The sequence below is a fragment of the Cuculus canorus genome, chromosome 14 (assembly GCF_017976375.1).
Source record: "Cuculus canorus isolate bCucCan1 chromosome 14, bCucCan1.pri, whole genome shotgun sequence".
In the NCBI taxonomy this organism is placed as follows: domain Eukaryota; kingdom Metazoa; phylum Chordata; class Aves; order Cuculiformes; family Cuculidae; genus Cuculus; species Cuculus canorus.
In genome coordinates this window covers 10466217-10538305 of record NC_071414.1, presented here as the reverse complement: position 1 = coordinate 10538305, position 72089 = coordinate 10466217, and the positions used below count along the sequence as shown (strand labels likewise).

At 42.9% G+C, this 72089-nt stretch overlaps 2 protein-coding genes across 3 annotated transcripts; both read right to left on the bottom strand.

Moving 5' to 3' along the window:
* Positions 1–15083: 15083 nt before the first annotated feature.
* On the bottom strand, positions 15084–51798 carry NSG2 (neuronal vesicle trafficking associated 2). The gene is made up of 5 exons (XM_009568039.2): positions 51708–51798; positions 50913–51063; positions 37189–37308; positions 18585–18695; positions 15084–17056 (listed from the first exon to the last, which is right to left on the bottom strand). Exons 2-5 carry the CDS (start codon positions 51039–51041, stop codon positions 16865–16867), a joined length of 552 nt encoding a protein of 183 aa, XP_009566334.2. The 5' UTR covers positions 51042–51063; positions 51708–51798; the 3' UTR covers positions 15084–16864.
* Positions 51799–61932: 10134 nt separating this feature from the next.
* C14H5orf47 (chromosome 14 C5orf47 homolog) lies at positions 61933–71128 on the bottom strand. Of its 2 annotated transcripts, none has more exons than XM_054079904.1 (5): positions 70795–71128; positions 67184–67272; positions 65617–65719; positions 63217–63266; positions 61933–62846 (listed from the first exon to the last, which is right to left on the bottom strand). In XM_054079904.1, exons 1-5 carry the CDS (start codon positions 70838–70840, stop codon positions 62820–62822), a joined length of 315 nt encoding a protein of 104 aa, XP_053935879.1. In that variant the 5' UTR covers positions 70841–71128; the 3' UTR covers positions 61933–62819. The 2 variants fall into 2 exon arrangements, with proteins under 2 accessions (XP_053935879.1, XP_053935878.1); XM_054079903.1 differs by having other exon boundaries at positions 70864–71128.
* Between the last annotated feature and the right edge of the window lie 961 nt (positions 71129–72089).

Below are 72089 nucleotides of genomic sequence, written 5' to 3'. Positions count from 1 at the left end.
ATAATAGAATTTCTCACTTAATGCTTTTCTTAAAATATTTCCTAAAGACCCTGCCAAGGTTAGCATAAGCAGAAGGTATGATAGGGCTTTACTGTGGGCTTTACCACTCTGTGTGTTTTCTTGGAAACAGAAAAAAAATGTATGTATATCTGCAGCTATAGATGTAACTTGTTCAGGGCTGTAAAAAAGCATAAGAAGTGTAAAAACTGTACCACTTCTTTGCACACACCTGGGATCTCATGATGGAGATATCAAACCACATGACTGAGAAACTGAGAAACAGCCCTTCTGAGAGCTGTATTATTGGCAGTGTCTAAAACTTGGAGGAAACCTTTTGGTAGGATTCCTTGGCTTACCCTGCCTTACACTTGTGCCCCTTAACAGTCTGCGGCTGATGATGACTGTATCCTTACGGTTATGTCATGGGAGTGACACAAACCGGAAACAGGGAAAGCCAGGAATAGCATCACTGGAGGATTTCACACTCCCAGTCGTGTTACCACGCTTTACATTTGTAGCTATTCCCTTTTCTCTTAGCCTAGTAATTAAACTTGCTGCTTCAGTACCTTAAAATGCCACACTCAGCAATTCATATTTTGCTGGCTGGTACAATTTGCCTTATCCTTAAAGCCACATTTAGTAGCCTGTGCAAGGGGCACGAACGTCTGATTTGTAAACAAAAGCGCGGTGACTGTGTATCCTTTGTTTGGGTTATAAATATCAGCCAAGTGCTTTGGGAGTTAAGGCTTCCCAACGTGTGCTCCTTTGTGAAAGGGACTCTGTTAAATTACATATGTGCTTGTATAAAAATGGCAGGTGTTTGCTGCACGCTGAGTTAATAAATAGGTATATTGTACTGCTGCCTTATTCACTCTAAAGGGTAAGTCACCCTTGTCATGCAGAGTCAATGAAAGCCAAAGCCAGGACCGTGAGGGCCAGCTTGGGCTTGTTTCTTCCTGGAGACTGAGCTGTCCTGTGGACTTCCTGTTCAGTTTTGGGTACACAGCGTTCACAGTCATGGTCCTGGGACTGTGATTCAGGGGTGGGATTTATATTCAATCCCTCCTCTCCTATATATTGGCATTGCTCAGAGCCATGCCCAGGCCATTTAGCTTTGCCAGGCCTCCTTCACTCTTGTCTCTCTGGTGGGAAGGGGTCCTCCCCTTCTGTGTGCACGTCCAGGGGCTGCGCTGAAAATACTGATCATAGCTATTGTCTGATTTTTCTGGCTTCCCAATGTTTCTACAACCACAAGCGATGGAGGCACTTGGTCCCTCATAACAAACCTCTGCATTTGCCTCACGCGGTTTGAGGAATTAAAGACAAGTTATGGCACAGTTCCCTTTCCCTCCTCCTCTCACATCAAGAGCAATATCACTGTAGCCCAAAATGCACCCCAGTCACCACTGACTGTCTTTTGGGGTGATTCCACTATCTATCAACGGGCTGCAATACAACCTTCACAGACAAGGTCACGTTCAGCCTCAAAGGAACAGCAAAGTAGAGGAGGAAGCTTCTTGCTGTCTTTGGCAAGTCATCAAGGTGACCGAGGGGTTCATACTATACAACTGTCTCCTCCAGTCCTCTCCGGCACCTCACTCAGAACCCAGGCTGTGCCCTGTCCCCTCCTCTCCATCGATGGGCTGTGCCTGGAGCTGCCACTGAGTCTAATTGGGAGAGACAGCAGTCTGAGGGGATTCGAAGCCTTCCTTAGTTAAGTGCAACACAAATGCTTTTTAATATCCTGTATATCATTCCGATTAACAGCTGGGGGACATTAATGCTGACACAGTCTCTGTGTGGCAGAATGAGCTTGGAACAAAGGCAACAACAAAAATTTTTTCTCTTATTCCTACTCCCTCCTGCCAGGGTGGGTGGATGTGCTAAGCTTTTCAGTACTTGGAAAGAGGGAAATGATGACATGAAAAGGAGAGTGTCAAAGAAACATCCTCCATTTTCAACTCCTCCTCCGACTTTGTACGCCCCTTCCCTGCCTCCTCCCCACAAGCACACTATTCAGCAAAATCTTTATGAACTTTCTGTCTAACAAAAAAGAGCTTCAAAAAGAAGTCGTAGGTTTTTTCCCTGCCCCCATATTATGGTACCATGCACACAGTCTGGGTGTTTGCACTCTGTTTTACGGTGGTAGCAGGGTTTGGGAAGACAAGGCTCCGCAGGCTCGGACTTCTCTGGAAAATGAAACCGATGAAGCTCACTTTGAGGCTCCCGTGGTCGCAGCAAACAGACCAAGGTCAGAGGAAATGTGTCATGCTTCAGGTCTTATCAGCAATCCTTTACACTTGCTACCTGGAATCCTAGAGATTTGATCTTGAATATTAGTGCAATTAATATGGGATAAAAGTGTTCACTCTCGTACCTTGTGTAGATATTTTGACAAAATGGGGGGTGCTGAGAGCAGAGAATAAAATACTTTAATGAACATGAGAAACAGTTTCTTTTTATCCTATATCTCCCTAAATTAAATAATTTCCTTTTGATTTACTTAGCTCCTGAGTGGGAAAATTGCTGAAAATGGACAAGACTCTAAGAGAGTTATAGCAGACCTTTGAGGAGAGAAATGGTAGAACTGTATTAGAAAAATAGATCTTAGTGTGGCCCAGTGAAAAGCAACAGTTTGGGTTTACAATGTAATTTGCAAAACCTGTAGGTGATTGCAAGAATACTGGCAGGGTAAAAAAAATCAATGGTGTGAATTATTAAAGTACGGATATCCTCCATTAATATGAACCAGCTTGATCCTTAGCATCTCTAGTGTATATAGGGGACAACAAGTGAGTTTAGCAAGACAATTCTGAAGGGCAATACAAGGATGAGACAGTAAAAGAAATCTCATTATAATTTGGAATGAGTATAGTATTCGTTAGTGGTGAAGCTGGGAGTAAATCATTCTGACTATTACAAGAACAAGCTGAAAATTCCCTTAAGCTATTCTGCTCCATCATATATATTGTATGTGGTAAACATATTACCAAAACAGTTTAAAAAATATTCTAGAAGACTAAAAATACATCCTTGGTGCTATATACTACTAAAGCCTACAGCAAGGTATCTTGGCATCATACTGGATTTAGAGAAAAGTACTTGAAACACCTGAAATTACTTTAAATAGTAATTTTATATCTAAAAGTTACCTGAGTGGAAATCTAGGGGGTTTCAGTCAATGCAAGATTTGCTGATCTCAACCCATCCAAGAACCTGCCCTAAGGTAACATTCCCCACTGTGGCAGCCTGGGGCAGTGGTGGCTGAATGGTAGCTCCTTGGCAAGTCGAGACTTTCCCCTTCCTACTGGGATGGAGCTACAGGGATGCTCCTTCCAAAGAGTTCAGTTCCCCTGTAGCATCAAACCTAACTGTGTTTTTTTTCAGGTTTTCTGAAAATCTGGATATCTACTTTAAAACCAAGAATGCCCACAGGATAATTGCCTGGAAATACAGTGAGGTTGAAAGTGAGTTGGAGAAAATTCACTGTTTCCCCAGTGAAGGGCTGATTTTTCCCCACCTGAGCTATCATTCCAGCTAAACTACTCTAAATGATGCCATTTGCAGAAGTGGGCATGCACATCTTCCCTGGCCAACCACAGGAACTCCGAGGAGTGGGACTGATTGTTGTTTCCCCATAAAGTACACGGCAATGCTCTCAGCAAGCTTCACCTTCAAATGTAGGCAAGAGAACTCCCCAGGAGCTGCCAGGCTGAATTCAAATTAGAAAGCAGCACCAAGGCAGCTGGCGGAGTGTGTAAGGACCATCACTGAAAATCCCTGGGCACCAACACTCCTCGCCTTTCTACATGCCTCAGCAATCACCACCAACTTATTTACCATCATAACAGTTTAGAGGTAGGGTTAGTTTGGGATACGATTGATAGCCTTGGCATGCTGTATATTCGGGGGATCAGACAGTAACATCCTCTTATTTCTCCATAGAGCCATTTGTCAGCAGGTGCTTGCAGCCGTGCTGGGTTATATAGTATCTGGTCCTTTTTATAGTACAGGCTCATTACATTGATAATTAACCCGATAATGACTATATGTCTGCTGTTATCTCCGAGGAACATGCAGCCTGAGCGGTGAGCCATTAACACACCACACCACTCATTGTCTTATAGCAATGATGACAGCTTCCCTAAACTTCACACGCTCTCCTTTAAGCCAAACTTCACAGTCAATCCAAGATCACACCCAGGTGGGTTGGTTTTTTTTTAAATGTGATTTTTCAGTTATGGAGCCAAACGTTGTTCTTGCAGCTGGTGGTGGCATTCCCAAATCCAAGTGGATTGGAGCATGGGCTGGAAGATAAGTCTGCACTCCTTTGGCTTCTTGCTCTAAGCAGAGTGTGTTGCAGCTCCAGCCCTCTCTGACGCTCTGTACTGGAGCAATGCATCAGGCAGCCTGGCTGGACAGGGGACATGTGGTTCTAAATGGCAATCCACAAGAGTCTCAACTGCAGCTTTGCAGACTTACTTCATGTCTCACAAATACCGAAAAACTAAAAATATCCTTAAAATTAAGAAAATCCAGCCTCAGATGAGATTCTTTAGCAGGATCTTTATCAGGGGAATAATAGTATGCCTGTGCCTTGCTTTAGGAAATCCCCTAATCAAGGCGTCCAGGTCAGTTAACCCTGGAGTTTGTATCAGCCACAGATTTTGAGTTTGTGTTTTCTCATTTCCGTGTGTCTGAAGGACTCGGTTACCAGGAGACCTTCTGTTTGGGATGGAAAGGTTTTATTTGCCTTGTGTTCCTTGTGCTGCTATAAAGTCCTGATACAGGGAAAGGATATAAAGGAAAGACTTTGGAGACGGGGGGAGGACAGCACAGAACTGATTTCTGCTGAAGCAAATGAAGCCATGCTGTAACTAGGGAGGAATACAGATTGAAAAAAGAAAGAAAAAAAAAAAAACCAAAAAAAAACCCAGAAGGAGCTTTTCATCTCAATTATTTTACAATTCTTTTCTTTCCAGAGGAAGCTGAATTGAGTGATCTTCAAATAGTTCAGAGAAATAGAATTCAAATTGAAATTTCATATGCCCCACTCGCACCCTGCTGAGCCCGCTGCTGCGGCTGGAGAGCGCTGAGCCCAAGGCTCTGCTCCCACCCGTGCCGCTCACACCAGTCATTGCCAAGGGGTCTTACAGCCCCTGAGAGCAAGGAACAGCAATCCCTCATGGCATCATGAGCCTCTACTTTTCCCATTAACCTCAAGGTGTTGTTTCTCCATCAATCAGAGTGTGGCACAAGGCTGTTTTCCTAAAATGATGGTGATGGTTTTTATTTCTCACAGTAGGCAGTTTCCCGATAGAAAATGCATCACAGGCAGAGGTAATCAGGGACTGCAGACCAGCAGCCTAACCACACCAACTAACTTTCTCTCATCTTTCTACTCAATTATGTGCTGTAAAATGCTCTCTCTGAAAGTAATTAGGTTGTCTTGTTTAGTCCCTGCACAAGTGATTACAGAGAGATTCTTGCTCCTGTGAGTGGTGGAATTATTCACAGCAGATACATTCGAGATAAAAGCACCCTCGTTACGGCCTTAGTGTGCTTTAAGAGCTTATTTGTGCTGTTTGATTTTAAATACCCACCAAAGCTTAAGCTCATGTCACTTCAATGCATTGCACTGTCCACACCGCAGGAATACCTGTTTGCCTCAGCAGTTCTCAATAAGAAGAGGACAACTGCCATTCAGTAATAAAAAACTCCACCAAAAATGTAACACTGTCATTTAAATGTCTGGATTGCCATGGGAGGCAGCAAATCTGCCTTAAAGAGCCATATAGCCAAAGGCTGTTGGACTACCAGCATCCCTGGTGATGCTCAGGTGTCCTCTCTCTTGCTCACAGGTGGCACAAATCAATGGGGTTTTGTTCCTGTTTCTGATACATAGCTCAGGACTTAGGAATTCGTGCCAGGTTAATGCAGAGGGAAAAGCCCTTACTAAAGGCAGGATCCAAGCAAGGAGGAGAAAGGGCTGAGTCTAGACCTGCCGTTAACTGCAAATATGCTGGATCCAAATGGTGGCTGGGTCCATGCAGTGTCCTGAGCCCAGGGATCTGTCTTCTGCTGATGGCCAGTTAGACTGTGCTACCGGTTATGTGGGGTCCTGGCCCCACAGTGACTCAGGGCTGTATAGTCTCTTTGCTGGATCAGGGAACCTCATGCATTGCATCTGGGGTTCTCACCATGCAACTGGGAGTCCCAGTTTAAGTTCTGAGCCCTCACAGTTGAGCATAGAGAAGATGGAAAGCAAAGCCCAAACAAATAAAGGCAAGCAGTTGGGTAGGACAGGATTTCTTGTCTGTTTTATGACTTCAATAGCTGTTAAATTTATTTCTGACTGGGAATTGACTAATCCTCCCTCTTTCAGAAAAATGCAGCTTTGGGTGTGGGGGCTTTACTGACAGCAGCCGCATCCAGACTTCATCTTGGTGCTGAGCTGTGGCTGCTCTGCTCTGTAACCATTGCTAAGACTGTACTGAACAACGTATACACTCCTGTAATACAAAGCACTGAATACCATCCTTGTTGCTCTCCAAACACTCTCCTCCTATATGCAGGGCAGAGGCAGATTTAACTGCAGTCACCTAAAGCTGTTGCTCTCAGAACAGCCTTTGTTCCATCGTGGGGTGGTGGGTTCTGTTTATATGTCTCTCTCTGAGGACCTGATTGCAGAGAGCCAGTGGTGGGATTTGAGATGGAATTAGGTAATATAGGTCTGTGCTTTCTGAACATTACATATCATCTTTTTTTCATAAACATGTAGACTTTTAAAGGGAGGGCGGGGAAATTCTACTTAATTAGCCAGATCACACATGGGTGTTCAATACGAGTGTTCAATTTCAGCGCTGGGTGGTGACAGGGGAGTGAGTGCCCAGCCCCCCACGCATTTCCACACAGGTCACAGGATGCCATGGGACTTGCAGCACTTCCAGACTCCCTCTGCGCCACAGCAACTGGTAGTGTATCTTTACAAACGCTGTGTGCACTGCTCCGCACCTGGTAGCGATCCATCTTTCATACAGACTTTTCGCTTAGGCTCAGACAGAAAGAATAAAATAACCTGAGGAACAAATGGGAAGGCAATAGCTACTGGAAGTGCAGAGGAGTTGCTGAGTACCTCCTGACTTCCAGTTGGGAGATGAAAAGCTGCCTTTACCCTCTGGGAGTGTCTGATGTTATTTGAAGACCCGTTCTCTGTACAGGCAGAGTGTGATGGATGGGGCACAGCTCCTCACGCTGCTGCTCTTTCAGGTAATGCGTGTGGCCTCGTGGTGCATGGGGTTGGGCTGCTCACACCCTGCAACCTGTCCTTCCTCAGTTTGACACCCATGAACCCATCCCAGTGCCTCAGGCTGCCCTGCAGGTTATTGCCCCGTTGGTCTTGCCTCTGCCTGGCTGGTGCTGAAAAGAGCCCGCACGGATGCAGAGGTAATACAATTTGGAGGCAGATGAACCTACTCAAAAGCGAAAACTTCATGAATGCATTTCCTATTCAAAAGAAGTCAGTATTAGGGAAATATTTTATCTATTCTAGCCTATGTTTGTGCAAAGACTTAGAAAAAAAAAGCTGTTTGATCTTATCCTTTGGAGGGCTTTGCTGTTTCTTTACAGGCTATGTGGTACTTTCTATAAACTTGTGATTCCTTAATCTCCTGTTACTTCACACAGGCATTCATTGACATGAAATAAACCCCACAGCAGTGTCTGCTAGTGTTTCAGCCCTCTACATATTGTTTACTAACATGAACAAATCCACCTTAGGTAGCTCAATGTGGTTCATCAGTTTCCCTTGCAAGGGGAAACTGAGGCATGGTGCGTAGCACCATGGTGTGGGGCTATCACCATCACCGCCAAGACTGCAAGGCAGGTGCGCGACCTGCTCACCCAATTCAGAACATGATGCCATCACTTTCCCCAAAATAAAAAAAAGAAAGGCAAAGGATAGGAAAATTCTTCATTGCTTCATTTATCATCTCCCCCTCTCTTCAGCCTGGCAGGAGGATGAAGAAACGATGTTTTTTCAACTTGTGTTTTTAAAACCCAATTCTTTTATAACTTACATTGCACAGATGACATCAAATTGGGGATGGACTGTGGGCTGAATTACCTGTATTCTTGATGCTTAAAATGCATTGTCAGGCTGTAACCTGCTACAAAAATTCACTGCTTCTCCAAAACAATTAGCAGGTGTCTCTGTCTCATCAGCTCACATTGATTTATTAATTTTAATAAACAAGAGCAAATTGTTACAGATAACTGAGCTCTGTGCATTTAAATCAGGTGCAATATTAGCTGTGCTGGCAAGGTGATGACCAAGGGAAATAGTCCTGGATACCCTTTGCTTTCTGAACTGCCATTTCCATTCACTGCTTGCCCAGAGACGCAACATAAGCTCAGATACGTGGGGTTTATTGTTCCTGCAGAGTTTATTTTCTCCTTATAGTATCTGACCACCACAGTGACTGCCATTTGCTGGAGAAAAGGCCTGAAAGAAACAAACCCTTGCTGAGACTCCCTGGATAAACTGGGAAGCGTGGGGCATTGAGCCTGGGGTCTTTTGTACAGCTGCAAATCCTCTGGGCTAATCGCTTTAAAACCAGTTCACCTGCAACAGGACTTTTCACCGCCCACTGGTTCCGGCTGTGGGTCTGTTTTCTCCCAGCCTCACTGTATTCAGGAATTGCTCAGTTCCTGGGTGAGTTATTTCACCTCCATGTAAGTACTACTCCTGCCTCCTTTGGCTGCTCACCCGCTCTCTTCAAGCATGTTTTTCTTAGGCGCTGTCTTTTTGCAGTGTGTTTGCCGAGATTGTAGCACAGGAAAACCCTGAGTTCACTCAGGACCTTCAGGTGCTCCATTATGCAGCAATAAAACATATATGTAGCCCACTAAATGCTGTATAATGCCTATTTCTTTAATAGCAGTAAATCTCCACTGAATCAGAATTAGTCCTCATAGGTTGATTGTGGCTGTACACCCCTTAAAGTAATAATAACAGTAATAGGAGAAGGTGTTTTCTGAAGAACGTACTTAGAGCTCACCAGAACTGCCTCTTCTTGTTTGCACGTGGTTTTTTTGTGGGGAGCACTTGTGTGTATACAGGTATCCAGAGGCAGATAGGTATCTGCGTGCCCTGCACACACCCCCATGTGCATCAGCAGAAGTCCCGATGTCCAGCCTGGCTGTGCCCTTCTGTATTCTTTCACTCCGGTGGTGCACCCAAACCCGCACAGTCCTGCTGCGGTTTTAATGGTCCTTACAATAGTTTTTCACCAAGGCAACCTCCAATGCCTACAAAATATCAGCCGGTGTAGGGACCTGAATGTTTTATTTCTCACACTCCCTCCATTGGGCAAATTGTTAATATTTGTCTGTGCAAAAACCAACAGCTTAACGCGAGGCCAGAATATATGGGAAATAAAAGGACTGAAGAGATGGCCAGGAACACCCCCCCTTTTTTATAGGCAGTCACCACTATGTTGCACAGATTGAATGCAGTGAGGAAAAGCAACAAAACGCTGGTGCTGAATAAGGAATGGAATAGACTTTTCTCCCTTTCTTTGTTTACTTAGTTCAAGGATGTTGAAGTGGTATGTCTTGATTTGGGTGGTTTTTTGGTTTTTTTTTAAAAAAAAAGCTTCATTGACTTTTTTTTAAGCAAGGTCAAGACAGAAGTAAAAAAGAGATAATGGGACACATTGCAAGGTGGGGTGGCAGCACAGATGTAGAAAGTGCAGAGATTAATGTAGTTTGTATGAGCCAAAGACTTCAACGTTTTAATTACTCATCTTAAGGTCTCAGTGATTATGCCATTGATCAAAACTATCAGAAAAATGTCTTCTCAAGGGATAATGTAGAGCAAGGATGGAATGCTACATCTTATAAGGTTAAGTAACTGTGACAGCTTTGTAAACTGGAGCCTGAGTCAGCTCACATTGACTGGTGATGCTGGAGCCCCACGGGAGTCCACTTCTTCTGACACTGCCTCTATCTCAGAAAAATCATAAACCCACTTCTCTCCCCTTGTATTCTCTTCTAGACCTTCAGCCTGAGGATCAGATTGAGAAGAAAGGTTCCTCTGAAATATCCATTACTTGCAGCATCAAGCCAAAACTCTACTGGTGCAGCCTGTGACGTGCTCTTAACCGTTAGCACCTGATAGCTAACGAGGTTGCACTTGAGATGCTGGTCCTGTTTAAATGCATGGAGCAGTCTGTACCTCCAAATCAATGCCATGTGTTTGATTGTGTCCTCCTTGCAGAGTCCCCAGGAATCCTTTTGCTATGAGAGTAGGGAAACAACTAAAGCTCCTCTCTGAGAACAGCTGAGACCCTGCAAAACACAACGGCAGCTCTAAGCAGCTGTGTGTTGGGGGAGATGATGTCCTGCAAACTGGCATAAGGTGGGCTCATCTGCACCCCTGCATATGTAAGGTTCCTGGAGTCTGCTCAAGGTACTTGTATGGGAAAGTGTTGGAAATTTTGGGGGGGGGTCAAACGTTTTTGGAAAAAGACAAGTTCATCTTCCACTTCCTTTATGAATTTGTGCAAACATATATGACACAACCGTTGGTTTTTTTCATTGCTTATGTACTTTAATTGCTACCACTATAATTTTGAAATTCTATTCATCTTTATTTTTAGGGGGGTGTTATTATTTTCCTTTAATGTTTATACTTGTAAATTCCCAAATATTCTCCAGCTCTACAACAAAAATTCTGGGTTTAGCAGAAAAAAAATATCTTATTCCACACACCCCCCACCTCAGCAATTCCTTTTTTTTTTTTCCCTTGATGGCATGGGGGAGTTTTTCCAGTGAGCTAAAACTCCGTCGTTCACACAGCAATTCTACTTTATGTTATAAAAATAGCCACATCTTCCCAGTGGATTAAGCTGTCTTGCACACCAGACTAGCCAGTCCAGACCCCTGCCAAATGCTATATTTACATTTCCAAACTAGAATCTGTTTCTAATGCATTTTTATGGGGAGTTTTGACCCTTTATATTTATTGTTAATGAGCTTTCATCTCTATAATAGCCTTTCATCCCAAAGGATCCTGAAGAGTAATTGTAATAACCTGGCATACAAAATATACACAGAAATCAATTTACCCACCATTGAAATGTAGCCACAACTGGAGGGATTGAGAACAAGCAACTGTTTAGTAGAAAGTGCTGTAGTGCTCCTTCCATCTGAGTGACAGAGTGAGCCAATTACCTGTGCTGGCTGTTGTCCATACAAGCAGAGTTCATGCACAGGCCTGCAAAGCAGCTTGTGGAGAAGATATTCAGTGGCTGTGAAGGTTTGGGAGCTTGGGTTTTAGGCTTGTCGAAAGACCACTGGTAGCTGTGCACTTCCCCAGCTGGGACATGGTACTGGTAGAGCTCCCAGCATCGGTCCCTGCGGAGACCTGGTGCCACCAGAGCACCTCAAGCAGCAACTGGAAAGGTGCTGGCAGAACCTGGCATCATCGCTGGGCATTACTCCTCTCACCACAGCAGACTACCTCTCTTGGATTTGCAGTGTGTACTTAAAGCAGCTTGCTGGTATGGACCTCCTGACTCTCCAGGAGAACTGGCCTTTGTTGTGGATTTGCAGCTCCAGGTAGTGTGAGCTTTGCCATCTGGAGCGGAGGAACACTGGCCTTCAATAAGCCATGCTGACCGAGGAGGGCAGGGGAACGGTAAGGGATAATGCCACCATCAATGACAGATTGCCACGGGGAAGCCTCGGCAAGCGATTTGTCTGAAACGCTGCTGCCCGAGTGGTGTAAATATTTTATTAATGGCTGCCTCGGTTTGCAGCATCTTCATTATTGCTCACAGCAGTAGGGCTCACGCTTTGTATTATCAGAAAGAGAAGCCATGGGGCATCTTGTTTCCAACCGCCTGTCCCTGTGCTAATGGGGACCACTGGCAGCCGCAGCAGCCCCTCCACGCAGGCAGGAGCCCTCGGCAGAGGGAAGGGATGCACAGCCCCAGCACCCGGTTCCTGCACCAGCCCCGGGCTCAGGCAATCCTGTCATGTCAAGGCAGGGCAGGAGGGCACTGGCCGTGCCAGGATGAACTATGTAACCTGCAGTTAAGAGGCTTTTCTCTTTCTTCTTGATCTGCTTTTAACATCCACTGTCTGCAGGACAAGCGCCTCTTCAGCACTAATCCTGCCCAGCCTTTCCCAGTAACAAGCAGTTCAGGCATAATGCCAATGTGTTTATCACCTTCCTGTGTTTCAACTTGCTGTGGATTATTTTCCATGATGGAGCAAACCACAACCCATCAAATGACTTGTCGGCCACCTTCCCAAGTAAAGTAACATTCTCAATCAAAAGGATTTTACCTTTTTTTTAATTTTTTTGTCCCTCAAAGGGCACCAGTCCAGATGAGAAGGGTGAGACTGTGCCTTTGCTGGGTGCTCATCCAGTGACCTCGGTGGGATGCCTGTAATGCCCCTGCCACTGCACAGCGTTTTAAAAAAAGCAGAGGCAAAAAAAGACAGAAGGAAAGAGCCTTCCCTTCCCCCATCTCCTCCTGTAAGTCATTTTCTCTGGCCTATTTTACAGGAACTGAAAATCTATTAGAGGAATAGCTTAATCCGGTTTGACTGTAATAATTAGGGTGCTTTAAAAAAAACCCTGACTAATCGTATAAAATGTGGTTGTAGACAGTTCAGTGCATGACCCTTACATTTACCACTTGAGGTATTATTACAGACCAGAAACAGCTGGCAAGCACGGAGGAGGATAAAGGGGAGGGGGGAAATCACATGCAAAAGGACAGGAACTATTCCTTTTCTGATCTTGTAATAGAAGCACTTGCAGCACTTTGAGCTGTCTTTTCAACACTGATCCAAAGCATTAAGTCACCTCCAAGCCCCTAGACAGGCACCTCTTTTTGCCAAGTGTGCCACCAGGGTCCAGCAGTCAGCACCTCCTTTTCTCACACTGTTTTTGCAGGCAGTCCAAAAGGATTTTAATCAGTGGTGGAGTGAGTCCCCTTGGGGCTCGCCGCAGTCAGCAGATGTTTGTAGCAACAATGGGCAGCTTTTCTAAAACAAGACAGTCTGTATTAGTCAAGTAGCATATAGAGCTTTAAGGTCATTGAGTTACAACAGAAAAGCAATGCTTGCTTCCATGTTTTGGATGGTAGCAATCTCTTTTCTCTTGCTCGTGATCTTTCTCAGGCTCCAACAGGCACAATTTCTTGTCTCTCTTCCCAAGCCGAGGCCGGTGGCAGCTGCTTTCCCATCGTGGCACCACCACACTTTTAGTAAAACTATTTTTTTTTCCATATGTTCTGTCAGTCATTCTATAGGATTGCTGCCCGTTCAAGACACCCGTGTCCCCAGAAGGTAAGGTCATTCATCTACTGGTACTACTTCTTCATCCTTTCCTATCCCTCCGGTTAGGAAAAACAAACAGTCCAGGCACCCGTGTCCAGCATCACTGTGTCAGGAGAAAGATCAGCTCTTCCAGTCCCACTGGTCCACAAGCATATTTTGGTGGAGGATTCAAAATCTGAGCTCACTGCAGCAATTTGGTTATAAAGAGAAGATGGGGCAAAAGCATTTGTGCTTTAGCAGAGTCAATAACAGATGAAGAACTTGGAGCTGATGTGACTTAGCCATCAGATCAATGTAGGGAGAAGCACAGGAAAGGCTGATCATTGGTACTGTTCAGAACTGAGGCTGAGCCTGCCCTTACACACTAGTTCAAAAAAAACACTGTTCTGTAGAGCCAGTCAGGAGCTTTAGCCTTCACAGAGAGATGACAGCCTTGATGAGATTCTACTATCACCAATATGTTGTTTTAATCAACATTGAAAACATATGATCAGCGCTGAAGGAGGCTTTTAAAGACTGAAATAAGAAGAATGATACACTGCAATTTCAACTTTCTCTCTGTTACTGTGATTAAAATGTGTGGTTGATCTTTGAAGCTCTACTGCCACTTGTACAAAAACCATAATAACATTTGCAGTAATGCAACTTGCAGCTGGAGTTGGGTTGTTTGGTTTCTTTTGGTCTCCCATGAGTCTTTCTTGGGTCTTTTTTTTTTTTATTCAGCTCCATGCAGGTTTTGATCTTTGCTTTATTAAATAGGAATGGTTATCTCCACTGACTCACTTATTTAATAACAGCTGGAACCTTTTAATTCAAATGACTTGATTCCTGGTTTTTTTTGATTGAAGTAAACATACAGTTAGAGTATTACTGGGAAAGCGGCAATACAAATACCATGGTGAAATTATCCTGTGACTCAATTCTGTGAAGCGCACCGAATCCTTTTTAATACATTTTTAATACACAAGCACTCAGTGGTGACCTCTAACACCAAAGTGGTTTGTTTCCTATGGTAGCTCAATTTCATAACTCTGAATACAGTTTTTTTTTTGGAAGGAAACCCATCCAAAGGCTTTTATAAAATGTTCTTTAGCCTTTGGGAATGAGCCAATTTAATGCTGGCATATCACTCCATTTCAAAGAGCTGAAGGATTTGAGGAAATACAATCTGCTTTCTGAACAATGTGAGATGAGTATAGTGGTTTTGTCAGAAACCAAGCTGCAGAGTTTGGATACAGAACTTTTCAAAGTTCAGCCGTAGCTCTTGGTTTGTCAGCTGTATTTCCCTGAAGTGCTCCTTTTTTCTAACAGCCCTTCTTACAAAGCCTGCTCCAGCATACATGAACACTTGCGTTTGGAGTAGACGGCAAAGCAGACATTGCTGCCAGCCAAAGCTTGTATCCTTTGTTGGTCTTAAAATGGGAAAGGAGCGCAAGTCCCTCTGTAAAGTCAAAAATCACCAATAAAAGCTTGGGTTTAATTACTATTTTTCTATTTGCAATTGAAAAATGGGCAGGAACATAGGGTATGAACTCACAACCATTAAAGGGGAAAATTGCAGGCTCTGAAAATGCCTCCAGAAAGTCAGAGTCATCTCAAGTCCCATGCAAAGGTGCAGCCTCTGCTGCAGTCATACTTGGCAGCACTAGGCATGCACACATTGCTACCCACCACCTCCCAGCCCACAGCATGAGTCGCCGAAATAACTCGCTGGAGCCACAGCAACACTCAGTCACATCTAGCTTTATTTTAATCCCGTCAGAAAAATTCAAGAATTACACCAAAAAATACTTCAGTCTCTGCTACCTACTGACAAAAGATACACCACAAAATTATAAACTGTTCAGTGGTTTGCTGGAGTTTTGATTGTTAGTGGAAGAAGTGGTTTGTACATTTTGAGTGAGAAATGAATTTACAGGTGGAAAGGGAAGGAAGGATAGGAGATCAGACAATGGAATTTGGCACTACGTTTTTAGCTACACTATACAGGTATTTATCATGACGCCTGTTAGGACTGAGGAGTTCTGCCCTCATTTACATCCTCTAGTGTCTATGTATGCGAAATGGAGGACAAAACTGCCTAATGCAGGGGAAGAAGGGGTCATTTCCTAATTTCCATCCCAGTTTAGCCACATAACTGAAAAAGCAGCCTTAGTCAAATGTGAACCTTGCTCTCCCTGTGCAGTCTGCTCCTGCCGCTCAGTCTCACCCTGCCTGTGCTACCAAGGAGCAGAGCTGCTCTGCAGCAATGGCTCGCAGCTCTGAAAAAAGATAATCCTTTTTTTAAAAAAAGAAAAATAATCCCACCAGTCCGCACTAATTGCCACTTCCGTTTGTGGGGAGATGACTTTTTACATTGGCCAGATTTAGATTAAGCTTGAGGTCTGGTCTGTGTTGCCAAGTAGATATTTGATGGAACCCTCGTACTCTGAGAGCATATTACGGACATCCGTCTCTAATTACCTACGATGACATTAAACACTAAAGTATCTGATGTCGAAGGAGGGAAGCAGGAGCATCTCATTTCATGAGTGAGGGAAAATTATGGGCTGAAAAGTTAGAAGCTTAATACTGTTCTATACTATCACTACTCTTGAGAGGCTCCTTAATTTATTTCTCTTGATGACCCTCTGGGGGGAGGTCCCAAAGGATAAAGCTCCATGTAACTTGCCAAAGGTTATGCAGGAAATCTGTGCCAGCAGCAGAAATAAAGCCCTGATCTCCTGAATCCTAGCTCTGTGGTCAGAAACATATTCTTGATTTCACCGTGGCAGCCCCTTGTCTGCTTCTACCTGGCTCCATATCCAAGCACCAACCAGGATTTCAGCCTTGGAGCCCAGCCAAGATCACCAGCACAGTGAGGACTCATTACAAATGCTGAGATCTTTCTGGACTTACTTTGGCCACAGTGCAGGGCTGAGTGTGCATGTGTGTTTGCACGTCTATATGTTTGAGGGAAGAGGGGATGCTTGTATTCATCTATCAGAAAATGAACACCAATGCTAGATTCAATTTGACAGCAACATATTCCTCCCTTTGGCAAGCTAAACAACATCACAATCTCTTTGTAACAGGTTCTCTCTACTCTTTCTCTCGAAAGGACTTCAGCTGTTCCTTCACTGCACGTTAAGCCATGTCACAGCTTTCCAGCAATGATAAAACTTTGCGGGATTCTCTTTGCTGCTTTTATCCTCTCTGGCTGTTTATCTAATTTGCTTTTTTTGTTTTTTAATTTCTTTTTCTAACAAATAGTTAAGCAATGATTTAAAAATATTTTTACATTGTAAGGTACAGTCAACATCAAACATGCCTTTGTACAAGAGCTCGACTCAGTTACAAATCAACGAGAACAATGCACGAAAAGAAATAACCATTAAGATGACTCCTGCACTTGGGTTTAATTTATTCCTGTCATGCTGTTAGCACAGCACCCTCAGCTAGAGTAATGCAGTATAGACATGGTGTTGTCCCCCCACCCTCCCAATTTGCCTGTCACCACTTGTTAACTTTAATGACCTTCTGTCTTGGCAGCCTTGGCTTCGTGGTTTACCGATCCTGAAGACAGCCAGGGCGATACAGCCCGGGAGCTGGTCTGCTTGGCCATGCTGTAGTGGCTGATGACAGTGTAGAACCTGCCCCGGGAGTTGGAATCCTGTGCGGAGTAGTAGGCATCCAGCGAGGCTGGGATGCACCGCTTGTGCTGGAAAGGAGGAGAAAGAAAGAGAGGTAAAGGGTGGTCTCATCAGGCTCAGGCTCGCGCTTTAAAAATCTCAGTGTTACTGTTTGCAGGCATGACATTTGACTCAGACTTGCTGTAGCAAGAGCATCTGCTGTGCAGCCCCGACTGCCTCTCAGCACCATGGGAATGCACAAAGTTTAGAGTCGGGCAGCAGCCTTCAAAGCCTGTTGCTAATGGCAACCCTGATTGCAGGTTTATTTCATCCATGGATGGGAAACAGGGACTGTAAAATGAAGATCTGACTGGTTTGGTACGTTACTGGCATGCACAGAGACCGAGACCCCTTGCTGGAGTCCTCGCTGAGCAGCTCTGTTCACCTGCTGGACTGAAAGCTCTGTAAAGCGAAGCCCGGAATTAATCCTCAGGCAAGCAGAGGATGGGCAGAGGCAGAATAAGCTGCTTACATGCTGCTCTGTTACAGGGTGTTATCTCTGACCTGTAGGACAACCACCTTGGTTAGGGATGGTGGGAGGCACAGCCCAACTGCCCAGCCCTTGTCAGAGCTGCTTCTCTGTGCACACACTGCCCCTGCATCTCCCCTGCGCTACTGCAAACACCTGAGTACTAAGAACTGCACATACGAAACACTTCTCTTTGCAACAGCTGTAAAAAAGTGGACAAATGGGAATAAATGCCAAAGTAGCACCAAGGATACAAAGGGCCCCAGGTACAATTATGATTAAATTTTGAGATACCTCAACTCCCAGTTCAATGTGACTGGCTGAAATCTTGAGTACAAAATATTTAATCTTTTCAGAAGCTCAGGTTTGGATTCTGAAATTCATGACTCCATCCTAACTTAATTTTTATATAACCTAAGAGAACAATTCACAATGACTAATACACTAACATCCTTACTGTATTTTCCAGCCCACACACTATCCCCAGTGTGAGTTTATGAGTTTATTCGCAGTAAGGAGTCACTGAACTATTTTACTATTTTGCAAACTTTTTTTTTTACAAAATCTCAACAGACCAGGCAATAGTTCTCTGTGAATATTCAATATAAAATCACTAGGCAGCACGGTTTTCGCAATTAAGCTCTATGGTTTCATTCTTGATAGAGGCTCAAAAGCACCTAAAAATGAAATACATGGGGAAATTCGGATTTCCTCACAAAGGACACGTGTGCCAGGATTCTGGGAGCTTGCTTTGCATTAAAATGTGTGGCAGTAAACCTCAGTCATTTGAACGTGTGGGAAGCAAATGCGGGTTTCCAGCTGCAATAAATCCATTCACAAATATCATGGATTGTTCCTGAACATCTGTCTATAGTGTTCACCAAATGCTAATCCCAGCAATTACAGTGTAACAGTAGCTGATGGAGGCAGATGCAAGTCCACATTTCCCGTAACACTTTTCCCATTTCAACACATTCTTGCCAAATGTTCCGTTTGGCCTGGTCAAAAAAAGCAGACTAGGCTGTAACCATGTAGTCAATTACAGTCTATCATTATCTCAGGCAATTCATCCATCTGAAGTTTCTTACCTTATAAACAAATCCATCTGGGCAACTGTGGTCGTAAGTGAAGGCTTTGTATACCACAAGAAACACTATGCAGGCAAGGAATGCAAGAGCCAGACTTATGAGAATAGTGACCTACAAAAGAGGGATAATGTTACTCTACATATGTTAAAATGGCATATGAGCAGCCTCATAATTAAATGACTTATAGTAACAGCCATCCTAACAGACTGCAGTCTTCACTCCACTGTGCAGTAGTTAACTAAGCATGGTAATTGAATGAATGTGAGATCCAATAGCCCTGAATTCTCACATTACTTCCATACCCTTTCAGGAGTGCACATTTCTGTGTTTAACACCTTGTAAATGTATGGATTTTGCTGAGGCATTACGTGTTCTCCATGGCTTTGTGTTCCCAGGCTCTCAGCTTTTCAACCAGCATCATCATCTGCTGGCTCAGCGGGATCTGCCAGCAGCCACAGTCCACATTCGGGGTCTAATCTGTGCAGATAAGCTGCCCTACAACCACGGCGAGATCCCGCTTTTCTGATAGCAGAGGTAGGTGAGCATGTAAGAAGAATGAGGTCTTTGTAGCACACATCCTGTGAACCTTCCAGGCAATGCAACAAGCAGCAGTTGTGCCTTGCAGAGGAGAGGGCAGGAGAAAGTGAATCCTTCACTATTTGTCAAAGCTGTAAAAGGAGAATACCTCAACCACTGACAAAGGCCAGCACGTAAATTCTGCAGCGTGTCCAAAGAGCAAATGCCGGGGCTGGAGGTACCAGACACAACACCCTCTCTTGAGTTCAATTATTCCCCCTCTTCTCATTCCCGCACAGGTTACTTTGCTGCACTACTCTGTTTCTTTGCTGCAGTTCCTTTCTCTCCAGCCCTTCCAGGTCCCTCATAAATTGTTTATTCAACAGCCAGTGTCCTGGCCCTATTCAGATGTCTTCACTGAGGCCCTGATCCTTGGTTTTAGCTGAGCTGTGTCCCCCCTAAACACCAAACAAGGATCCCAAATGCACTCTTGTTTTCCCCTTCCACAAAGTTTTCTTGGTCTCAGCTGGTAAATCAGAAAACGGAGCATAAAAGGCTCTGGATTTCTACTGCCTAAATTACAGCAACCCATCCTATCAAGATTGCTGTCTCACGCTTATCTGGATTGGCATGAAAAAATATCATAACCCCTCGGGCTCCAGGTTTACCATGCAAACTAGAGTTCCTAATCAAATGAACTCACTTACAGAGATGATGGGGGTGGGAACAGCAGTAGTGGAAACATTTAAAGCTGTTGCATGGCCCGCAGCATCTTGGGCAGGGAGCAGCAGCAGGTTCCCCGCTTGCTCTGGCTCACTGGGACTGGTCATCAGCAGCACACCTTTTTCAGGATGTTTGGCTGCCTGGAAAAGGGGCTGCAATGTTCCTGTGCTCACACTGAGAAAGTTCCTACAGCCAAAGTTTGAAGTCGGGCATGGATTCACAAGAGGGATAGCAATCAATGAGGCTTTTTCCTACTCACACCCTCAATCTGTTTGCATCAGAGTCCTACTTTCCCACCACGGCAGAAGAAGCTGAGCCCAGGGCTGCAAATTCTGCCCAGTCACATCAAAATATACCCACTGCGAGAGCCACGGTGGCAGGATGTGGCACAGACTGTTTGCCTGCCTCTGGCTAACGCTCTAGCCTGCAGGCACAAGTTGTTCCCTAGCTAACGTATAGGAGACTGGTGATGGTAGAAAGTGGGGAAATAGACAGGTAATTCCCACAGCATAGTGGACAGGCTTGTCAGGAACAGCAGCTAATCCAGAGCAAGCTGGCCACATCCCAGAATTCATCAATATAATACTATTAATATAACAATACTATTATGTAATACTAGTAATATTATATCAGTAAAGATATTATCATTGCTTAATATTGGTTCACACTGAATTTTGCCCCAATTCTCTCCACTGGTTATAGTAATTCTGAGAACCTTTATGATATGCAATCCCTGCACAGACTCAAAAGGGCCACAGTAATTGCTTGCAGTGCAGAAAAGACTTCTCGCCCTCATCAGTCCTGCAGAAAGATGCACTGCCTGTTGAGATGTATTCCTACATGTCACATAGCACATTGGGACTATTGCTCAGAGAAGCTAAAGAAGCTCTGGCAATGCCACCTGCAAAGCTGCAAGATCCAGAAATAGAACTGTGGAGGCTGTTTTAAGACAAAAGAAAGAGCGAAGGTAAATCTGCATGTATGGTGTTAAATCTGACCCAACATATCCAGTCTAAAACTCAGGAAAGAGAAAGGTGTGGAGACTATATCTAGCAGGAGAGGTTCATAAGTTCATTGTTAAATCAGAATATTTTAGAATACAGTATAAAAAGGTAAGAAAATAGGGGTTAACAGGCTTTTCCAGCAATGAAAAGTTCACTGAAGCCCCAACCCACCTTTTAGAATAACTGCTCCTATTAACCTTCTCCTTGGGGCCTAATCTGCTGCAAAATGGGTCAATTAAGCAAGAGGCAGCTGCAGAGGGAGAAGCACTTACTGCTCGATCTCACCAGAAAATTCACGTGTAAGAGTCCTGGTGTGCTGAAAAGGTAACTGGTAGAAAATGAGTACAGTTACATCTATGAATTGCACTAGATTGACCAAGAAAATATGGACTCCACCTCCTCTCCACCAAAGCACACTTGCCTGCATGTGTGGAATATGCCTGCATGTGTGGAATATGCCTGCATGAATGGAAATATTTCAGCCCAGCCTTGTGGTAGCCCATGGGCTCCCAACCTGGGGAAGCCATGTACCTTTTCACAGTGCTTAAGAGGCAGAAATCTCAGTTAGAAATAATGGGAGATGAAAATGGAATTTTCTGTGATTTCTGCCCCAAAGAGAAGTCATATTACATCTGAAAAAAAAGGTTAAAATGTCACTTTGAAAAAGCACAGTCAAAAGGAGAGACTTCCTAGATGAAGAAGGGTAACACTCTTTAGTTCTTCCAATAGGTACCTGGGAAAAAGACCCGTCTCCAACAAGAAGAATCACAACCAAGCTCTTGGAGGCAAATGAAGACAGGCATTTCCCTCGTGGAATAGATGTCCATTATCTCTTCCCCATCTAAAAGAGGAGCATGTTAGGCCTGATACTTCTTCTGATAACAACTTGCATAATAATGCAAAGATGCCAAAGGTACAAGCGCCTTTTGTAGTTAGTTTGAAGGCACTACAGCCAGATGTACATCTTACTATAACAAAGCCAGTGCTTAGAAAGCAGCCCTGGCTAGAAATTCAGAAAATAAGAAATGCTCAGCCCTCCAGTTTGGTTGTTCTGTCCTAAATACAATGCACAGCGAAAAAAAGAAATCTTGCTTAGGTTAACCTGAAGGAACAAATTTGTGCTCAGGGCAAAGAAGAGACAAAGGGCAATGAAATTACACGAAATGCCAGCCGGGAATACATGAGAGTGTAACTCAGTGAGAAAATACCTCTTGTTGCTGAGCAATAAGAAGCTGCTCATCCTCTACCTCTCTTTATTAAATACAACCTTCATCATCAAGGCTAGCAAGAGCAGCACACCAGCAGGACACATAAGCCCAGCACGCGTGATTCGCCCTGCCCTAATGTCGACCTGGTTCCTTTCTCCCCCTCTGCATCCCTCTTTCCTCAGTCGCAGAGTGATTTCTCAGGGCTGACTGCACCCAGATGAGGGGTGGTAAAAAGGGAATATCCCTGAATGGTGGGATGTCTCCCTCACCCAGAATGACTCTGTGCCTGCTTTCCCTAAGTGTTGCCACTGAAGTTGTTTTGAAGGCTTCCCACTCTGAGCCAGTTAAAATGGCCAAGATTCCTTTAGCCTGCAGAAAAAGAAACAACCAAGCTGTCTGGAGCGAGAATGAATGTTCTTTCTTTCGTTAAAACCCATGTACATGCATAGCCTATGGAAATGTCCATTAGTAATGTGATTTGACTGGTTACTTTCTTCTTGTCTGCCCACTGAGCCCCTAATAAATTCCCCTCTGCTCTGTTGCTCCGCTTCGGCAAAGTGCTGACACCCAATTCATTACCTCCAGGGAGAAGGTCCCTTCCGCCGAGCTCTCCTCTCCCTCCGGGGTGTAACTGAGCCTGTTCTCACCTCCCTCCCACCATTTAATTCACTTGCAAAATTACAACTTAACACAGTATTACACATGATGATACACAGTGTAAAATTGCTCTGGGATGAAATGTCACCCAAGATATTAAAACCCAGAGGAAAGGGAAGAAAAATCCACCCCCGGAAATTTTGCAACGCTAAAGCTAAGATCCACCTCTCTAGCTACATCAGAGCATACAAAGCTTCATTAATATTCAAACGCCAAAGAATCACAGAGCTGCAATACCTAATAAACCTCCACTTTTTTTTATGATTAACATGAACCTTGGCAGTCTCTAAGCAATATAAACACTCACAGAGGGGAAATAAAATTTAGTGAGCACATAAAACCTAGGAGTGCTGCAGGCATGAATCTGTCACGTGTGACTGCTTGAGTGGGTAAAAGAAGGGGGGGGATTCACCTCCCCCTTCCCCAAAGTCTTATATGGTTCCCAAAGGTTCCCATAAGAGAGGAGCATCTGTTTGAATGGAGAAAAGTGAACATCATTACAACACCAAAAATCTCCCCATCCACCACAAAACACAGAAGGAGGACCTGAACATCCATGAAAAATGATGTCAGCCTCCTATTACTAAAAACACACTTGGCTTGGGTCCATCCCACTTTTCCCATAGGTGAGGTACATGTTGCACTTTTCACAACAGTCTAGATAAAAAAAAAGAAGTGGCCTCGCAAAGCAACAGGACATTAGTTGCCACTAGGGTTTTTTTCCAGTTAACCTGGCTTTCATGCTGTCCACCGAAGTATCCTTCCTACTCTGTTTCAGTTCAAGAGCTGCCCAGGATTTTTTTATTATTTTTAAATCTAAAATTCCCTTTTCCCCTCACTGGCTACAATGAAAAGCCTTATTTAAAAGCAAACCAGAGAGCAATGCCACATCCAAACAGCAGGGCATTCTTTTAATTGTCACTTCCACCGCAAGGTTTCTAAATTTTTATTCCTTATTGCAAAGGAATTTCTGGTTTATGCCCTTATTTCAGAGAGGCTGAATACCCTTCACTCGCTATGGAAGTCAAAAAGAGCTGGGAGCTGCTGGTCCCTCCAAAAATCAAGCCTTAGGGACTTTGACAGCAACACTGATAACCTGCTGAGCTGCAGAGCCTGCAGGTAGCTACTAATCAGCGTTGGGCTGGACCTAACTGTCACACAAACCAGTAAGGTTTTCGGTGCCACGGAGTCCTGGGAAACTTGAACTCTCTGGAAATACCTGGGAGAAAAAAAGGAAGCAGAGGAAGGTGGATCCTGAACAGAGGCTGATGGGAATACTGCTGCACAGAGCAGAAATTCATAAGGAAGGATTTTCAGGCAGTGTAAGTGGGGGAAGGGTCTGTCAGCAGATGGCAGTTCCCTCAAATTTATGCACTGTTTGAACTGAGTTGACAAATATTTTTTTTTCCCCAGTGGGGACTGGATGCAGACGGCTCTCTATTAGTATTCAGCATCCAACCTATGCTGGTGAGTTGTGGAGGGTGCAGTTTTTTCCCCACTTAAGGCACACATTACTTGCTCTAGCAGCTGGAGGAACATAACTTAAAATCATGGCCCTGGTGTCAGGGCTTGTCATTCCACCTTTACGTTTTGTTCACAGGCACCGCTGATGGTGTAGCGCACTGTGAGGACCAAGCGCATAAAAGATAAAAAAATTACTGGATAGGGAGAGAAAATAACAGGGGCATTTGAATGCAAGCCACCTCACACTGAAATACAAAAGATATCCTACAAAACTGTGAAACACCACCTTTTGAAGAAGTAAAGGGTTGGTTTTTTCTAACCCAAACTACAATTATTCTATGAAATAAATTACAATTCATCTAACAAATTTACTCTGTACAATATGCTTGGCAGAAGAAGCTCAGTGAGATCTCAAAAAGATTAGACATTCATATGGAGAGCCTCCATAGGCTTAATAAAACAAAAGACGCAGTGCCCTCTTCCACTGAATTCTCGTATTTTATCACATGAACCAGTCACTGAGACCCAAATCCACAAAGGCAATCAAGTGTCTAAATCTCCTTTAGTTTCCTACAGGACACTAACATCAGTAAGCACATTCTGTAGGCTCAGATGTTTTCAGAGGGGTAAGAAATTGTCCATTTGGGGTTTTCATACACTGTCCTGACACATCTGCCTCTGGCATCATGAGTTTACAATGAGTTTCAGCTAGTTCGGTACAGCACTACAATCTTTGTGCTCCACTAGTAAAGCTCAATCACTGCTCATACTCATGCAGCAGCCTTATCATCTGCTGGCTAAAATTAACTTGGAAAATCACTGTGCTGCCCGTTCTTTGGGGGGAAACCAGCTGCATTCAGTCTAGTTTTGGAGGAACTTGACAAGATTCGCTTTCTGTTTGTGGACAAGGCACAAGACCCAGGATCCCAGGCATTTGAAGACATCCTCCATTTGCCACAGAAGTGGAACAATTCTCAGTGTGTAAAGAGATGATGTGATCTCTATCAATCTATCTGAAGAAAATAGTGCAGAGCATCTCTTCTGTGCTCATGCAACTCTTGTGAGGGGCTAGCAAGCATGGATTTACATCATCTCTTTGCAGAAGAGAAAAGATTCTGAATGAGGCAAAATTTGATATAAACAAAACTGGCAGAAGTTCTGCCAAGATTGTTTCCATAGAAGGGCATAAGAGCTATGCTTGGATAGGTAACAATTCTCCTTCCCTAGTTACACCTGGAAAACAACCTAGACAACTTGCCCGCATGAAAAAAAAAATCACAAAATCATCAATCCATTTGCCACAGAGCCAGTCCAGAGGTCCTGTTGTTCAGTAGAAAGGTTTCACCCATAAGAGCATCTCACTATATGTTCACAGATTCATGAGGCCATTATAAGGATCTTTGCTTGACAGTGAAAAATTCAAGAGGTTATTTTTTTCCCCTTCATCCCATAACTTCTTCCAGCTGATAATTAAATGTAAGATTGACAACATTAGATCTAGACTTGAAAGCTGCAGCTAGAGTGAAAGATTCCCAGATCCAGCTGCCTACCCTGGCAACCTCATATTTGTACGCCAGGATGAAATCCAAGCATGACCCACATAATCACTTGAATCCAAGCCGCTAATGCAAGAAAATTCAGGCACATTGGCAGGGAGGGAGCCACGGGCTGACAGGTCACTCAGATGGATCAACCAGGGGGACTCTGAAATACACCCCAGGAAGAGCGGCTCTACCGTTTAGACCCAGCCAAAGAAATGATGTAGTGCATTGCCCAGCATCCTGTTAATATAGCCTGATCTGCTTTGCAGGTAAAAATTATTAGTCTGCACTTCTTCAGAAATGAAATTTCACTACTGAATTTTAACAATCTTTTTGTAACAAATCACTGATTTTGCTGGTTTTATGGTAAATGTTTAGCCTGTGAAATTTTGAAAGGCTAAATGAAAAGGAGTGACACAGTCGGGTCTTCGTATTTGCCCGGTACTGTTCAAGAAGATGTAGGATTTGTCCTTTATTATTACAGCACGGCTTTATTCTAGATGGTGTCCAGATTCTTAATTAGCATCTCTTAGGAGGTGCTTTGTAAGAGGGAAATGTCCTTAGTAATGTACTATGGGAAAATACTCCTTAGTGATGCATGGCTTCTTACTCGGAATCTTAGAATTACTTTATCTTACTTTATCTTAAATACTTCATCTTAGAACTCATAACCATAGAACAATTTGGCCTGACATCTCTCAAGAACACTGAACCCCATCCATGAGGATGGAAGAATCTTTGAATCCAAAAACATCTCACGTCTGCTTCACTTCATTGGGTTCCTTTCACACAGTCCAGCAATCAAAGTCCAAAACTCAAGAGTAGAAAAAAGAAAGGGTCATTTGTCCAACCACCTAAAAGCCTCAAAGTATCCAATTGAAACAGCAATCGCTGCCTCCCTGCTGGTTTGCTATCCCAGCCATGTCCCTGTTGGCTCTATGCATCTCTGCATTCACCAACCCACCACGACAACACCAGTGAACCTCTCCAAGTTTGCACATCTTAACAAGAAACATCCATCTTCTGAGATGACTACATAACCATCAGCAATTCCTCTGCTCTGTGGCTTGTAATACTGTGAGTGCGGCATAAGTGTGGAACAAGAACATCGTGTCTCTAAGCAATTTGTCAAATAATTAAATTATGCACACAATAACTAGCTGGCTCAATTATATTAGCCAGTCTCCATCATGTAATATAATTTCTAGTGGCTGTTTAGGCACTAATAGCCTCAGATCTTTTTAACTGTGTCTGGTGCCAGCTGCGGTCTGCATGATGCTTTTCTGTGCCAAGTCAAACCCCTTGAATGGAAAATTCATGGCTCGCTTTCCAAGCTTCCACTCCTTATGGAAGTTCTAAAATGCCATTTTCAATAAGGATGCTCCCACCACTGAATATTAGTGAATTTCCACTTAGATGAATAAAAAGCTCTATTTGGTTTGGGCTTTTTTCCTGCCATTTAAAAAGTCCTTCATCAGAATAGGATGGGAGATACTATAATATTGTTTCTAAGAACACCAAAAAAATACATGGCCTTTTTGGCAGATCATACAGATATTTAAAGGTCTTTTCTCCCTCCTACAAGAATATTTTCTTCCTTTTTCAATTATCATAAGCCTTCCCTCCTTACTTCTGTGACTCTTCTACCTTAAAGAAGCAAAACCACAAATTAAACAAGTGTGGTGACTCAGTAACATTGCTTATAAAGGTGCTTTTCTTCCCAAATCCATGGTCCTAATAACACCTGACTACTGTTTCACGAGGTGAGCAATGCTAGAAGAGGCTTCCTCCCAGATCACTTATTTGAGATGGTTTTTCAATTAGTGGGACTGCAGTAGACAGATACACCATCTCCACAGCTAAGCCTTCATCAGTGACGTGCTGCACTTTTCACAGCACCGAGCAAAGCCTTGTCTGTGACATTTCCTCTGGTCACTTCACATGGGATGTGACAATGGATGCCTCAGTTCACCAAGGGCCCTTTATAAATGCATTAGCAGGAATACAAGATAAGCCATCAATAAAATGTCTCCTTGCCTACAATTTGCCTCAAGACTCAACTTTCGAAGAGTCTCATACATGCAAAATCATCCCACCTCCTTACTTGCCTCACATTAGATTTAGTACAGGGAAAGCATTAGGAGCCCTGAATTAGCACATGGCAACAGACCTTGGAAATGCAGGTTGAGTTCCTCGCTGTGCTGCTGGCTTTCTTTGACAACTAACACACGCTCTAGTCTAACTCCACACCTCGCTCCCCACTGCTACTCACAGACACTCCAGTAAGATCCACCCAAAGCTGTAAGCATCTAAGTCTCCAAAAGCTTGGCTTTCTCAGGACTGTGTGTGCAAAACCACCCTAGCACCAACACTACCTCTGCCCAAGGATCAGGCTGGTTCTAGGGAAAAGCTGACATCTGTTTGCTTTCTGAAATTACCTTCTTCCTTAGGCAAGGCAATTTAAAAGCAAACCTTTCAGACCTGAGTATTGATATACCGGGCTAGGATACAAAATGGTATTCATCCAGTCATGCTTTCTTGTGTATGTGCCTCTCCCACCACTTTCTTATATTTAGATTTTACATATGATACTACCATTTTCCACATCAGCCATCAGCAATAAGAGACTGGATTTAAAAATGCTCAGAAAAATTTAAGCTCTTTACAAGCCAGGGCATGACATAACTATCCCCAGTCCTACGGATTTCTCAGATAAAATGAAATTAAAAGTCAAGCTTGCACAAATTAAAACACCTTTGTTCAGTGTGCTCTTGTGATTAAAAAGAAAAAACAACTGGAAGTTTGTTCCTTCAAGAAGGTCAATGTATTCACATGCATTTCAGCATCTATGTCTACCACCACAGGTCTGGAAATAAAGCTAATAATACGCCAGCATGGTCCAGTACATCACTTTCTCTTAAAAAACTTATTATGTAGATGCTTTATACCAATGACAAAGCGAGGAGTTGGTGAGCAAAGTGTCCCCTGAGTAACAAGAATTAAAAGCCTTTCCATTTTAAATTAGCAATGTGAAGCTTTCTCACGGCAAATTACTTACAAATGCTACTCTTTTAAACAACAGACAACAAAAATGAATAATCTAGCTGATTATGATGCCTTCAAAGGCATGAGGCCAGTTCCATTAGCCGTGGATCGAGCCCAAAAGCCTTAATACGCCTGCAAGTACTAACAAGAGGGAGCTCAGATCTGCTTAACATTCAATCAGCAACCTGTGCTGCTTTATAAAGAGAGAGAATGAAACATTAAGGGGGTGGGAGAGTTATATAAGTGAAGCATTTCACTTCTCTAGTTATTTATTTATCTATTTGGCACTATGTTGTTTGGTTACCAGACTCTAAATCCATTTCGCAACAGTCAATAAACTTCATCTTGGCTTTAGTCAGTTGAAAACTCTTTCCTCCTCCATCCCATTCAGTCTCTTTTGCTACATTAGCCAAACTAGAATTAAGCAAATTTTGTTTCACATCGAATGCTGACAAGAAAATTACTCAACAACCAGGGTTTACTCTGGAGTGGCAGAGGTACCACAATAAGAAATGGCATTGTGCTGTTGAGGACAAAAATGCAGTGTAAGAAATCAGGCAGCCTGAACGGAAACTGCGATTACATTTTGTAACTAGCTGAACGGGTATCTCCATGTAGTCACTTGTGAAAATCTTTTTCAAGCATTTTGCTCCATAGCAAAGGGTCAGTTGAGGTTTGTGCTCTGTAACTCTCTTCTTTCTCCAATATATCAGGGTTTGGAGAATTTAGATTCAGCAGGCCTACTCCATAAACTCTTAGTCATGTGAATACTCTCTGTGGCTTCCATTTTTAGATACTTTCTGCAGAGCAATTAACTTTCTTCTCTCCAAAAATCAGTTAAAGGAAAAAAATAACCCTAAACAAATCTCTTCAGCTGATTACTCTGTCAGTGCTCACAGATGTCAAAAATAAAATATATTTGAGGTTTTTCTGACTTTGCCAAAGAGTATGTGTATGCGTTTCTGTTACAAAGAATGTAAAACAAGAATAGACTTTAAGGAATGATCCATTTCATTAAAAAGCCATGTCTTTTTTTTTTTCCTTTGCTTTGCTAAGTGATCCCTAACCCAGCTGTACTGAGCGTTCTAGTTAAATCAAAATATACTTTGTGTGTGTGTGTTTTTAACATGGAAACTGTTCCTGGCTTTACCCTTCTTTGGACCGGACCTGTACCAGAAGGCCAGGTATAGCTGGGAACCCTTACAGAATCCACAGGCTCTTACCTAGACAGGGGAAAGCTTGCAGGATTTATAGCACGATACCTGGGGATGTGATCAGAAATATCTGTTTTCTGGCAGCTGAGCCACAAAGCCACATTCGGTTCATCATCACTGCTCTGAATTGTCACTGATGATCACAAGTGGCTCCATCAATCCACCTCCATGCAAGCTGTGAGACCAGCTAGGACAAATATGACCTATCCTCTCACTTCTCTTCCCATTACAGCCAGAGGAGGTAAAGAATGATTTCTGAGCTCAGGCAGAAAGATGATGAGCAACATTTCTCACCTCCTTTCATACACACCATAAGTGAGAGCCTGAATCCACTCAGGTGCTACTTTGCACCAAATGTCAGTAGACATGAGACGAGGCAGTATTTTTTTTTGAGAAAGGAGAAACTATGACCCTCTGCATCGCAGTGGAAAATATTCAGCCTCCAAAGACAAGGCAAAGCTTGGACTCCAGAGACAAGTCCCCCCATCACTGTCTGTAGAAGGTGTAGTGAGAGCTCCCTGCCATCCTTGCAAGACGATAATGCCCTCTGCATCTGAGCCCACTAGGAAGGGAGATTGACTGATGATAGTTGAGAACTCCCAAAGAGAATGAGCAAGTCTCTGAAACCAATCCCTTCAAACTGACATCTCTCCAAGTCCCTCTTTCAATGCAAGACCCAACAGGAAACCACAATATCATCCCTGACGCTATAGCATCAACAAGACGCCTAAATGCTATTGGCACTGCTCCCCTCTGCCTGGCATGTTTCTGATTCCCCTTCACTTTCTCCCTTGTTCTCCTGGATCACACAGCTCATCCAAGTGCTGTGCAGCCTGGAAACAACATCTCAGCCACAACAGCAATTATTACCAAAGTGAGAAAAATCTCTGTGTATTAGAGCGTGTTCCCTCTCTCAAGCACCACTCACATTAGTCAGTGTAATGGGATCTTTCAGCAGCCACTCTGCATCTTCCAGATAACTGATATGATGTGGCAGTTGCCATGGTAACATTGTTATTGTTAGTATTAAAAAGCAGTAAGGAAAATTGTCCTGCTCACACTCAGAGGAGTCCTTTCTCTCTGAGTTACTGCTGCCTTGTGGTAACTCAACAATTAAAGGAATCTTTAAATTTATTTAGCTATTGAATGGGCACAATGAAAAGCCCCATGCCATTTTTCTGGGATTCATTCCTTTGAAGTTTAGAGGAAGAATTATCAGCAGAAAGCAATAGCCTACACGTGAAAGCAGAACATCCTATGGAGAAGTTTGCAGGAGCCATGGGAAATGAGGCATTTCAGGGAAACGAGGCATTTCTCAAAGCTCTGCTCACAATGCAGTCATTTGGCAGTCCAGAGGCCACTCGGCAATTCTCTGCACTGTACAAGAAACCTTGGGTTCACACCTCAGCAGATCTTACCTGTGGAAAGAAAGCAACCAAAAATTCACTCCTCACCTTCCGCCACAAGCACAGAACCCCAGGACTTTCCCTCCCTCTGAACTTCATTGTCTGTCACATGAGGAACCTTCCATTACAAGACTGCACTGAATACCCCAGGGATTCAAAGAGTCAGTTTCCAGTCATGTAGGTAGGGGAAACATCTTCCACTTCAGCAAAGCTGTTAACAACAAGAAATCAAGTCCTAGCTCTGGCCCAGAAAAATCTTTCTTAATTAGGAGACAAGAGTTTCAGATACTGGCATGATTTTGATAATGAACAACTATTGCATCGATGTCTGCTTTGTAGGGTGTGGCTGGAGACAAACTGATTTTGTTCTGAGTCTTTCACATTAGGTCAGAGGAAAATAATTGTTTCAGTACGAGCATTTCAATAACAGAAACGTTTGAATGCGTTCCACTATATTTTAAGAACTTGATGAAAAGTGTGGTGAATGAATACATCCACTGGATACTGGATCTGCATGTATCAGAGTAGTTTCAGGGTGGAGGGAGGACAGGGCTGATCTAATGATAAGAAATACATTATCACTGCATACTCAACAGGAACACATTACACAGCTAGTGACTCTGAAAATGATCTTGCCAACTTGTAGTAAAAGAGTGAAGTGTCCAGTCTTCTTCAGTGAAGTAATGATCAATACTTGCAGATGATTTTTCCAGGTAGATAAATTGCCCACAAGAAAACATCTTAAATATCTCAATTTCTCCCCCGTACACCCACTCCCTACTTGTTCTGCTAAAGACTAGTACATTGTTTAATTATTCCAACTCTGAAAGATTGGTAACTTCAGCTTTCTTAAGAAAATGATCCAGGAAAAGGAAAGAACTGTGGGTGACTTGAGAAGTCAGATAACTATGGTAGGTAACTCACAGTTACCTACCAACTAATAGTCATTAAATCATGTGTCCCTGAAAAGGCAATAATGAATAGCTCTATGGCATTTAGTGATAACAGAGGTCAAACTGGTTGCACGTGAACTGACCTGAGTAACGAAGACCACAATTTGTGCAAAACCAGTAACTGACAGGCAGTTATGTGTGTCAACTTGATGCTCCATGTTGTAAACCTATGCTGAAAGGGCACTCCAGTACCTTTTCTGCTGCTATTTGGAGACAGAAAAATCAGGGTGAACTCAGGGATAGCACAGGTGTACCTACACTCACTGGGTCTGATTTAATCAAGCACCAAATCATCAGTCACCATTCTTAAGCTTGTTTCCTCTTAAGCTGGGTGCCAATGTCTTGAACACAAGCTCCAGCTAATGACAGTCAAGGAAATGGGTAGAAACTCACTCTTCACCTTATAAATGCTTCTGGTTGATTTCTGTGTTTTCTGGACTGGTTGGCAGACCAAGTCACTGGAAACTATCCTCCAGAAGTAATGACACTTTTCATTCAATGGATAATCTTGTTGAAAACTAAAAGAGCAAGAAACTCACAAGGGTGAAGATACTTGCACGTGAGAGATTGTTCTTAAAAGCTGTAACATAGGACATCAGCAGTAAGCCCTACCTCAAATGCAAACGGTTAGATCTGTTGTTCCACAAAAGCAACGTGATTCTATGGTAGAGTCATCACATTTGCAGACCTTTTCTAGTGTACCTGAGCATCATCACTGGATGGCAAATCATGGTAACATGCACTACCTTCAAAGCATGCAAAGTGGAAGGCAAACACCAGACACTACTCCCCTTCACACTGAAAAAAAACCTTGGTATACATCATTACTGCAAAATAAGATCTTTGCAGTTCAAAAGCTTCCTAGAGGGGCACACTCAAAAGGCATAAACAGCCTGAAGGAGGCAAGGTCTATAAATCACTGCCAGTCAGCTGAAAAAAAAAATGTTGTTGCTGCTTCTCTGTGGAGGAGTAAAACGATAAAAGAAATTCCTTTTATGTATGGATAGCTCAACCATAACGCTATTTTAACATCGCTTTCTTGTAACCCATCTACACACAACTATTTAAACATTTGTTATAAAGTGTGTATGGGGTGACTCATCCAGCTGAAGAATAAGCCTAATTGGTCAAACTTCCAGGACACTGTGTGCTGAGCTATAGAGAATCATAATCTCATCTATTAGGAGATGTGACAAGTTGCAGAAGCTATTTGAAATTCCTGGAAGAGGTAGTATGAAATAAGAACCGTTGCCTAGGGACAGTCTCTTCTTTATGATAATTAAAGAACTCAGAGCTGTGCTGTTCTAGATGGATGAAAAATATGCACGCATAAGCTTAGATTCTGGCTTTGGCTTGCTCATGCGGGAAAGTTGGCTAATAATTCATTAGCCTCTTCAATAAAAGATACCCAAAAGGTGGAATAAAGGGCATCTGTGGATTTGACTGCCATGTTCTTATGGTCCCAAAACTTCCCCCAGAGACCCTGCTCTTCTGTATAATGCAGCTACATGACTCAGAAAAAAAGCTTTGGAGGAGTTTCCTTCTTCCCAGAGGACAGTCTCATACCAAGCAATCAGAAGTCAAGGAAAGAAAAGCACTTCCTTGACTGAAACAGGAAAGTTCACACACACACACCCCCCACCCTGAGAAATTATAAGTGGGCAAAGGGCATAGTCATAAACATGGAGTCCCAGCAGCATTTTTCCATAAATAATCAGTAATGACAGAGATTCACTTTGCCATATTTCTGTTTGAATTGGTGATAATTTCACTCTTTGGGTGAAAAATAAAATACAAGACATCTCACTTCCTATTCTCCAGGATGCCAAAGTAGCACAACAGCAAACAGGAGAGAACCTCTTGGATGTTTACTTGCACCCTCTTACTGTGCTCTTTCCCCAGAATATGTTACCACATACTGAGACATGTCACTCCTCATATGCAGATTAGGAGGGGCACAGCAGCAAACCTGCTGCCTATGAAAACCCTCGAATTCAAGCGTTACTGTGGACTCAAACTAGTTGTACATGCATTTCCCATACAGATCTCATGCATTTGGAGTGCACTAAACCAATGGACCATCTGCACCTGGATGGTCTTTTTACCTTTCCCTCCATCATTTGTCTTGCAGAAATCAATGGGGTGATTTAATTGCTTCTGCCAGTGCGTAGCTGCCAACAGTTCAGCTCAAGTATATATGAATACTTTAATTTTAATCAGTGTGTTAGCAAGGAGGTGTGGATGATATTTCCAACACACCACATACTGGAAGGCTATACAAAGCAACCAGCCAGCAGAAGAATATATGACGATCTCATTTACATTATCTTTTTTTAAGCTTTTAAAAGTGTAGCCAAACTGAGCTAATAAAAGGCAAGTATTTACTATTATTTCCTCTTACAAAAAAACAAACGTAAAATGATTTCATCGGCACCAGATAATAGGCCTGTTTATGACCAGAGGGCACTATTTTTAATAACTCCACTAAAAATATGCACTGGTATAAAAATATGATGCAATAAAAAAAAAATACAAAAGGTAATGAAATATTATCCATTATCTCAGCTCATTTTTGTCAGGAAATAACACTACAAACTTAATATGGTACATGGAAGCCTTATGAAAAGCAGGCAGGGAGAGGCTTATAGTCTTATCCAGTATTAGACGAGAGGCTGAGTGATTAATAAGTTGACATTGAAGAGCAGAGAATGGAAATCATATGGACTTTAGAGAAAGGAAATAGCTTAAAAATTAAACACTCCTGCTACCAGGCTGCATGGGAAGAGATGCGTCTCCCACAACTGCCCCACCGTGCAGCAAAGGGAAAGGCAGCCTAAAGCTCTGCCGGCGCTGGGCAGGCACCTCCCGTGCACCTGCTGCTGCGCATCCTCCTGCACACACGGAGAGAGCAGTGGGAGAATTGCACCCAAAACAGGAAGGGGAGAGGAAGAAATATGCCAAAAGGAGAAGTTTGAATGCAACAGCAAGTTGGAAGCTTGAAGAGTGGAAAAATAAGATACCCATAAAAGAAGCAGATGAAATGGGATTAACCCAATAGCAGTGGATGAGCTAGATATCTAACATATGGGCCTCCAGCACGCCCTGTGTGTGAGGACGAGATGTTCTTGATTGCTTTTTTAAATAACAGGGTCAAATCTTTTGATAGGATTAAAACAGTTTTACACTGACCTTTCAGGACTGCAGGATTAAGTTTTAAACAGCCAGTGAGTGATGCACCATTACTTACAATATCAATGCCATTTACTGCGGGTCACAAGCCAGCACATCACTTCCAGGAGCCTCTATGTTAACTGTTGTCTCTCAGGGACGCTGTGGCTGGTTCTCATTTGTGCAGTGCTCATACTGGAAAATAGCTGCTGTGGTTTCCAAGACTGGGATTTTAACTGTGGCTAATTTGCTCTTTACTTTACTAGTGGTACCAACATAGAATCACCATTGCTGGCAAATAGGTACTACGCACGCAGTAAGATCAGTGAAGAATTCAGTCAAAATCAACAGCACATAAGCTCCTGGTAAGTAATTTAGATCAAAGCATGCGATGTCCACTGGGAAAAAAACCAAGAAGCTATAAACATTTATTCATAGACCTCTTAAGAATAAATCATGGCTTTAAATATCCTGGATGAAAGCAACAGAATTGTCCTTGTGAGGCATATGTTAGTGAATTTCTGGAAAAAACACAAAACAGTGCCATTCTGTAACACTTCAGAAGAGAGTAACTAAATATTTCTCACTTCACTAAGTTGCACAAGCCTTATCTTGAAGTTTATTGAGGACAAATGGTAACAGATATTCCTAGATCACATTACAATTTTAAAAGTGATTGGTTTCTTGTAAATTACTAGAAAATAATGATAATAAACTTTTCTATTTCTTGCAAAACTCAAAACAACTGAGCCAAATTAAAGACTATTGAGTCTCTTGAGTGAATTCCTGTTAAATGCCAAGGATGATACCCTTTAAAAAAAATTTATAAGCCCAATACTAGCTTTTCAAAGAGGAGAACTATAGCTTGACCCTGCTCACCCTCCGTGTTTTCTACTTTAATCACTGATGTTTCCTCTGACTTTGGAAATGTGAAATCAGATCTCACATTTTTATCACCCACATGCTCTGTGGTTTAGGAAAAGCATCATGTCTTTTCAATGAAAATACTATCTGCTCCATGCATGGAGTCTAATTTCAGGAGGAACTGAGCCATTCTAATATGCTGCCATCAACAGGAACTGAGGGCACTCAATAATTCATGAGTTTCTTCCCATGTTTGAGTACAACCTGTTGCAAATTTCTCAAGGAAACATTTTTCATCAGAAAATTCAAATTCTCATGAACCAAAACTGCTTACAGGACAAGATATGCTTATATACTTCTCTGCTATCTATTTAACCAGTTTGAAATAGCTTTTAATCTGTAATAATATAACCATATAATAATAAATCACTTTAAATATGAAAAGGGTTGTTAGACTACAAGACAAAAGGATTTTTAAAAGGCAAAACAAACTCAATCAACTTTCATTATGATTATTTTTTTATTCCTCATAAACACAAATGCTGGAGAAGAAAGAAGATCCAAACCTGTTTTACTTTCAGTTTGGGATGGAAAAATATTATCATCGCTTTTTCTGCTGAAAAAGAAAACATTTCCTACATTAGATCTATTTGTGAAGGTTTTTTCATGCTTGTCCTAAAAAAAAAGTTAAAAAAGCTTTATACTCATGTAGATAAACCTTTCTCTGACCCTGGAGATGAGTGGAGTGTTAAATTTGTTATGTCTTCACTGTCACTTTGATTCAGTTATTTTAAAATAAATGGTATTTGCATCAGAAGGCAGCAGAATAACCACTTCTTACCTTTAGTCTTTCTGTTACGCCATCAGTGAAACTGACTGTGAATTCAGCAATTTTGGGCACTCTGAGTTTTCTTTTGTTCTTCTGGTCAGGCTGATACTCTGTTCTTGTTTTCACAATTACCTGAAAAACATCAACACTTTTAAGGCTTCTGCACGGACACATTTTTTTGTTTGTCATTTAAGCTTATCTATATAAACTATGCCCTGAACCTACACAAGTAGCTTAGAAGCATAAGTTAACACAAACCCATTACACCCTCACTCAGAGACTAAGAGAGGAAGATAAATCATCAGGCAGAAACACAGACCTAGGGCAGTGAGCTTAACACATTGAGCCTTAAAATAACTGACAGCAAAATGTTTAATATCCACTTTTATTTAGGAATGGGCATATAATTTTTGTATCATATTCAATAGGCAGAACATTCGGAATAACAGCCCCTCCTAAAGAAGAGCCTCACTTGTTAAAAGCCTCATGCTAACAAGTTCTACTGAAGCCAATTTACATTTAGGTCACTTGGTGTCTCGTTTATTTAAGCTCCAGCTTATCAATATTATCAATATTAATCTCATACTATCACCTTGGGTTTTCCCCAGAAGATCTCCGTGTCATCTGCTGACTCATCCAGGTCCTACTAATCATATAAAAAATTAGGTGGTTTACGCCAACAGAGAAGCCATAAGCAGCTTCTAAAAGGTCAAATTACCAACACTGCATTGTCAATCTATATTGAATTTTCTTGTCACCTAGAATGACTCTAAATATTTAGGGTGAAATCCACCCACTGCAAACACAGAAAAGGTAACACCTAATGCCAGCTGCTCCCAGAGGGGACAAGCATCGGGGCTGTACGCTGAAACTAATAGCCCTTCAGAGGACCAAGCGTATCCATCCCATTATACACAGAGATCTCAAAAGGCTACCCATCCACGAGCATACAGCAATGTAAGAGCATGCCAGCACAGCTACGCTATCTTAATGTAGCTGTAACATGCAAGAGAAGACAAAATGGCCCTGTCTTCATTACTGACCAAGAGCCAGAGCTCATCCCTGAGCAGGGGGCTGCAGTTGTCACCACACACTACCACTACGCTTCTGAACAGGATTCCCAACCCAGGAACAAGATCCACAAAGCATATAATGGCTTAGCGTGGTTTGCAAGATTTTGATAGGTTAAACACAAAAGGATAGAGAGAACATCAAAGTTCTTGATCTCAGAACCAATGCTTCTCCCTTTTGGCCTCACATTCTGAACTGCAGGACTACGCAGCTATCAGCCTTGCCAAGGTGAAAATTAAATACTCCAGAAGTGGTGAATGGTTCATATGAGAATGACAAGAGTGATCCTAATGCTCTTTGTTAGAAACAAAAAGTCTTGAAGGTTTGAAAAAGATTAAGTGATGCACAAGGTTGAGTTACCAGCTAATGAAGAATTTATTTCCAAATGAAGACAGCAAAGTCTGGTTTGGACCAGAGAAAACCCCAGGTATTTAATCTTCCTGCACTTAATGCCATGTGAAAATCAGTGAGAGAAAATCAGCGTGGAGTCATAAGCCAATTTTCTGGATTCAAATGCAAATCATTAAAGACTGATGAATACTTACATCCTTCAGCGAAATCCCTCTCAATAATATTTATTACAGTAGCATTTGCAACATTAAGACTTGGGAAGAAGGACAAAATACATTTATATTAGCACTTTGGAACTCAGGATTTCTGATGACACAACACAGATGATGAGATATGACACAAGGGGACAATGTTGATTTAGGAGGTATGGGATGAACCCTAACTCTACTCTGAATCTGCTATTGAACCGAACCCCACTCTGCTCTGAAATGCAGCCCAGCACACTGTGGACCAAATAAAGGAAAGCTCCCTCTCCATCCAGGACAAACTGGCCCAGGTTACCTCTGAGTTACGAACAAGCAAAAACCTCATTTTCTCACTCAAAAGGAGGGAAGTGCACTCAGGACTCCGTGCAGCCAGCCCCCAGCCTTCCAGCCTCCTTGCTGGCCTTTTGTAAGCACCATACAGTAAATTCCAGAGTGTCAACCATCAACACCTGCCAACCAGCATTCACAAACTGCACTCACTCTGCTTTTAAACCCACCGGTCATGACATCCAAGTCTCCCAAATTCATGCTTCCTGCTCAACATAAATCTTAGTCGCAGACAAAATCTTAAAATATACATGAGGGCTTTTCCACAAACTCTACCATTAGGTCTTAATGAAGGACCACGTAGCCAGAATATAAGAAAAAAAATAAATAAATAAAAGCCTTACTTGTTTCTATTATGATTTTTCTTCCAGTCTTTGCCATTAATACCAGTTTTCTTATGTGGATTTTTACTGTTGCTGCAATTATATCACTTACCCCGTGAGCAGGAAAGCCTGAATTTTGCTGTCTACAGGGATACAGCAGGAGACTGAAAATAAACCCACACAGCCCTTCGCAAGGCATCAGATTCAAGTCCAGTAGCAATGTCTATCACGTTTGTGAATAAATAAGCTCAGTCCCCAGCCAGATCAGAAGCTACTTGAAACCCAATTTGCTGACTGTGCCAGCAGTGAAATGTGTGTGTTCCCAGAGCCATAGTCATCCTGCTGCTCCGTGTTTTGCAGAGAAATTTGCAGAGGTATCAAAAAGCCTTAGTAGAAGAGCTAAGAAATACCTTTGCTAAATGCCTTTTGGCATAGCAAAAGCTAAATAGCTGCTCTCCAGAAGTATCTTTGTCAGACAGCTGGTGGAATTACTCAGCAGAAGAAAGGCAAGGCAGTCAGTAAGATCTCCTCTTTAAAGGAGAGCACAGAAATAAAATGACAAAGGGCAAACAGAAAACTAAAAACTTGTAGCATGGGGGTGGCATTCAATAGTGTGACTGTAACGATAAAAATGAAATTTTGCTGAGGGCACAAGGCACACATTTAGAAGACAAAAGCTACCTCTTGTTTGGTCACCCAGTCTAAATAAATAAGCCTGACTCATCCAGGTCCTACTAATCATATAAAAATTAGGTGGTTTATGCCAATGGAGAAGCCATAAGTAGCTTCTAAAAGGTCAAATTACCAACATTGCATTGTCAATCTATATTGAATTTCTTTGTAACCTAGGATCCAACTTTCGCAGCAACATTCACTCCCTCTCCAAGATGCCATCAAGAAGCCCACACAAAGGCTTCTGGAAATTGAATCGTGTTCATCAAACTCCTTGAGCCTCGTGCACTAGTGACACCACTCCAGTCAGAGCTACCTTAGCAGTATCCAGAGACAGGAGTGAACACTAACACCGTCAGAAGGGATTACTCGGATACACATACGCCCCACACCCACAGCTCTTAGCAGAGCGCTTGCTACTCTGACAGCTCCCTATGCACATCACTTGTGAGTGTTTGAAACAAGTTTAAAGGAGAGCTGATCAAAACCAAAATGAACTTTCCTAAGGTAAAAGCTATTAATCTAAGTGCAAATTTAGAAGAGGCATAATTATCTTAGATTTTTTCCTATATTTTTAACATTATTAGGTTTTTGTTATTTTGGTGGTTTGCTCTGTTTTCATTTTCCAGTTTTCTTATTTGGGTTGGGTGAGAAAGAAAATTTGCCTTCCCCTCTGTTCCCTGCTATCACTCTTTTTCACCTTTTCTTTACGTTTTGTCACTGAGAAAAAAATTCCTGGCAGGCAAGTCTTCCAGAAATTCTTACCAAATTGCTGTTGGATGTACAGTAATAAAAACCCCACTGACTCCACAGTCAGTGCAATGATCAGCATTCATCTATCACCAGCTGCCCCAGAGCAGTTCCATCAGAGCCTGGGATCCTACTGTTTCAATGCAAACAAGGTACATTCATCTCACACCAGGACAGGTTTCCTGGGGAGCTACGTGCGTTTATTACAAACCACAGCAAACAGAACTATCTCCATTCCCTCTTCTTGTCCATTTTGCAGCTTTGCTGACTTTAGTAGAGTTCTTGATTGAAATCAGTGAAAGGGACTATAAAGCTGGGGTCCTGTGTAAGTTGCAATTCAAAGTAAACTGAAGTAAGAGGTGCCCTTCCTTCCCTTCTCTGTAATTCTGTTACAGTGGGAATGAACAGTTCTTGGGGGGTTACTTCCAGAGCTGGCAGCACAGCTTGGCTGTGCTCTGGTCTCATGAGTACAGACAATAAACGCAAACAACTGAATCTGTGCTTAAATGGACAAGTATTTTCTCAAATACTCCCAAAAAAGAAAACTAGCCCTTTCTCCAACCCCACTGCAGCAGCATCAACCTGCCCAGTCTCTGCACTTGCCTCCTTGAGCTCTCACCTCCTCCTGAGTGCTCCCCAAGACTTGTCTTAACTCTTACTCCTCATAGTGGGAAGAGCCTGGCTGGTTTAGGTTGGCATCCCTAACCATGGGCAGAGAATTACCATCATTATCATCATCATCACGAAGCAACCTGCACACCTGCAAATGAATATTAAAAAGTAAGAACCATCCCATCAGTTTTTTTGATTGGCTGAGTCTTTGGAATTGCTGGATGAATTCCCTTTGAACTTTTTTTGACAATTGTCAGCCTTTGTGTTTCATTATCTAAGCCCTGATTTAGCACCAGCTTATGCCTGTGCATTGCTTTGAGTGTTGTGATCATCCTCCAAAGACAGTGGCCTCCCTGCCAGCTCAGTCTAGCCTATCTATAGCCCTTGAAAGCAAGTACTGTGGATGGTGTCTAGAAGAATATTGGCACAGGGGATCCCCTGCAAATGATGTTGCTGCCGTAACCTGTTCTTAAAATTTTCACGCTATTTCCCAGAGATGCTCCACCTTCAAACTGCAGAGAGACTGTCCTGTTTATGATAGATGCAATAAAGGGGACACAAATAAATTACCTGGGACTTTCTTCATTTCATATGCAAACCAAACCGGTTCTTCAAAAGCTGCTTCTTAGCTGAAGTTTATGATTGATTGCAAGAATACAAGAAAAGAGGAAAGGATTCCCATGACACAGCAGAAAGATAGTCTAATTACAGGAATCCACATTGCCAGTCCTTGCAGCTTCTTCCAAAACTAAGTTTATCTAGTATTTGAACTCATTAACTTCCAATTCAGTGAAGCACTTAAGCATGTGAGTATTCCTATAAACATCAGCCGGATTAGTCAGATATTTAAAGTTAAGTGGGCATTTAAGCACTTTGGCCAGAACAGAGCTTAAGCTGTCTTCAGTCACCTCCCCACAGCCAGTTATGACACCCATGCTCAGGGCTCCTCTGTCATCCTTTAGGAAGACCACTCATTGTGTTTATATACCAGCATGACCACAGTATCCCTATAGCACTGATTGAGGATTAGGAAAAAAAAGCAGATTAGTCATGTGCTAAGTCACACCAGCAATGAGTGGCTGAGTCAGGAAGACAGACCTCACTCAGCTTTACTGTGCACCATGTTTTCTCAGGTTTTCATTAACTGAGTGATAATAGGAGCTCCAGCACATTCTCCATATAAATGCAACAGTCTCGGGATTAGGGGATGGCAAGGGATATAGGTGGGAAGAAAATCAGATGCACTATGGAAAATGGCAGCTCTCTGCAGAATTGTTGCCCTCGATCATCCTAGGTTAGCAGATGTAATAACACTCTCCATGTCTTGAAAGATTTTTAATTTCTGGGGGTTTTTTCTTGCATCTTCTGGTTCCTCATTTCAATCCCTCAGACACTTTTCTGCAAGAGCTCAGTAGCAGACTATATAGAATGGCCTCTAAAAGTTATAAAAAGCCAAACGTGACAGGACAACAAACCATTTTTCTAATGATGCTGTTTGCTAATACATTTATTGAGTCTTATACCTAAATGCACTTATTATTCTAGACTTAATGCTAGTGGCACCACTGGAATCAATAGGAAACCTTTCCTGGGCTTTAATGAATGCAGGACCAGGCACCCTCTCTGTAGTGATGCTTTGGAAAATTATAGGTATGCTGAGGTGAGAAACAACAGATGAGAGTCCACATACACCAGCAGGAAATCCATCACTGGCAACCTTGAGAAAGTAAACAGTAGGAGAGTGCTGGAAAATCTTGATATTTTGGATGCTGAAAGATAAAGAAAGCAAGCTGCTAACCAAGTGCACTCTATTAAAAACATTTGCTTTCAGGAGGAAGGAGCAGAGCAGACGTGAAGTGTGACAAATGAAAAAATGTCACATTAAGCATGGAACCTTACAAAGGATTTTCCTGCAATGGGATGAAGTAAGTGTTTCAGAAAATGAACTGATATGAATTCTGAGTCTTGTCTCAGACTGGCTAAACGTAACATCATTTATTGCCACTTTATATTTGTGTTTGAGCTCTATGGTTTTCCCCAAAGAAATAAGTAATAATATTTAACATAACTGGCATTGTGAAAACTTTAAATTATTCATTTGGAAAAGGACATACAGCCCTGCTGTAATTCCCACTTCACTGCCAAGGTGCCTGTAATATATTGTGGTTCAGGTGCTGCAAAGTGCAAACCATAAAAATTTAAAATACTACTTCCTAGGATTATTAATAATGAACAGTCTCTCCCTCCGAGTGGCTTTCAAATTGACAGAAGAGATAAACAAAATGTGTTTCTCCTACCAAGGAGAAAGGTTGCCTTCAGGTTCAAAGCTGGACTTTGTAGTCCCACAAAATGGTTGTAACACATCCATCGGTTTCCACGTGGATCAGTCACGCTCACTTTTAAGTGAAAATGAGACTCCTGGCTTTCAAAGACATGCCTTTCTTCACTCCTTGCAGAGAGAGAATGGAAAATATAAACTCATCTCTGGCACCAACATCGTAGTTTCCTTTGCCTTCATTACCCAACTGAGCATCAATAGCTGAGAGAAACCTTAGACCAAGTCCCAGCTGCACCATGCTGTCCAGGTTATTGAGGATAGCAAAACAGCAACCCCCAGCCTTGGCACTAAATCTGCTGTGAATGAGTTGGTTTCTGTGCTTACGTGCTACATGCCCAGGGATGGCTAAAATTCACCACCTGCTCACACATAAATTCTCCAGTGACCTACAAGCTCTAATCTTCGCACACAGCCAGCTTCAAAGAGAAAATGAGATGTGCACATTGCCAACAGTAGCTGAAGTTAAAATACTTAGCAGTAAGAGAGTATAGGAAAAGAAATGGAAAAAACATGTTTCAAGGCTTAAAACAATCTCTTTCTTTGCAGGCTTAGGATGAAACATGCATAGACATGAGCATGTCCACACCTACTGAAGCATCTCCTTCTATCTCATCTCATCTCATCTCTTGCACTGGCTACTGCTAGAAACAGGACTGTGTGGACTAGTAATCTTAGACTACCTGGCAATCACCATGCTGCAAATTCCCAGATTTTTAGACAACTAAGTCCTTAAAACTTTTCCAAATAATTATGACTATGTCCTATCCCATGGCATAGGCAGCTATGCTTCCAAATCTACGAGATGAATGCATTTCAGCAGGCAGACCTCCCTGATTGTATTAAAATCAGCATTTGAGATGTATGTAATGGTAGACCCCGTGGCATCCTAGTCACTATTTGAATAAATGCCTGACTTATCAAGGAGTAAAAATAATAAGGAAAAAAAAAAAAAAGGATGCCCAGGGATCGAATCAATAGTCAATGGAGAAAGACACAGTCGATAGAGTCTGCCTTTTTTTCCCCTGTATCGGCTCATCTAATGGGTGTCGTGCTGGAAATGAGTTTCACAGAAGATGGTGGAAAAAAGTGGTCCCCTGAATCAGTGCCAGGAGCATATTCCAGACATAAGGAACATCACAAAAGGACAAAGACAGCAAATGTAATCAGCCCTGGCATCACGGATGAAAGGCAGCACAGAATGCAAAGGCTGCATTGGGAGCTGAAAGCAGCTGAGAAGGGAAAGACACAGCTCGCAAGCACAAAGGGAGCTTGGAAATTATTCAGTTAAGTCTCCCTACAAATCCCTAGGTGACCATAACCATCAGGAACTCACAGGAGGCTGTGAAGGGGTGACAAAAATTGATTTCAGTAGGTTCAGTCAGGGGAGGGTATAGCAAAGCAGACAAAAGAATCAATCACTTAGCTGTAATGATGGTAAATTGGCCAGGGTAAATTAGCAGAGCTGCATTGATTTCATCCAAACTACACTGATTTACACCGGTCAAGAATCCTATCCAGTCTTACCTTCCAGACCAGTAACTAACTGCAGTGTGGGGTACACTATAAAGGCTTGCTGAAAGAACTTCCCCCTGCAGCAACGAGCCTTTATGTCAGAAAAAAAGAAGATTGCAACAGGCTTAGCCAAACATCCATATCCTAACACACTTCTCCTGTATCCATTTCTGCTGTTTCTGCAGAATGCAGCTCTAGGAATTGCAGTCCAGACAAAAATGGGTTTAAGAGAGGCAATGGAACTCAGAGAAACAGATATAAGCGAGCTTTAAACAACCTAATTCAGACACTGATAAGAGTTGCGGTTAAGGAGAGGAATTTTCACACAAGTTACATAAATCCTGAGACTCTACATACTCAAGAGCTGCAGCAGCGTTATCTGTATGCAAGTGAGGTAGTTGAATGCCACCCCAGGTGCCTGCGAAGGCCGCAAGCGCACGCTTGGACTGCAGCACAGCTCTGTGCATGTGGATTGCCCAGGCTGAGGTGTTCAGCGGGCTACAAGCGAAAGCTAACCCGACAGCAGCTACATCCAACGAGGATCACGAACTGCAAATATTTATTGCAGCTTAATGAGCAGCAGTGTTTACGTTCAAATACACATTTAGAGGACAAATGGATTTGCACAGTGCAGAAGGGGGACAGATGTCACAGGGGAGGAAGGCTCAGGCTTTGGTGTTTTGTGGGGATTAGGCAGAAGATCCCAAGTGGTGAAAGGAAAGGGTGGGGAAAGGAAAGACAGCCCACCCATTCCTTCATATTTGCATCACCCTCTCTTCCCCCCCCCCCCTTGCTTTTAGCTACACTTTCTTTCCCTTTGCATCCTCCTCCTCCCTTTTACTCTTCCTTCCTTCAATTGCCAGAATTACTAGCCTTGACCCGTCTCTCCTTTTGCCAGTTGCTCCATCCCAGCAAACCACCAGCAGCAGGAGAACAGACGCCTGTTCCCAGCTGCATCAGGAGCCCTCCCAGACAGCAGCAAGCAAGGATGAGCTGCCTGAGCCCACAGCACATGTAGTGACACCCCGAAACAAGCTCGACGCTGCCCCGACAGCGCGTGCCTTCAGGCTGGCCAGAGCCGCTCCACAGAAGGCAAACTGATATCAGTATTTCAGGACAGAGCCGCAAGTAGTCCCCTAGGTACCAAAGCACTAATCCAGTGTACTATTAATTATGCCTGCTCAGCTGGCCAGGACAAAACATTATTTTCTGTTAAACCAATAGGGAGAGGCAGTGAACACAAGGGACCCTCCTGATGTCAGGAGCTCTTGATTAGTCCGTGTAAATGCACAGCCTCAACCACTCAGAGAGGGGTGCAGCCAGGAAGGGCAAAAGGCAGAGGCACGGGGTGGGAAAAGCATTTGAAGAGAGCAGTCACATCTATTTTCTTCTTTCTTGCGTTGGATGACAGGAATTTGTCACCAGAGAAATTATTTCTCAAGCCTCCAGATGCATTCAAAATAAAGAACAATGAGCCACATGATAAGCCTTCTTCAGCTTTCCCCACAAAAGAGACGCCGGATGTTTTTTTTCAGCCCTGACAATAGCTTTCATGCACTTTTGTGTTATGTAAAATTAGGATTTTTACTGCCAGAACAGAGACGTTTCCTGCTGGATTATACTGTAGCGAGCCTATGAGACTAAGGGGTCCCCAGATGTTTGCCTCATTTAAAATTTAAGTGAAACAGTATGGTCCCTGAAAAGCTGCATATCTTTTAGCATTATCATTGCAGAAAGACTAAACAATTACAGCCGAAGCACTCTGTCTATGCCTAGAAAAATAAGTGAACGGCTACCTTTTTCCCCCTTGGCCCTGAAAGAAAAGAGACTTCTTTTATTTTGCCTTTAGAATAAGAAGAAATGAAATTTAGAGACAAAAAGCCAGGTCCAGGGCTTGTCACCGGTCATGGCTATTATTTCTGTTACAGGGATGGATTTCAGCAAAAAAGGCTACACAAAAATTATTTAAGAGCATCTGCTGCCTTCTGCAAATGCCACCCCAGCAAGAGAATAGGGGAGCAAGGAAAATGCTTGAAGATAGTCAATAAATATAAATACACAGCTGGCTTAACACCCTAAGGGAGAAATTACTGACCCGGGTACATTTCTCCCCTTGCAGCCATACAACTGCTGACAGAACGACAAGAATGCTGATGCTGCAGGAGGAATAGCACGAGCCTCGCGAGGAGACATCCTTCTTTGGTGGAACAAGAAACAGTCAGTCCAGTGGCCAGTAATTTTTAGAAAAGGTTGCCAAATTCAAGCCTCCTGAATTCCTGCCTGCTTTTTTCCAGCAGCATCAAGGTGGAAGTCAGAGGGAGCTGCTGAGCTCACAGCACTTTGAAAAACAAGCCCGTTAGGAAAGCATCCCTAAAAGGAAGCCGGTAAATTTAAGAATATCTGTAAGCGCTGCCCCCCATCACCCCCATACATGATTTCTTCAAATCAAGGAACTATCTGAAAAGAGATGGGCTTCAGGGATTACATCGCATGAGCAAAAGCCTCATTTTCATATTATTTCTCTGTATTCTTTCTCTGAGAGGGAATCCAGACACAGAAAACACTTTGAAAGAGATGAAGCTATGATGAAACAACTACAGAGGTTAATGCTGAGAGTCGCTTTGAGTGACTCTCAAGTGATTCAGTTACAAAAATACCCTTGAAATGAAGAAAAATTGTTTTTTTAAAGCCCTTAAAACACAATTTTCAGTCTAGATTCCACAGGCTTTGCAGGTTCTGCAAAGGTAAGTACACTGGCAACAGATTTGTTTTTCTTCAGCTTGCATGCAGGTGCCTAAGGCTCAGCTGGAAAAAGCCTATGAATTAGAGCTTGCAAACCTTTGCCATGCAGTATAGGTACAGCAGGTGAATGCAGTGGTAAGAACAGCGGGGGGATTGCCCCACACAGATCCAGGCACCCCTGGGTCGCTAGCCAAAGCCTCCACTATTTCTCCTCTACCAGAGAGACAGAAGGCAGTGCAAGCACAGCCCCAAGCTGCAGTCCAACCTCCCGCTCTGGTTTTGATGCACCCGGGATTGCCCCGGACCCAAGGTTATATATACCCATGTTGAAAGCTTATATTATCTTAAATGAAGATGCCCTGTAATGGTGATGAGAAGACCAGAAAGAGAGTATTCAGCAGGGTTTTTTTCCTTTTTTCCCCTCAGATTTCACTTCCAGGGAAATGCCTGGGTGCAGCAGCTCTTTGTTGCAGCGGCAAAGAGACAAGATCCGCAGGGAGCAGGGCCTCTCGGTAGATAAAGTCAGCAGCAACCGATTTGCATTTGGGAAAAGGAGCGACAAAGCCAATCTGAGCTGTTGCAGACAGACCCCAACACCAAACCTCATTTGGCTTCGATAATATATGTGGCATCCCACGCAAGAGGCACAGGCAGTGCCTTGGCTTGTGTCCTCGCTCTCCCAAGCTAAAAATCAACTGCTGGCAGGTATTAGGAATAAAATCATTGAACAGTTCGGGATGGAAAGGACCTTCAAATCGATTTTAGGGTTTGTTGGGTTTTTTTCAACCCTGCCTCCTGACTGCAAGGCAAGTCCAAACAAGAATACTCTCTGAAAGACCTGAAATCCATGTCTGCTCTTCCTCAGGCTGAGCCCGACTGAACTCAGTAGCAGCTTTGCTTCCCTGAGTACAAAGCTGAGATTTCCCCCTCCCACTTAACCTCTGCCCAAGCTTTGCTCCTGAGGCTCAACTCCTTATTAGCAGGTCTTTAAACAACCCTCTGCCCCAGGGTGAACTCACCCCAACAGAATCTGTTCTACAAAGAGCAAAGGAAGCAGGTTGTGAATTATTTTGCTTTTATCATAAATAACCTCTACTTTTTGTGAACGGATCTCCAGTCACCCTTAACTCCAGGCCTACTGCACAAAGGAAACGAAACACAGACTGCAGAAATCAATACCGTTGACTGTAATGAGTTCTGAATCACGCTTAACACTCCTGGAGATACATCCCACCCTTCCAGCAAAGCAAAATATGGATGTCAGTAGATGCATTGACAGTAATATATGCTAATGAAGGTAATATAACCTAACAACAAGTGAATTATTGATGTAGGCATGTTTAAACAGAAAAATCAGCAAGGTATCACATCAGACCAATACACTCCAGTGTTTGTTCACCAACAGGCAATTTGAACGTGGTGGTCATGAAAACACTTATTACCACTTTATTAGCTTGAAAGGACTCTTTTTAGGTTATCCACGTCTCACTTGATACACCAGTCATTTGAATTTCACGTCGTGTGACACTGCATGATCTCAATGCACCATTTGTACTAGCATCAAATGAGCCCCTCTTACAAATCTACCATTTCCTCTGAGCTTTTCAGACCTTTCTGATAAATCATGCTGCTTTGCCTGAATTATCTTGCTTAATCTTATTTATCAGAGTCGTAGATAAGGGCTGGTTTAGCTTCTCATTCACAACAATTCATGGAAGTGCAACTCCCTTGAATGCAGTGAAGTTGTTCCTGATTGCCGTGAGGCACATCAAGAACGGAACTAGCTCCTTTGTCTGGCACAGCACTGGTTCCCAAGATGTCAAGGCAGTTGATTCAGCTCAATCATAAAATAAACATATTTTGCCTATCTCATCAATCATCCTGTTCTCCTAATGAATTTTGTTAAAATTTGTACTGTAGCACAAAATACAGTATAAATAGGATATACCTTTAATAATCACCAGCGTTAATTTTGCTATTATTCTATTATCCCATGAGATCTAATCATTCTGTCTGTACTTTTGGGTGAGTTGGCTCCATCTCTGTAGTATCTGGGAACTACATTGCAGACAGGCTTTGTTTTTGTAAGGGCTGTTGGTGCACACAGATTTTTATGATCTCATCATGAACTCACCAGGTTTTATTGATATGCTTTGTCACTGCATCGATATAGACAAAAGATTTCCTAGTACACACTGCCGCTAAAAAACCTCAACTACCAAACTGCAGCCAGTCACCAATGCACATTTCTGGACGTTTTGGTGCAGCATCCAGTTCTGAGAGTGTTGAGTGGGCAGGGGACAAAGATGTCCCCCAGCTGGAGCCAATCGGGGAAATGAATCCCTGGATTGCTCCATCCCCACTCCATGCATGGGGGAAGTCAGCTGCTCTCTTCAGGGAAATCAGCACCCTCAATGCCCAAATAAGCTTTACAAAGCCATGGAGAAGAAAACAAACCTTAACTGAGCTAATTAAAATAGCTGCTATTTCAGGAGAGTTATCACGTTAATACAAGCAATTAATCTTACTGGCAATAAACCATTGTAAACTGCTCCTCAGTTTCTCCAAGAGAAATACACTGAGCCTTTTCCAGTTGTATTTATGAAGGAATGAATATTTGGGGCTTTTATTGAAGAGAGAAGGAGATGGGGGAAACTGCTTGCTTATTTGCCGTGTTAAAACAGATAAACACACTACAAAAGATAACCCCTTTTTGTTTATTGAATAAGCACTGTGCCTTCATATAAGCAGAGACCAATAAGTTACCAAAGCAGTGCAAACCAAGGGGCAGGAATGTGTGCATCATCATGCAGGAGTACCGTTTGATTTTACCTTTTCCGGAGCCGGGAACTGCAGGTGATTTACTTCCAAAGGTGTGATCAAAGGAACTGTCTGAAAACCATCTTCGTTGGATGGTTGTTTGTTGTTCTTGTCGTTCAAATTACTCCCCAGCTTCACCATTCTCGGACCTTGCTTTCCAGACCTAAAACCAGCCAGATGGACAATGTCACAGGAGCAGCGGGAAAGGAAGGATTTCTGCCTTACCCTGCTCGGCTTGACTTGGCAAATCGGTTACTTGGGCTTTTACGCCTGGGTTTCCAGATAGACCGCACCAGGACCTGACTTCATGCATTTTGCTGTGAAGATGCAGACACCTCACAAATAGCCCTTAAAAAGCCCCACTGTGAGCCCGGGCATGGCTGCCCCCAACGCACCGACACCGCACGCAGCGTTACCGATGGGGACTGCCACTCCCGCAACCGTTCCTGGGGATGGGATGCATCTCCTACTGACAGACTGGTCCATGGGATGTCACCCTGCAACCATTCCTGGGTAATGGGATGCATGTCCTACTGTCACCCTGTTCCCAGGGATGTCACCCCACAGCCATTCCTAGGCAACGGGATGCATCTCCCACTGTCATCCCGCTCCATGGGGTGCCACCCCCACAACCCTTCATAGGGAATGGGATGCATGCCCCACTGTCACCCTGGTCCCAGGGATGCTTCGGACACTAACCCCCCCCCCCCATTTTATTTCAGCCCCCGTGGCGGGTGCAGCCCCTCCCTCGCAGACCCCACACCCCGGAGGGCTCGGGGGGTCCCTCCTCCCCGCGCCCCTACTTACTGCAAACCACGCGGTGACCGGCGGCGGCTGAGCCCGGGGGGGGCGGGGGGAGGCGGGGATGCGGGCGGGGGCGGGGGGGAAAGGTTTCCGTTAATTGCAATTAGCGGCGCGGGGAGCGGTGCTGAAGGGACAGCGCTGCGCCCTGCGCTCGGCTGCGGCTCCGCTCGCGCGACTGAGGGCGGGAGCGGGCGGCGGCTCCCCCCGCCCTCCCCAGCCACCGCCTGCCCGCCCGCCGCGGCCTCGCGCACCCCCTGGCGGCCACGCCGCCCACGGCCGCGCGCCCCGGGCCGAGCTGGCGCCCCCTGCAGGCTGCGGGGAGAATCTCATCCGTACCGGAGAGGCTGAAAGTGGGAACTGCATCCGAACTGGTAAGACTGCAAGTGGGAATTGCACCGGTGCGGCCGTGGGTGGGAATTGCATCCATACCGGTGAGGCTGCAGGTGGGAAATGCATCCATACCAGTGAGGCTGCAAGTGGGCGGTGGAGCTGCAAGAAGGAATTGTATCAGTTCAGGTGGGTTTGCAGGGAGGTAGAGGGCTGGTAGAGGGCCCTGCAGCAGCTGCACCCTGCAGGAATGCATTGCGCAAGGCCAAATGCAGCTGCAGAAAGGTCAGAGATGGCCACATGCAAGCTGGGACACTTCCATGGGTGTTCAGTTCTGGAGTCTTCAGCACAGGATGGACATGGATCTGTAAAAGCAAGTTCAGAGGAGTCCACAAAGGTTATCTGAGGGCTGGAGCACCTCCCACATGAGGGCAGGCTGGGAGAGTTGGGCTTGCTTAGCCTGGAGAAGAAAAGGCTCCAAAGAGACCTTAGAGCAGTTTCCAACAGGGAAAGGGGCTCCAGGAAATCTAGGGAGGACCCTTTATCAGGGAGTGCAGGAATAGGATGAGGGGAAAAGGGTTTAAGCTGAAAGATGGGAGGTTTAGATGAGATATTAGGAAGAAATTTTTCACTCTGAGGGTGGTGAGAAGCCGGCACAGGTTACCCAGAGAAGCTGTGGATGCCCCATTCCTGAAGATGTTCAAGGCCAGGCTGGATGGGGCTTTCAGCAAACTGATGCCCAGGTGTCCCTGGGCATGGCAGGGGGCTTGGAGCTGAATGGGCTTTGAGGTCCCTTCCGACACAAAGCATTCTATGATTCTTTGAAATGCAGACACAGAGAAAGATGGGGGGTTGAGTGAGTCCCAGGACAGCTGCAGTGCTGTAGGGAGGTAGACAGGACTGATGTTGCTACTGGGGCAAGTGGGCACCGCGTTGTCCTCCTTTGGCCTTCATTACCATTGGCCACAGCGTCCATTGCTAGGGCATTGCACAAGGTCAGTCACTGCTCCCCGGTGTCCACTAAAACTCCAGAGCAGCAGAACAGGAGCAAGCCCCTGGCCCTGCTCAGCTTTGTGTAGGACTCTCCTCCTGTTTCCAGAAGCCAGACTGGAAACACACCACCACCTTGACAGGAGGTTATACCACAAATTGCCGGGCTGGCATGCCAGCACATACAGTCTCCCCCGCCAGTATCGCTGAGGTCACCAGCCCCCACAGGATGAGAGTGAAGCACTTTGCTTGGAGACAGAGGATACTTTGGGATGACTTTGGCCTGATTTGTTTATAAATATAGAATTTGCCTCCAGAGTTTGCAACTTGGCATCTTTTGCAGGTCCTAAATATACTCCTAAAAGGCGTGAACTGTTTCCATAATAAAGCCTTTCAGAACTCACTTGTGAAAATTCATTTAAAGCCATAGTTTCGCAGAGCAAGTGAAAGTGCTTAATGCGTTGGTATGAGCTTGTTCACAGTACGGCAGTTCAATGTCTAGAGCAAGAAGTGCTGAGAGGCAGACAGCAGAAGTGAGGCAGCTAAGACTACTTTCTACTAATATCACCTTACGTAGCCTATTAAAGAGCCTGTTTCCAGTAGCTTCGCCAGCTTTTAATGCTTGGGTTGGAATTTTCTATATCACATTTCTACACAAAGCCAAACTTCTGCAGAAAATTTCATCCAAGAGAGCTTCTCTGGTTTTAAGGATAAGTTTCTGCCACATACAAAACTTACCTTTGGATAACTTTTACTCAGAGTGTTAAGATTTCTCAGCAGGCAGCTTTTGGATGTTCTCAGAATCCTCTGAAAAAAAGTGATCACGTCATAAGGTTTTGGGGAGTTCACATTAAGGAAATTCAGGAAAGATTTCTTAAACTCAGAAGCAGAATCCCCCTCAGATCTCATCCATCAGAAGCATGTTCTGCTCAAGACTCAACAAGATTTTCACAGTAACTACAACTCCAAGTTCCTGCAAACTGGACCAGGAATAGATACCTACATAGAAAGTTGGCAGTTTGCGTCCTGCAGATAAGGGAAAATGTAGGACTTATGCTCTATACATCTGAAGAAGGACATAAAAACACTCATCAAAGGTTATTAATGAAATTACTACAATGTTTTAGTGTTGTAGTAATACTAGAAATCAACTGCCAGTGCCCATCTTGTCTAGGTTGTGTGCAAATATATGGCAAATATATAGTTTGGCTCAGGATTAGAATTAGGACCTTCAAAATATGGAGGCTGCAAGAAAATCCAAAAGCACTTACTTTGCAAGTGATGATAGAAGCCCAGTCTCATCCCAAACACTGCTCACTCTCCAGATCCTGAGCCAAATTCCTCTGGTCCTACAGGAGCACTGGACCAGGCTCCTATCAGAGCCTTCATATCATTCATGTACAGCGTCACCGAGGCTGTCTGACAGGAACCTCTGGAGACCACCCAGTCCAATCCTCCTGCTTAAAGCATGGACAGCAAAAGTGGGTTGCTGAAGGCTGTGGCCAGTCGGGTTTTTAATATGTCAGAGGTTGTAGATACCACAAGTACTCTGGGAAACCTGCTCCAACATTCAGCCACCTTCATAATAAAATAGTTTTTCTTATGTTTAAATGAAATTCCCTGCATTTCACTTTGGGCCCATTGTCCCTTGTCCTGTCACTGGGCACAACTGAGAAGAGGCCATCTTTGAACCCCCTGAGCCTTCTCCAGGCTGGACAATCCCCAGTTTCTCAGCCTCTCCCCAGCTTGGCAGATGCACCAAGCAAGAAAGTGCAATTGCAGCAACTCTTTCCTCAACTTTCGATATGTTACAGATTATATAATCTGAATTGATTTGACCATCCAAAGAGATTCATAGACTCCATAGTTAGCTTCTACTGAATTCATACATTTATCTAAACTAGCTCTGCTTTTAGCAAATGGCTGTTTTCAGCCGAGGGACTAGAATTATTATTTAAAAATGCAAAGGAACCATTGCATTGTGAGTCCATAGAAATGGCATTGTGGTTTTCCACCTTTATCTGGTACTTACCAAGGGACATGAGAGTGCTCTGTTGAAAAGCAAAAGCCTTTCATAGCTTGCAAGTGCATTCTGTGATCTGAAAACTGAGTAATTTTCATGCACATCAACATTAGCAGTGAATATCTTGCTAGCCAAAATACCTTCTTAGCCTCTGACTTAGAAAACATTTATTGCAAACATCCTGATGTTAAACCTCTAGAATCACTTATGCAAACCTGCAGAAAGTTGTGGTTACACCATGAAAATAAGATTGCAAATAAGGTTAGCTGCTTATTTAGCACATCTACTCACTTGAATACACCAATATGCTTGTGGAGTTTTATATATTAACTTTTGTTCGTTATACTTGAATACTCCTCAGAGTTACATAGCTAAGAAGCGATGAGGTGAATCCCATTCCTGCTTGTGCACTGCTACCACTGCAAAATATTCCCATAGAATTGCAAATCTACTGATAACTAAACAGAACTAGACTCTGCTGGAGATATTCCATATAACCCAGAGAACAGAGGTCAGCATTGCCAGCACTCAAGCATTGGCAGACAGAGCAACATTTTCACTAGAAGAGTTTTACTTGTGAGTACTAGCAGTGGGAACCTGCAATAAGTGAGCAGACGCCACTTTTACCTTATGACTTTTCTGGGTAAAAGCACATTTTCAGCAATGTCTTTCAGTAGCACCATCTGAGAGTTTTGGTAGTGTGGTGCAGAGAGACGTGCAGAGAGCTATTCAATCTCTCAACGCCTTCCTTGGCATTACATCCAGTAACTTCCATTTCCTCTATGACACTGAACTAGTCCTGTAACTACTTAAGGCCAGTGTGCCCCATTTCAGATTGAAAATACCTCTTTGCAAAATGCATCTTTCACCAACAGACAAACTGCCAGGAGTAAATTTACATAACAGGATGCTTTATGGAAAAACAGATGCCTAAACTTGCCAGCAAGATCCTAGAAGTGAATATTCTCTTGGGTCAACATTAGAGCAAACCCAACTGAATTTTAGAAATCAGAGAGTAACATACAGATTTTCTTATGGGGCAAAATACAGAGTCTGACATTTCCACCCACGCAGAGCAGCTCAGTGACTGGCAAAAAGACAAAGCAGCAGTATGAGCAATATGCGACTCCAGAGGAATAAACAATATATTTCTTCTGTGAACAAAAATATATGCCTCTTTTTAGTCTTTTTATAAGACTCCCACAATGTATTATTTTCTATTTCCAGTTAAACAAATCAGAGCAGAATTACTGTGTTCATTACCAGTTTACACTGAAGATTTGGCATCGTCAAGAAGCATAATGTTTGTTATAGGGCCTGGGTACAGCACTTCACTGTATTGCGAATTCCACAACTTGTAAACAAAATGTCAGTCACCAAATAGTTCAACCTCTACCTACTTCAAGCCTGAACATATAAGTCAACTTCTCTTCAGTGTTAATGAATACTGTTTTACTTACTTGCTCCTTGATCTATGAAATTCTTATGCTTATTGGCTCTTTTAATAAAATATATTTCCTGCATACCATGCATTTTTCCCTGTAGTGTTCTTGCTCATTATTGTAAGTAACATAAATTTTTATCTGTTTTCATATATTAAAAAAACAGGATCAGGCTTTCAATGAAAGTATTTAAAAACATATGAACAGGCAGTAGAAATTACTAATAAGATAAAGTATGAATGTTGAAGGCACAAAGTGAGGACAAAGTCTCAAGAAGACAGACTAGGCAAGGTAGTCAAGGTAGGGCAACCCTAGGAATTACATCATCCATCTTCCAAAAGATCATGTTTGTTTCTCGGACATTCACATTAATTCCTTTCAAAATGAGTCTAATACAACAGTGAAAAACGGTAAGAAATACAGACTTTAAGAAGACACTTTAAATCAAACCCAGCCCTGATCCAAGTCCTGCATCTGAACAAACCTATATAGTCAGAAATCAGATTTGTATTTTCCTGGACAAAGCACTGTGATATGGACGGAAAGTAATATTTAGGCAGAGCACATCAACATGGGAAAGAATCTCACTTCAACCTAAACCCCAAATATGGAACTATTACCACTAAATGCTTGCCTGAACTGCAAGAGGGAACTGCAGACCTGGAGACATTATAAAAGGACACGTTTCTGTTCCCTGTCTCCGCTCCAAACAGCTCCTCACTGCTTATCCCCTACTGATTTGCTCAGTTTAGGATGACAGTCGGGCACTTCTGTTCCTTTCCTGAGGAGATCACTCCATATACAAATAAGCACCACAGTCAAGAATTTTTACTCTATATGTAGTTAAAGGAATTTAAAATACCAAGGGATGTAAAAAGTGATCATGTACACTTTAAGTTGGGGGTTAACTACTTGTAGTCATTGCTATGGAGGAACTCATCCATTATACAGAATTATATCAGTACCGCTGACTTCCTGTCACACACAAAGTAGAACAAAAAATAAGCATACATCAGAACAGGAAAAAAAAAAAAAACATGTTAATTTATTATTCATTTTAAAATACAAGAGATTACGAAGATTCTGGAAGAGAGGGAGTGTTTGTCAGCCCCTTAGTGAACCTTCCTGCACAGCTCTTTTAATCTGCCTCCGTTCCTTGTCTATGCAGGGATGCCAGTCGTGCAATAAATTTTACACTTTCACAGCATGAATGTATTCTTGTCATGATCTCTGGGAGACTACACAAATCAGACATGTTTACAAGCAGCCCAGCAACATTCAGAGTTCAACTGAGTCACTTGGATGAGACACACACATGGGTTCACAATGTAGAGAAAGGAGGAGATGCTCTCGTTAACATGCCCCACACGTACAGCACAGAAGAGGTGATATAACCCATTCTAAGAGGTACCGCAGTCGATGAGAAGTGAAAGCACTCAGCACCTTGTAGGAGGCTTGCAGCCTCTCTCTGTATGAAGGCATACTCCATATTTCTTTAGAGGCATCCATATCTTTCGCTTCTAACAAAATGAAACTGCAGCTGCACACATGGATTTTCACTACCTTCTAGGCAGGCAGAAACTTTCAAACATTAATTTTTCTCCATCAGATCAGATGGCCGTGGTGCTGTCACTAACAAGTGAGCAACTTCCTGAGTACTTATTAAAAATTCGCTGTGGCCTTGATATGCTTCAAGAAACTTTGCTCTTTTCCTCATAAAGTAAGTTTCCGATTAAATGATAGGTTCCCCTGCTACTTCAATTTGCTGTAAAGTCTATAATGTTAAACTCATGAAAGCTTTGGGTTTTTATGCAAATTCCTGTCATCATAGTTATATAAGCACTTATGCAATGAAAATATCCATAATACGCAAACCTGCCCATGTCACTGAGAATTATTTACAAAAGCTATAAATCAAAGTTGCATCCTGGTTTTGTTTATATTTAAGGGCCTACAGCACACAGAAAATGTCACGTATGCCCAAAATTTGCTTTCAGTCACTTCCCCACAAAAAAAACCCAGAACTGAACTGCCTGCTGAAGGCTATTCTTTAGTCAAAGTCCATGCAAAATTGTATTAGAAGCTTTAAAGTTAAAGCATGAACATTGACTACCACAGAGGGCCCTAAAGACAAAGACATTTACGGGACATAAATGTTCAGTGAAGAGAAAGGTCACCTTATTCTTTCCCAAAATTTGACCATGTTAGAAACTCCACATCCTGTTCTCAAGTTTTGCTTAAGAGCTGAAATCTTTTAATGGAAGGAATCAGCAATGAAATGTTATTAATCCTGATGATTGATTATGTTGTAATGGCCAGTTATGATAACCTCACAGGCCATAGGACTGTTATTAGGGCAGAGGAATTCGATTCATCACACCACCAGAGCAGATAGGGCATGAGCAGAAGAGCTGCCTGCCAAGCCTCTAGTTTGCAGGAAATGGGGTTTTATCTCAATTGGTGGCTTTGGTCCAAATCGAGCAGGAAACAAACTCTTTTGAAAATGCCCACAAACTGGAAATTCCCAGAAAGGTCACTTAAGAAACATCAAAACTCTTCCGAAACCCAATTCCCAAGTTCCCAAGCCTGCGGTTGATCGGGGATATAGTCTCTGGCAATAGCAGCAGCATCTGCAAACACCAGCTTCACACAGTAGCTCCAAGAACCTCTGGCTCCTTGTGTAGTCTTAGCTGAGGACTACCCTGGGAAGCTGGCCCAAACTCACAGCTCCTCATCAGAGACTGCAAGAGCTGCTTCACCAAGCTTCTTAGTGCTTCCAGGCACGGAAATCAAAGCAGACCTCAAGCTCCCAGGCTTTTCATGCTTTTAGCTTTGCAGCAGGTTGGAAGTGGTTGCCCTGGACTACTAGCTGGAGTTTCAAGACCCCAAGCCCTGGACAGTCCTTAGTGCCACTGGACAGGCTACTCTAAGACAGAGGAGACTGCCCTGTGTGGGCTAACCTACCAAGAAGTACTTCAAGAAGTACTTCAAGAACCAAGGGAGCTCAACTCGTCAAGAACTCACCAAATGGGATGACTTCAATCAAAATATTTCAGACGCAGCAGATGTGCTATTTCCAGCTTAACTTCGTTCTACCAGCAAATCTCTAACTAGCAAGGAATAGCAGTATAACAAACCAAAGGCCTTTCTCTCCATTGCTTACCTTCACATAGTGTCATTTGTATTTATGAAACACAGAACAAGAAGACACTTATTCAGATGATGTCGAGACAAGTGGCTGGCACTATTATTTACAGATAACAAGAATTTAGCAGCAATGTTTTCAGCTTCTCTGTGTGCCCTGGCTGCTCCCTCCCACCTCTCTACCGCAAGGTACCTCCTCAGATCTCTTGGCAACTCTTCACAGGGTTGAGATGAAAAATTTTCAAACTTTTAGAATAAGCTAGAGTTTTCGTTCTGTGTAGAAAGGCAAATTACATATTGAGAACAAGGCAAAGCAAAGACAAGCACGACCTCTATCTTTTCACATCTGCTTCAGTTCACACTCCAAGTGAGATTTGTTATTAAAAATTTCAGGTAACTGATAGGTATTTTGAAGAATGTGAAAGACCGACACTGCTTCCCAGGAACAACAGCAGGATGATGTGACACTTGCTTTTGGTTCTGCAGTGAAAAGTAAGGAGAACTGGTTATTTTCTGAATCTCAAGTGTATGAGGTAGTGCCCTGAGGTTCCCTTCTTCATTTCTAACTCCTTTTAACAAGGAAGGCTTAAATAAAGTTTTTCCTATATAAACTAACACTTTTTCTTGTTGAAGATGGTACTTACTTGGATCATTACTCCAGGGGCCTGAGCGGATAGCAATAGTGTATGTGTCAGCTGGTCTGTATCTTGAGCTAGATTTTTCTCCAGACTCTTTTTTTTATCAGCTTAACTGCTCTGATTACTCTTGTTCACAACAGTACCCTTCAAATTTTGTCCCTAGATTAATAAGTAAGTTAGACATCATCACCCAAAGAGTTTGAAATTAAACTTAAATCAACACATCCCTTTTTGCCCCGCTGCATTCTGGCCCAAATTGATTTGAAACGTAAGATCCCTTTCAAAGTACTGCCAACTGGAATTTCTTTTCTGTTAGTAGATCCCAACCAATTGATTGTATCACCACCACCACCACAGCGTTTCTGGGAAGGGGCCGCTGGCTCTTACTTGCGGTTTCACAGACGTTGCAGGCTGAGAAGCATTGCTGCTCACCAGCCTCCACTCTGGACATTACCTGTGTTCTGGAAGTGAGGTGAAAGCAGAACAGAGGCATATTGTATGCAAGCAGATGGATTTGCTGGGATTAATAAGGAAGGCAGTAGATAGTTATTTCTCTTGATTAGCAGGATGTTAACAAGTATAAAGCCATATGGCAAGGTTGATGCTGCATAGGTCCTCCCTTCAAATTACACCTGGATGAAAGTGAAGCAGCACAGCACATGAGTCCAGGCTCCTCTGTTTCCCCACAAGATGTAGCACAGCCGCTGAAGCTGGGCAGTGCTGGGGCTAGGCTGTCACACCTCACTGGTCCCTGAACACACGAAGGGGGAGCTGGTACTCCTCTGTTCCCACATGTGTAGCAATAAAACATCAAACCTGTTTTATAGGGCTTGAGTCTTCCCCTGCACCTTCTGGTTGTTTACATACATGAAAAGCAGCTGAAGCAAGCAGGTGGAACACTACCAGATAGCCCTGGCAGCTGCTGACAACCGGTCTGTACAGACTTCTCAGATTGTGAGAGGTGAAAAGATAGGGATGAACTAGTACCATATTTATGCTTTATAATGTTTTCTCTTTAAAATGATTTAGAATAGTCCCACTGACAAAGGTCTATATCTATCAAAAAAATCTTAATGACTTGGCTGATTTTCATTCAGAGATTTAAGCTAATGCATCTCATCTATCCTGTAGAAGTAGCAATTATGCACCTGGAAGAAAAGCTTTGTTTCCAGGGCTCCTTAAGTTTGTGCCAGTAAGGTGCCAACTGCAGCTGTAATTTACAAGAAAAGAAACATTACAGCAACAACTCTAGAATTTACAGTCCAGGATTATAAACTAAATACTCTCTATGCAAAGATTTCATTGGTAGAACTGTGGGAACAGAGAGATGATCTCCCTTAGTACAGACCAAAATAAAAAGTGTGACTCCAAACATGTATTTTTAAAATATCAGAGAACTATGACATTTTTACTCTGCCAGAAAAATGATCATATCTCAATTGAATACTTTCCTTCCTCACTTCATTTTCCAAGCTGAAATGTCAACTATTTTAAGTAAAGTCAGAATATTACTCAACCACAAATGAGAAAAGAACCCTGATGCCAGAGCTGTCATCAAGAAAGGCACATCCCAGTTATATAGTTGCATTTTTACTATTAAGAAAACAGAGATTAAACATTTCCAAATGTTTTGCTTCTTAATGACCAACTAGCATGTTATTAAAGCTCAGCACTCATGACATTCCAGTCATTATATCTGCAAACATTATGCAATGAGAAAACAATCCTTTTATTGAAACCAAGGATGTCTAATTTTGACAGGTGAATGCTTTATCTACAGAGAGGAAATCCACATACATACTATTTTTATGCAGTCTTCATATTCCATTTACACAATTTGCTAGTTTAAAAGGTTTAACAGTCAATCAAGAGTTCAAGTACGAAACTGTGTAACAGAAGAAAACTATATTGTGTTATTGAAGTCAGTTACATAAACAATACTGTCTGATTATGATGATATCATTGTGTGCTTCACAATGAACAGTAAGACAGAAAACATTCACCTGGTTTCATATTCAAAATACTTGCTGAGATTCATGTATAAATGGATGAATGAACAGAAGGATAATTGTGTATTATTTTAACATAATAAAGTCAAATTTATTCAAATCAGTAAGAAAAAAAATTGTTTCTTTGTATCTTGTGTGGAGTTCTGCCTTACTGAATTTGTGTTTGTTTATGGTTCTGACAAGCTACAAAATAATAGATATAAATACAGAGTCAACCCTAAATGTGTATCTCTATTATTTCGCAAGCAAACTGTCACAATATTATGCTCGTTAAAAAGCTTTTGAAAACTAATAGCTAAGTGAAACACTAGACTTAATGACTTGAAATAAATATCTCGCAACAGAGCTGTTTAAGACACTGTAAAAACAAACCTCTTAATCAGTAGATCCACATACAACAAACAAAGAACAGAGAACCTGTGTTCACAGAAATCACTTACAGCCTTGCCACTGACTTCAGTAAGAACTAGATCAAACAAAAAACTTAAAAACTTTCACTACATTATATTTACTTTTGAATTGAATCTTCCTTTATTTTCTTGCTATACCCAGCCAAAGATGGTCTCCTCCTAGAGAAAAGAGATGACAAAAGTGAAGTGGTGCATTCTCTTTAATAGAAAAAAGTCAGATATAAATCGTGACAAATACAGACCCTATGCGGATTCTTCAGGTTTTATTTTAGATCATCATGGAAAGGATTAGCTCAATAAAAATGCAAAATCCCATTCCCAGCCTTGGCAATGCACACAGCCCTTCCTGCTGAGGACAGAGCTATTCTGCTTCCCAAACACGACCGAAATTTTGGAAGACATTCGAGCCCAGTGTCAGTAAAGTATACTATTAATAACAGTAAATGACATCAGTGTGTCTTTTTAATGTGATTATTTTGTTTATTTTAGCATTTAAGCTTGCTTGGCAATTAATGGACCACATACATACCCTGTCCAGGTAGGATGCCTCATTCTGTGAACTTTGGTTCATAGCATTGCCTGTGGGAGAATATTATGCAAAGGCACATGGTCATTCTCAGCCACACTGAATCTAATCTTAATTGCAGGATTCCAAGGATTAAATAGGTAGTGTTAGAATTCAAGTAGTTTTTTGTTCTCTTAAGAAAACTATTTATAGAGGCAATAAAATGCAGCATTAATTTTCTAGCTTTATTAATCTAGTTTTTAAAAAAAAGATAAAAATGAAGCCAGTTTATTCAGATTTGTTGATGCATATCTAGATGTCTGCTAGAATTATTCCACTTGCTTCTTGTTTAATGAAAAATTCAGATCAATAGGAGACTTCTCTCCTTGATTTGTGTAAGACCTGCTAATTAGAAAGAAAGTATTCAAATTGATGGTTTTCACCTAAATAGGGCTTAGTAGTAGATTCTCAATTAAAGGTCCTGAAAATTAAGGTACAATTACAGTTAAGGATAAAGCAGTGTTGGGGGAGGAGGGGATGGTTGTTTGGTTGGTTTTTTTTAAGTCACTGGAAAATATATATATAAAGACAAAGCTCTCCCTCCAGATGACAAAAAGAAATTAGTATCATCTGAAAAGGGAATAGGCCCTCTCCATAAATACAAACTTGACAAAGCAGCACATTGCACATCCTTAACAAACAGAAAAACAGATTAGCAGCCATTATGTTGAGATGGTAAATCCACCTAGGAGATCATTTATTTTCAGCAGAATTCTTGGCTTTTTTACAATAACTGGAGATTTTGGAGGCAATGATGTATTAAAGAGTTTTCCTTGTCTCTTATTTTCCTTTTTCTTAAAAGTAAGCAAACAAAAACAGCAAAAGACTTACTTTTTTTCTTCAGTGACTGCTCAGTCCTACATACAGTATACACAAAAACTTCTGTAATAGTCTGAGCTGCAGGAGAAAGTACCTGCTAGATGAAAACCTTTAGATGTGGTACAGAAGCACAGTGTTACAGTGTCTTCTGCAACGGGTGTTATAGAGGAAACCCTGGGGAATTCTTATATTTCATAGGTCCTCATTTTTACAGGGATGAGTCAGATTAGTGTTACAGTTGCAAATAATTACTCTCATTACCACAATAATATGGATGCCCTATGCACCCTATAGCCAGGAAACAGTTTCCATATGAGGAGAGATTTAGTAGACTGGAGCTTCTCTGCTTGAGGAAGAGAGAAATAGATGGAAATATGACAGAAGAGAATAGCATCATGATTGGTATAAACAATATCAATAGCACATAATTAATACTCAGGATCTTATACCAGAAGTAATCAGGAACTGGTTTTAAAAGCAAAGAGAAGTGCTTTTCCACATAGTGCAGAATATTTGCAGAATATGTTGTTACAACATATTGTGGAATTCTACTGTTCCAATAATATCCACTGTGTAGGTCAGAAAGAAAATCCACGGGGGTAGATAGATACCTATTTTGAACCACAATCGGACTTGTTTTGTCCTCATGAAGAAAATTTTTGAGGAAATATTTTCTTCTAACCTATGCAGAAATCAAATCAGTATGCAAACACAATGCTTCACAAAAGTAAGATACTGACAACTAGGTGTATGTTTTGCTACATACCCTGACATGCTTACACATGGAAAACTTCTGTGAACACAAAAGTAAATTAGCAGAGGTGCTGTGGGTGAATATGTCATTTTTTAACTTGCCTGGTAACTCTTAATTGACTAGGATATTTTTTTCCTAAAAATTCATCAGACTGTGAAGAGAGAAATTCCAATTACATTGTAAGCATGCACTGTATTATCTTAAATTGTGCAGCAACTACAATGTCTTTAATTGAAGCTGTCTCTATGCAGAGCACCAGTTTTAATTTCCAAGTAATTTTCCAGAAATGAAATAGCTGTATTGAGGGCACAGTCTGACAACATGTTTGATGGTTATGTTAAATTGTGTAACAGCTACCTTTGGGGAGCATATATTTTATTTATTGTCTGTATGAAACCAACCACTATTTTCCTATGTGAAAAAATAAATTATTATTCATACAAGTACTGCCTTAGACCGATCTGTGAATAATAGTTTAATTACACATATCATGCCAGAAAAACTTGCAGATATTTTCTCTTCATATCATTCATGTTAGACTGCAGCAAACACTTCTGCAATGCTTCTTCCATATTAATACATACAAGATGCTCAATGAAACACAAGGATTTTTCAAATATGACTACAAGTGTCTAAAGCATGTAATGAATTCCCTGATTTGTGAGTTGTAAAACCTATTGACCAAAACCAACAGCTGATTGGACCTTAAACCTAGGGATCGTCAGTCAAAGCACTCGCATTAATAAATTGTTTTCTCTAGTAAAATAAAACATTATCAGTTCATTGCTTACCTTCTCTATTAAACTGATTGCAAGTCAAGAGTCGACTTCGGAACTTTTCATTTTCTTCAAGCATTTTTGAAATTACTTTCCAGACCTTAAGCCAGACTTCAGACTGAAAGATAAAATGGAACTTTCTCAGTGAAGCGTATAAAAAATTTGCACCAGAACATCTATAGAGCAGAGCTTTGACTTCTCCATCATGACTATGACATCCAACCATTTTTTTTTTTTTTGTTAAGGATTGGGAAGGGGAAGATGTGGAGGAGGGATATATATATATGTAGGATACTCTGGAAGAATCACCTCTATGTAAAAGTCAAAACCCATAAATTACTCCATGAGTTTCCACATGAGAGACCCTCCTCCTTTCTTGCCTAGAATTCTTGTTTATCCAGGACTTGTAAAGTGCCCTTCTTGATAAGAAGAGCTTATGAAAACATGGGCAGAGTCCTTAAACTCTCTTCAAAGTAATCCGAAAGCGGTGCAGTGGTAAGATTGCTTATTTTTTCCAGGAGCAAAACCTTTTCCATGTAAACCCTCAACAGTGCTATAATTCAGATTCTATGCTCACATTCCAGAATAGAAATGTCCTTGACTGTTTTATATCAAATCCATATTAATCTGTTCTATAGATGTTGATGAGCTTTATTTTAGAGGAATAAAGCATTGCCCATAGTGGGCACATTTCAAACTTGTGTCTTGAAAATATTAAATTTGAACTGTTGACAAAGGCATTCAGACAGAAAGGCAGCCTAACAAATATAAATGGCTGTTAACATGCTAACATTATGACTTTTGCTGGACCCCATCCATGAAACTAGTTTAAATCTAAAGATAATTCCTTTCTCATGGACATTTATTGCTAAAACATAATACATGTTCCTCATTCTTTTTGAAGACTGTTTAATGTACTAGAAGAGCGATATTATAGTATGTTATTAGCTGTTCCTCTGAAGTCAGTAGAATTTTTCTGGTTTTAAATCAAGTATCTGTGACATTACTATATTACGGTCTGTCTGATTACTTGTACTTCACACATTACAAAATCTCATAATGAGTTACTGTTTTAATAAATATGCCTTTTAAAATTTCAAGTATTTGTTGAACTACTGAACAGGAACAGAAATACATTTGTGAAACAGAAAGTCATTGTGTATTGCTACTCCTGTGGTGTTATAATACCTCTCATTTTTGCCTTCGCTTATTTGTAACCCATGGGATTTCTTTGTTTAAAACATAGGAGGAAGAGGAGCTGCAGAGCTTTTCTTTGCTGAGTTTCACCCAGCAAGGTGTGCAGCACCCTGGCCCAAATCCAGCAAAGCATTTCAGTACAGGCTTTACGTCAACAGCATGCTCTCATTTTTCAAGGTAAGCACATGCTTAAGTGCTTGATTGAATGAAAGCCAGAATTTTAAAGCCTCCAGAGACAAAAAATAGTACCATTTTTCTTTTCTGTAAGTAAGGTTTTCAATAACAGACTACCAATTCGATCTTTTAATCGTCCTCATGCTCTTGCATAGACATACACAGAAAAAGCAGAAAGCAATTTAGCTAATTTAGCTCCCACATTTCATACCTTTTTCTTCTTTCGTTTAATTACTTTATCAACATTTCTTGAAGGGAAGGGAAAGTCAAAGGTGTCAGCCTTGGCATCTTGAAGGTCACCTAGGAAGAGAATTTATAAAGCATATTCTGAGTGTTTACAATGAATTCATGAGTAATTTCTAAAAGGATGCGTATTTCTGGTCCCAGCAGGTTACAGAACATCAGTCCTCATGTTATGCTATCACCTTACTTAGTTTCTCCATTATAACCATGGGACAATTGGCTGTCTCACACCTCACAAAATGGTAAGGCAACCAAGAACTAAGTGAACAGATTTCTGGGCAATACAACTAGCTTTTATTTCCCCTTTTTCCCCCCTTGCTATGGCCGTTGCTAGAATTCTGCCTGAGCAAAAAGAGGAACTGGTGAGTATATTGAGGCAAGAAACCAGACAAATTGCTTCTGCTACCAGTAAAAACCAGAAGCAGGAAGGGCAGGTTGATCTTGCGGACTCAAGATACACATAGCCACAAGAGGAATGATTTGGGCGAGTTCCCTGTATGGAAAGGACAATGGTTTTCCAGGGAGCTTGTGGACAGGCGGGGTATGGCATGCAGCTGAGAAAATGGTGACCCATGTGGGTCTGCTGAATGCAGTCACAGCTGTGGACTCATCTCCTGCTGAAGAAGAACTTCAGGCAAACCAGCAGCCTCCAGGTCACGACAGCCCCAGCCCCAGATACCCAAGGTATCCACATCATGAGAACAAGGCTTTGAGTTACCAATAGTCACAGGCTGTCTCCGAGCCACAGGGTGGCATGACTTAGATAATAACTTGGCAGAACTGGAGATTTTAATTACAGGCTCATGCAACATTTCACTTTGTCATCTTTGGAAAAATGGCTTTTAGGAGGAGGAAAAAATACAAGAAAATGAAAACAGCTGCGGAGCAACAAGTTAGTAAAATTTAGGACCACCCTATCTGTGTCACCCATCATTTTCAGCTCACACCCTGACTGCTTCTTCAGAAGCCAGGTCACGTTCTTCATTTTCACTCTATTTCATCCTGTGCAGCAGAGCTATGTTTCATAACAGATCACAAACAGTGGAAAACTGCCTAATCTCTTTTGTTTGCTTTTGTTAAAACAAGAAAAGGCACCCACGCCCATGCCCATCCCAACTTTCTTTGGTCCCACACACAAAGAAAGAAATTAAGAAACATCTTTAGGCTGTTGCTGCAAAGAGAGAGCCAGCAACGCAGTTAGGCAGGAACCCCCTGAGGAAAGGCAGAAAGAATCCTGAAGTTTGGTTCGTAAAAGAGCAACATCATTGAATGTAGCATATTTTTGGCCTAATCACTATGACAGGAAGGAATAGGGAAGACTGCAATGCAGGCAGCCACCTCACCTTCCAGGATGCAGAGGGGCCCAATAGCGTGAGATTAAGTTTTTCACTCATGTGAGTTTAAAATCATGTTCCACCTCCTGCCTAAATCATAGGATAGTTTGGGTTGGAAGGGAGCTTAAAGATCATCCATTTCCCACACCCCGCCATGGGCAGGGGCATCCCACTAGATCAGGCTGCCCAAGGCCCCATCCAACCTGGCCTTGAACACCTCCAGGGATGGGGCAGCCACAATTTCCTCAGTGCCTCACCAGTTTCGTAGTGAAGAAATTCCTCCTTATGTCCAGTCTAAATCTGCCCCTCTCCAGTTTATACCCATTGCCTCTAATCCTATCACTACAAGCCTTTTTAAGCAGCCCCTCCCCAGCTTTCTTGCAGCTCTCCTCTGGACCTGTTCCAACAGTTCCACATCCTTCTTATGTTGAGGATTCCAGAACTGGACACAGTATTTCAGATGAGGTCTCACAAGAGAGGAATAGAGGGGCGCAATCCCCCCCTCGCCCTGCTGGCCACACTGCTTTTGATGCAGCCCAGGACATGTTTGGCCTTCTGGGCTGTGAGTAGACTTTGCCGGCTCACATCAAACTTCTCATCAAGCAACACCCTGAAGTCCTTCTCCACAGGATAGTTCTCAATCACATCGTCCCCCATCCTGTACTGAAATTGCGGATTGCCCTGACCCAGGTGTAGGACCCAGACTGACCGTACTAGGCACCTTACAAAAACCTGCGCCATGTTCACCCCTCAGTGTGAAACCTGCTGCAATCGAAGATGTTCCTGCTCGCTGTAGGGGGTAGCGCTATGTGACCTGCAAAGTTCCCTTCCAACCCAAACCATTCTATGATTCTATGACCCCAGGGGGACAGCATCAATGACACCCCGCAGGGAAATATCTTCCTGCCAGAAGAGGAGGACAAGGCGGGCTCCTGTACTCACCCCTCTGCTCGCCCATGTTGTGATGGCGGCCGGTGAGCCTTGCGGTGCCACAGCTCCCTGCTGCCCTGCCACCAGCACTGCCTGCGGCCCCCGGCCTCGCAGCCTCCCCTGTGGGGCTCAGTGGGGACCCAGCCCAGCTGCCTCCGCCATAGCGGATGAGGGAGCCACAGCGGTGGGAGCCAAAGCTGTTGACATAGACAAGCTGCGGGCGAGGAATCGCCATGTGTGGTGGGACAGGGTGGCCACAAGGCGACGCTGAGCCCGGGTGCTGAGGAGGGAGAGGGGCTCGGGGCACAGGAATGGCAGCACAGAGCCTGCGGCCCCTTCCTCTGGGCAGGTGGGGGGGGCTGCAGGGCATCCCTCCTGCCTCGTCCTGCCCCTTCGCCTCTGTCCCACTGTCTGGCTGTGCGGTGAAAAGGGAGAAATCACTGCCTAGACAAGCTTAGCGCAGCAAGGAGACAGCTTTGTACCACCCCAGTCCCTCCCTCCCGCTCTCAGGAGTAACCAGCTCCACGAGGTTGCTTTTGGCCAGGTCGAGGGAGCTTGCCAGCGGGTTGAGGGAGGGAATTGTGCGCCTCTGTTCTTCTCTTGTGAGACCTCATCTGGAGTATTGTGTCCACTTCTGGAATCCTCAACATAAGAAGGATATGGAGCTGCTGGAATGGGTCCAGAGGAGGGCTACAAGGATGACCAGAGGGCTGGAGCACCTCCCATACGAGGAAAGGCTGAGAGTCGGGCTTGTTCAGCCTGGAGAAGACTCCAAGGAGACCTTACAGCGACCTTCCAGCACCTGAAGGGGCTACAAAGAAAGCTGTGGACGGACTGTTTACAAAGGCTTGTAGTGATAGGATGATAGGCAATGGGTGTAAACTGGAGAGGGGCAGATTTACACTAGACATAAAGAAGAATTTCTTCACTATGAAACCAGTGAGGCACTGGCACAGGTTTCCCCAGGAAATTGTGGCTGCCCCATCCCTGGAGGTGTTCAAGGCAGGTTGGATGGGCCTTGGGCAGCCTGATCTAATGGGACATGTCCCTGCCCATGGCAAGGGGGTTGGACCTAGGTGATCTTTAAGGTCCCTTCCAACCCAAACTATTCTATGATTAATTTGCTTTTAGCACAAATGATGCTGCCTGAAGTAATATATTGATATATTTCATGCAAGTTATTGATACAGTGATGCAGAGGACCCTGTGCTGAGAGCAGTGGGGTTGTCTGTCTCTGCTGTGCTTTACAGATGATGATCAGGCTGTTGCTCTGCAAAGACAGGATGGCTTTTCCCACCGGGTGTACCCAGCTCACCTGCTAGGGCGTGGGTGGGTGGCTCCAGACACCTGGCAAACAGCATTTAGAAGAAGTTAGTTTCAATACCTGTTGTCATTTTGTCCTCAAAGGCACAGCAGGCATTCATACGCATTGTGTGGGACCCAGGGACACCCATCACAGGCAGGAGTCCTTCCTGGGAAGGTGCTCGGCAGCAATGCACCGCGCTGCAGCTGCGGGCTCATGAGATACAGACGGTGACAAGTGGGATTTCTCCACCCACTTAGAAGAACAAGCAGCATTGATTTTTCCTTTGGCACTGAACCGCTGCTCCATGTCATTTCCCAGAATTTTAGCGCACTTAGCTGCTCAGAGGCGGGGAAGAACTACAAATGAGAAAGAATAACTTCGGGGGGGGTGGGGGTGGGGGAGGAGGGGAAAGACCTTTTTTCTAATTGTTTTAGCAGCCCCGGCCGTATGAGAGGCGCTGAAAAGCTGTCGCCTATGGATATAAGAGGAGCCCGGAGCAGAGGCAGCCTGTCCCCAGCCCCGAGGAGCCCCCGGGGTGCGGGGGGGCGCCGCCAGGGGGCAGCAGCGCCCACCGAACAGCCCATTCCGCAGCATCCCCGGCTCGCAGGGGGAAGCCCACCTTCTGCCCAGGCTCCCAGGGTTTCCAGCTATTGGACACGCTGGCAGGGAAAAGGGAAAAGCATTTTGTGTATGTAGTTGAAAAAGTGGGGAAAAAAAAACCCCAAACTTCCAGAGGCGCAGCCTGAGTTTGCCAAAGTAAGGCGTTATTTCCCAAAAATAAAGGACATCTCCTGCAGGCTCCAAAGGGTAAGGGCTAAAAGGGAGGTGATAGATGTGATATAAACACCGAGTTGGTAGCCTTGAGATCCCCCAAATCCCCAGTACGGTGATCTCCCTCTTCCTCTACAAAGCCCTGCACTAACAAATGGGCGCACTAAGGCAGCGAGTTCAGCCCAGGGGGTATTAAACCCAGAGAGAGGCAACCGAAGGGCTTCATTAGAAACCCATCCTGGAGCGCAAACTGTCACGGCCATTAATCACAACCTCCTGGTTAAAAAAAAAAAAAAAAAGCATTCCCTTTGCTGAAATACATAAGAATCAGTCCACACTACAAGATAACCCTGAACGCTCCCCCATAAACCCCAACAGCAATCATACCCATTCCATGACTGTCTTTGCACTGTGCTGCTCTATCTTCCTGGCCAGGAGTTCCCTTTGCCAGCTGGCCAGCTGCTTCCTTCCTACGGCCCCATCAGGGCATCAAGGCTGCCAAATCAGTGGTCTTCTCAATATCTGTATTCACG

Excerpts from the sequence above, each read along its gene's own strand:
- NSG2 (XM_009568039.2), bottom strand. The coding sequence starts at position 51,041 with ATGGTGAAGCTGGGGAGTAATTTGAACGACAAGAACAACAAACAACCA. Across the intron at positions 18,696-37,188 it reads GCGTAACAGAAAGACTAAAG|GTCACTATTCTCATAAGTCT; the intron begins GTAAGAAGTGGT and ends CCTCTTTTGTAG. Across the intron at positions 17,057-18,584 it reads CAGATGGATTTGTTTATAAG|CACAAGCGGTGCATCCCAGC; the intron begins GTAAGAAACTTC and ends CCTCCTTTCCAG.
- C14H5orf47 (XM_054079903.1), bottom strand. The coding sequence starts at position 70,933 with ATGGGTGTCCCTGGGTCCCACACAATGCGTATGAATGCCTGCTGTGCC. Across the intron at positions 63,267-65,616 it reads CAATCAGTTTAATAGAGAAG|GCAATGCTATGAACCAAAGT; the intron begins GTAAGCAATGAA and ends ATTCTCCCACAG. Across the intron at positions 62,847-63,216 it reads AGGCATCCTACCTGGACAGG|GAGGAGACCATCTTTGGCTG; the intron begins GTATGTATGTGG and ends TCTTTTCTCTAG.